This window comes from Castanea sativa, chromosome 9, assembly GCF_040712315.1.
Source record: "Castanea sativa cultivar Marrone di Chiusa Pesio chromosome 9, ASM4071231v1".
In the NCBI taxonomy this organism is placed as follows: Eukaryota; Viridiplantae; Streptophyta; class Magnoliopsida; order Fagales; family Fagaceae; genus Castanea; species Castanea sativa.
Genome location: NC_134021.1, coordinates 6,747,248 through 6,819,336, shown reverse-complemented (window position 1 = coordinate 6,819,336; position 72,089 = coordinate 6,747,248). Strand labels below are relative to the sequence as shown.

Below are 72,089 nucleotides of genomic sequence, written 5' to 3'. Positions count from 1 at the left end.
CCACAGATATTGCCTTCGACATGTTGCTAGCAACTTCAACACGCATTTTCAGGACGCCACTTTAAAGTCATTGGCCTTGAAAGCGGGGTATGCTACTCAGGAAGCTAAATTTGAGTTGTACATGCAACCTATCAAGGAAACCGAGATCGAGGCCCTTAGGAAGAAATCAGCCACTGAACAACAGGTAAGTGAACCTGACCCATCCATCATGCCATACACATATCTAATGAAAGAGGATATAGAGAAGTGGACCCAGCTACGTGATGGTGGATACCGTTATGGGGCTATGACAACCAATGTCTCAGAGTGCTTCAATGGAGTACTCAAAGGTGCCCGTGGCCTGCCCATTGCTGCACTGGTTGAATTCACTTGGAGCAAACTTGTTGCGTATTTCCATGATCGACACAAAAAAATTACTCATGATCTCTTGGAGGGCAAGGTGTGGAGTAAATATGCCTTAGAAATCTTTGATGCAAATTTGAAAAAATCTAAAACACACCAAGTAAGGCCGTTTAATAATGTCCATGGTGTATATCAAGTAACGACTGCGTACAACATCCATAGCTCTGGAGGGGGACAACATAGTCATGAAGTAAACATATTGGCCAGAACATGTGGTTGTGGAAAGTGGCAAAATCGAAAGATCCCTTGTTCACATGCGATTACAATTCTTCAATACTTGGGGCAAGATGGAACTGCATATATTGACCCATGTTATAGTTTGGACAACGCCATTCGCACCTACTCACACCAATTTGTGGTGCCAAAGTCAGAGTCATTGTGGAGGAATGTGGAAGGTCCAAAGTGGGTGCCTGACCCAGACCTGTTGCGGGGTAAAGGCCGACCTGTGAAGTCTAGGATACGGAATGAGATGGATGGGGTCCGGCGAAAACCGGGAAGCCGAAGGCCAGATTCTGACTTGAGGGAGATTCAACAAAAGCAGAGCTGTGGACTGTGTCATCAACATGGGCATAACCGTAGAAAATGTCCGCTTTCTCGTGGGGCTTCGACAAGCAATACTGACCCAACCTAGGTAAGTGATGCTTTTATATAAAATTTCATGATTGTATCAATTATCCAAGTTACATAGATTAGTACCGTTGTTTTGATTGTTGGTACCTAACGACAATATTTCAATTTTTCTCAGGTATGCAGATACTCGATTTTGGAATGCCATTCTAGATGTAAATTGTGGTTCTCCTTATTGTGTATTTGAACTTACTACTGGGTTGTATCGGCACAATTATTATTTTCTTTTATCACTGAATGCACTTGTAATCGAAGTATTCTGTATCCAATGTACCTGTTTCTATATTGTGATATTATGAATGGTTAATTTTATCTTTCAATTAGTTGTTAATTATTTCTATTAGCTGTTATACTCATCTGTGTTGGTGCTTCTTGTTGAGACTATAAGAAAAAAAAGCAAAAAAAAAATAAGAAAAAAAAAAGGAAAAAAAAGTAAGCAAAAAAACGGAAAAAAAAAAAGGTAAGAAAAAAAATGGGAAAAAAAAGGTAAGAAAAATTAGTAAAGCAAAAGAAAGGAAAAAAAAAAGTAAGAAAAAAAATGGAAAAATGTAGGAAAAAAAAAAGGTAAGAAAGAAAATGGGAAAAAAAATGTAAGAAAAAAAAATAAGCAAAAGAAAGGGAAAAAAAAAAGTAAGGAAAAAAAAGTAAGAAAAAAAAGGATACAAAAAAAGTAAGGAAAAAAAAATTCAGAAAAAAACTAGTAAAAATCGACTTCATAGGGATCGAGTTTGTCCCAACTCTCTGGCTGAGCCATCTGCCTGGAAACTTGAATTTGGGGAGTTTGTATGGTGTAAAGTTTTAGATGAAGAGTTTTTCTCCTAAAAAGTTGTAAGTGAAAATAAATTTTTTTTTTTTATAAGAGTCTAACTATTTTGTAATAGAGTTATTGTGAGTTTATGACTAGTTAATATTATGAGCATGTTTAAATAAATAAAAAAATTGTTATGCCAAAATTTTTGAATATATTTATAGCATTTGGCAATTGGCGTACTATTTAAAAAGTGTTGTAAACATGTCAAAGTTTTAAATAAAATTGTGTGAATAAAACTAAAATAACTACAATAGTAACTAAATATGCCTCACAAAATAAATATAATAACTAAAAAATAATTTATCATCCCACTCTTTGGTCATTACTCAATACATAATAATGTTTTTTTTTATTATAATTTGAATGATAATGTTTATACTACGAAAATATCAGGAATAACAACCGAGTCATTTCAAATACCTTTCCTATAATATTTTCAAAAGAAGAATCAAACTTTTTGAAATGGCCAATTTTAAATAACATGTACATGTTCAGATTTGATTTGGGGAGTAAAAAATAGTAAAAATGCTGAAGCCAAAATAAGCTAAACGCCCAGAACACCCCAGCATGGAAAGAGATTTTTTTTTTTGGGTACTGGAATATGCATTAGGTGCAAAATGGAATTTAAAACATTTCTACTTAAATTAACCAGTGGCCAATGGTATACCTCATCTCCTTTAAGTTCCATATTATTGGTATATACTATATACTCAATCCTTCCTTCCCAAAAAGATACTAGCATAAACATTGGGTAAAACTCTACAATATCATTGTTACTGAACCAAATAAAGTCTCTTGTTACTAGAGCCTCTCAAACCAAATGAGGTCTTCCATTGCCCACAAGAGCAGCAGCTAAAGCAAGATTTTTCTTAGGTATTGCCATGAAAGCGCGCACACACATAGAACTAAAAAATGGTAAAACCAAATATAATTTAATTAAAACTCCAGAACAATTAGCAACAATAGTCTGTCCAACAACACTACACAGCCATGAATCATAGGGCTCTGATAAGTGATATAACCTTAGAGACAAGTCTATCTATAAATTGTTTCAAAGACCAACTGGAAATGCATGTGCTTAAAGGATTTTAGGCCCCCATCTCCTACGGAGAAAACATCTATAGCAGAGTCCAAGTTCAGCAAGAGCTTTATGCCCCAGTTACTTCAACCATTTCCTGTTCCACTGTGCTCGGCATAACTGGATAGTAGTGGTAATGAAGCTCTCCAACATCATCACCAGAGAGCTTTTTCCATCCATCAGGTCCCACATAATAAACTGATAAAAAGAACAAGTCCAAATTACACCACAATTCTCAAGCATCCTGTACATCGTATGCTATATAAATTGATCAAGTGCAGAATATGTAAAAACAAAGTGCCTACATCGTATGCTATATTCACACGAAGGCATGCCAGGCTATTTTCTATGGCTAGGCTATGGTCTCTTCAGTGGGCATTGGATCAGCCACCACTACACCAATTTCTAGCTGCCTAATGTATATACAAAGCAATAAGACTTCACTATACTAAAAAGGTTCGCTTAACAAATTGGACTTTTCCTGATAACATCAACACTACAAAGCAGACAGCATAAAGCTAACGATACTAAGTTATAATAATCGTTATACAGTCACTGACTCAAATGATTTGGAGCCAACATGCCTGAAAAAATATGTTACGAATGCGGGGAAAACGAGCACAATCATTTTAATACATTACCTTAATGCCCATTTACGTGCCAAACCGACGATCAAGCGGCTCCTCCAGCCATAGTGCCAAGCATGTAAGGATTGATTTCAATGATTTTCTTTACAGACTGTGATGCTGATAAGATAAGGAAAGAAAGAGTAAGTGCAACATGACATTTCCCATCCACTTTAGACAATGCAATTGAACACTACGATTACTGTCACTTGCAACATTAATTAGTCAATTATCTCGAAAAGGAACTAATACATGCTATTCCAGTTAACTAACAAAGGATAATTTATAATACCAAGCTAACTGTGAGCATGTTTGTGTAACTACAGACATAAGCATGATCATCAACAACAAGTCTAGTTTCTGTAAAGAAATTGATATGTACAAAATCAGCATCCAAAACCCATATATAATTATATGCAAGATAGGAAAAAAGAAAGAACAGAAATAACATACAGATATAGCCTCCCATGCTAGCTCGAGAATCAGTAGCAACCATGACACCCTCTTTGAATATGAACGCAAGTGTGGTGGTTCCCTTTGCTGGCTTCACCATCTGTATAGCCTCTTTTTGGAATCCATCAAACTGAAACAGAAAAAAAAAAACAAAAAAAAACAAAAAAAAGAGTCAATATTCAGCCAATTAAACTTCTACTTTTCTCTCATGTGAATAGAGAAATCAGAGAAAATAACAAAACAACATTTGAACTGACATTGACCAACCTCCGTAACATGAGTCATGGCTCCCAACCATGTTATCTCTAGGGGTTAAATGGACCTCACTTCTAATAGAAATAAAACAATGACATTATGAAGTAACTTTCCATACCAAGTCACTACGAATGCAGCTCCTGGCTTCATGATATGCAGTAAAAATTTTGTCAAAGATGGCCAGTCTTTTCTCTGTTGTGATGAAGGCGACTGGACCATGTAAATCTTTTTCCAATTCTTGAGCTGAACAAATTTGTCACATAAAGCAAAACTTGAGACACAAAGCAAAACTTGAGACTTTTTGGACTATAAAAGTAAAGAAGGGGAGAAAAAAAACCAGCAGACACAACCATACTTGAATAAATTCAGAGAAGTTACAAGTGCACTAGTTAAGCAAGAGAAAAAGGTATATTTTTCACAAACGGGATAGTTGCATAAAATATAATCATCGCCAAATATCCAGTTGTGGCTGGAAACCATCAGAAGACTTTTAGTGTGGTTTAACTCATGGGACTGAAAGAAGTGAAGAAATATACCATTATCCGCAAAAAATTACATACAAACCTACAATAAGATAAGATTGAGAAGAATGTTAAAATAGTCATTACCCAAAAGATAGAAGTGAGGAATTTAACTGGCATAAAGTTATTTACTGAACAAGAATGGAGAATGGCTACTTCAGAAGGACGTGAAAGAGAAAAGAGGAAGAGAAAATGATTGGGTGGGGGGGGGGGGAGCAAAAGAAAAACATACTCTGGAAACCTTCCCTCAATTATTGACGTGTGTAGATCTCGGCTAAGCTGCAATTTTAAAGAAATTCACTTTCATTTATAGACCAAACAAGGAACAGGTCAAAGGGAGTGAGGCTGATAAATTTCCACTCAAAATTAATTTATGCCTAAATCAATTAATTCATTATTATTTTATTTTTGAGGTGAGATTTGATGATCAAATTCATTTCCAATGGCAAAGTATCAAGAGTAAAAATCAGTATATTTAAGGAGACAAGACTGCACCTGGCACTTTTGTCCCAGTTCTGATCTTGTTCAAACAACAAGTTCCCTTTCATATAGGAGGCATAAGCCTACATATTGGAAATTGAAAGTTAGCAAAATGAAAATGGAAGAAGTTATGTAAAACTAGATTAAGTAAAAGATAGTTCTCAAAATAGAGTAATCAAAAGATAAGTATCAAATCATTCACTATCCAAAAAAATTAGGCAGCAATTCAATAATCAACATATGATTCAATGTGTTAATGGTAAAAAGTGATACACTGATTAAATAGCCTATAGTTTTGAACAAGACCCACAGATCATTCATACTCCCTCAAGCATTTCAAAATCCTGTGAAAACTTGACGGTGAAATGATATATTATAGCAACACCTCAGCTTCTAACGATGTTCTGGAATCTCCCTTGATTGCGCACAACTGAGCAAACAGTGTAGCCCATTTAACTGCTTTCCTCGGCCTTCCAATCAAATAGATACGCCGACGCGGATTTGGACCATCCGGAAGCCGCCTCTTCTCCATGGCATGGCTCCAAGCTCTCTCTCGCCGTGTAAAGCACAAGATGAAGAAACCTATTTCAAATCCAAGTAACGTAAACTCGTTAAAAGTTGGAAGCTTTATTAATTTACAGCAGCTGATCCTATCTACAAAATTGTCCCATGTACCCTATCTACAAAATTCTCACCCTTCGAATCAATGTGCAAATAATTTATCTGCTCTTCTTCAACTTCAGACACAAAAGGTTGTCCCTTCAACTTCACTAGGTGGTGTTTGACATGACCTCAGCAAGGCATACATGGACATGATAAAACCCGGAGTACAAAACCCACATTGCGAGCCATGAGATTGTGCCAATGATTCCTGCAGAACATTTTGGAAACATACTTGAGGACCACAGTTAGACAAACTCAGCTCCACAGAAAGTGGCTATAATAAACACAAGTAAACTACTGCAATCTCCAAAGTAGAGCAGATTGATGAACTAAAATATTAGCATTCAACAAAAAGATAAAAAGTATATGATTCCATTTAACAAAAAAGATAAGAAGTATATGATTCAAATGTTGACCCAACATAGTGGATAATGAAACAATGATGTCGGACTAGATATGTCATCCCCCTCTCACTGCTGTAACAGTCAACATATTATAACTCACACATTCTTAGAGAGAATGAAAGACAAAGATAGATTAATCACACACACAGGGGTTGTATCTAGAAGTAGAACCCATAAATCCACTTTATCGTCAAGATTTAAATAGGGGAATACCTCCAAGCTGAAAGTACGGAGACAAATGGATTTTAACTTCATGCATTTTTTTTAGCATCATCATCACATATGAGTTACATATAATTTCATCTATAAACCTAAACTTACTGAACCTTAAAAATTAAACCAGGCAGATTGATGTCAAGTGCATGAACTTTTTAAGGTCAGGTAGGTATATTTGATCAACACCAAAAGATAAATTACTAGAAAAGAAACAAATATGTTCACCTAGATAACCAAACTATGACAAATTCTAAACCTTTTGAGACAGTTAGGAAAAGATCCATGAATTAAAAATAGAAATCCATCGTTCACATGTTAACCATAACTATGTCGCCCCTCTCCTAATAGATAGTTTTCATGCATAAATTATTTTTAAATCAAAGATAAATAAACAGCAATCCTATGATTTTGTAAATAGTTTGCTACAATTAAAGACCGACTTGAAACAAATACACAAAAAAAAAAAATCACAAAGAAACAGAAATAGATTGCAGGAAATCAAATACAAAAATACATTGCGTAAAACCCCAAATACAAGACCATCCAAACAATGACCATTATTAATACTAATTTGGAACCAAAAACCTGTAATTTCTGTCACTTCCAGAAATTCCTACAACAATTTCTTCTTATTTCAGCCATAACATAAGCATTCATTTTATGCCCCCCTCCATAAAATCTATAAACTGAAGCACTAGGTCATCCATTTTGACTACCCCTAATCTCCATTATGGTAGCTGTCATTCATAAGACTCACTGTTGAAGCTTTATGTCAGAAAGAATAGCAACACATATGCATGAAAGTTTGTTCTTCAAGACAGCTCACCAGAAATCTCATAAAATGTTTTTTTTTTACCCTTTTGTCCTTTTTCCCTGTTCTTTAATGTACCAGAATCAGCAACCTTCACCAATAACATAATATCTTTTTGTTTATCTCCTTGTCTAGCTACTCCGATCCCAACTCACTCACATATTTAGAATTTTCTTTTTTCAAAAATAGAAAAATCAAGAAAATACACATATCCAACTTACTTCCAGGACAAGTTTTCAAAGCAAATACTAATTGTTCCTCACCTTCTGTTACTTTTGCCTATCCTTATTTGAGCTCCATACGGGAAGATTTTTCTAACCATCCCTTCTAGAAGTGTTCCCTCTCTAAGGTTTAACATTTCCTGCAAAATTATGTGAAAAGATAGCAGGTCTTTTTAAAGAAAAGTAAAAGAGAGAAAACCAAATGAGAACTACAGAAAATATTATTGCAAAAAACAAATTGAGCAAAAGAAACACCATATGACATAAGAAAAACTAACCCAAGCTTCCCTCTCACTCAATATTAAGTCATTTTTAGCCTCATCAATTCTAGTAATCTGCACATATACCCGGCGTCCAACCTACACCAGCAATAAACATATTATGTCTAAGAAGCATAAAAGGTTTGCATTGAACCTAGGTGAATGTATATAAACAAACGAGAGAATAGAAAGGTTAGAAAGTCCTGCATCGCATTATCGGTAAAGTAAAAGTATTAAGTATGTAATGCTTTTGCTCTTCCCAACGCGACCCCAACCCTTGCATTACCCCATAGAATAAATATGGTACCCGTGCAGTTGCCCAGATGGCTCATTTTACTTTGCCATATAAGTTTATATATCTTACTTTACATGCAAGTATGTTCCGTGTAAGTTTCTATATCAAGTAGTAGGTAGCTCGCCCAACCGCACCACTAGCTCTACATTAGGGCCTAGAATAAATATAGTAGGGCAGTAGTTGACCATATGGCCCATTTTCACAACTCCATTTGATTTACTCATATATTAGTAACAGTAGTAATAATAAAAAAGGTCATACCAAATGCTAGAAGTGGGATCTTGAAAAGGTAGCTGGTAGACAGCCTTAAACCCAATAAGTAAAGATTGCATAATGACTGTGAACAAGAAAAATAACTATGGGTATTAAAGCAATTCAAGTATATACTCTTTTTACTAGAAGCCAGGGTCTTTCTTCCCTTTTTTTTTTTTTTTTTGGGTAAGTTTTTCAAATGGAGAACCTAAACAAGAATAACACATGAATTATATGAAGGTTGAGTTGCAGAACCAGATTGATGTTTTATGATTCAATGAAATAAAATTTTGGATTAAACATGATATATTTATATATTAAGAAACTTTATGTACCTGGAAGAATGTTTCTACAACTCTGTGTGTATGTTTGCATGTCTAGAATTGAAAGGGATGTTGAACTAAATTTATTCTGACCTTGAAATTAAAATAAAAAGTAGAATCAAAGGCCCCTTAGGATTTTATAACCAAGGTAGACCAATGATTTATGATCCAATGGAAGCTTTCCAAAATTGTAAAACTTCCATTTTCCATATTCAATGATGTCAAATTACATATATTGATTAATTGTTTTAAACCATCAGTCATGAAAGGTTAAAGCAGTCAAGAAGGGGGCCAACTATGCATATCAAGCAAATACAAATACATGTAGGATCATGATCTGAACAAGTACTTTTGATTCAAACAACGTCCACCAAGATTGCTTTTAAGGATCTCCCCCAACAGTTAAAGGATGAAATCAAGTCAGTCCCCAATTGGGCCATTAATGGTCAGTGAAAATATATGAATATATGAAGATTTCCCCAAAATTAATTAACTTTTCTATCCATGATCTGCATATTAGCTGAAATCATGTATTTGACACATCTAAAATCCCCAATTGTTCTAATTATGCACAAAGGGGGGGAAAACTACTCATGCATGATAGCCTTTTAATTTGTCCCAATCATGCACAAAGGGGGGGAAAACTACTCACATTTTCTTTCAACTCAGTGAAGTTGTTCACTCTATTCAACAACTCAGCTTTGGGAAGAAAAGCTCGCAATCCCTGCAAAGTAGCTTTTAAAAAATGATAAACAACTGGAAAAATGCATAAGAACATACACACAAATTAGACATACAAGAGACAAACAAACCTCAATTCTTGTCAGAAGGCCTCCAGTATTCCACTCTGTTATTCTAACCTCAATGGGTTCATTGAGTTGTTTTATCTGCTCAACAGAAAGCAAAAGATGTGTTCACGTCATCAAATAGAATCAACCATTAAAAATAAAAAGCTAAGTAGTAGCTTAATATTGGCCGTAATAAAGTTAGGAAAATGAAAATCATAGTGTAATTGTATAATCTATCTTGATTCATTTTAAAGATCATAAAAAATGTACTCCTATATACATTTCTTTTTCTTAAAAAGAACATTTTCTAAACACCGCTACACAACATTTTCTATTTTCTGCACAAAAGTTTCCAAATCTGCTAAACGGAAAAGAAAAGAGCAAGAAATGAACCTGCCTCACTCGATGCCAGGCAAGCCGCCGGAACAGCCGTCTAGTAGAAAGCAATGGCCTACCACTAAGTGTTCTCCCAAGAACCTCTGCAAACAAAACAATTCCAATCTCAACAACAGGCCTTCCAAGCCCCTGTCTCCCACTCAATGCCTCATCATTCTTCACAATTCCCATCTTCCCCTTAACCATAACCTCATTGGCATCCTTATCCGTATCACATAACAAGTTTTCCATTTCCTTGTCATACAAGGGAAGCACCTCCTTTGTCAACATTGTACCCAACAAGTCTGCCCCCACATTCACATCAAGCTTATTCTCATTACCTGAAACCACCACCCCCACCACAAAATCACCAGGTTTGGGCTCATAGTACTCAATATCAACCTTCTTACCTTCCTCATTCCTACCATCCACATCACTTTTTTCCTCTAATACTAATACACCTCCCTCATCTGCTTCTTTCATTTCTTCCTCAGAATCTCCCCCCTTGAAGAACTTCAAAAAAGGCGCTAAAGCCTCATCTTTATCAGGTTTTTCAGACACCTTATCTGATTCCAAGTATAAATAATTGACCCAGATGGCTTCTCCAACACCTAGCCCTAATTGTATAGATGACACAGTGTGATACCGAGAGGAATTAGTGCATTACTAGACCTTAAAAACAACTTGAAAATCCACGAGGTAGAGATCTAGAATACACCAGGAAAATAAGAAAAAAATATACTGGTTGAAAAGAGTTTGAAACAATAGTTATTATTACAGATTCACCTATATTAACTTTCAATCTTGAAAAGAGTTTGAAACAAACAACACGTCTCAAATAATATAATTGATCATTTGATCTATCAAAGACAGGCCTACATGTCAAGTGCACAGCTAGGTACATCTACACCCATAAATTAAATTTAAGGTTTCTATGTTGTAGAGTTGAGTCTCCCCCACCCAAATTAACACTAAAAAATGAAAACAATTGGGAAACAGATACCTCCAAAGATATATTCTCAGGAATAGATCTATTGAGTTGTGCTTCATCTAAACATGCTCTATAGGTTACAGAAAAGGCTTCAATATCTTCCATACTGGGGGAACCAGACCTGCAAATCACATTGAGTTAAAGCTGTAGAAGCTTTAATTATTAAGCAAAAGGCATGCATGATTTATAGAAAGTTACATTTAGCAAGAAAATCTGATCACATGAAATAATTTTTTTTTTTTTTTTTAAAAACAACAACAAATTTTTCTAATCAATTACATATGAGAAAAATTTAAATGGAAAAATAAAATGAATTTGGCCTGACACACTCATACACCTTTGACACAAAGTCAAAAGGCTTAAGTTTGATTAGAGTCTTCTTTTTATTGATACGTTACACATGCACCTAGTGAGTTCTAAACTCACAACCTTACCCTCCACCCGCCACTCTTGTGAGAAGAAGTATCATTTTAGTCAAAGCCCACCAGTTGAGTTTGTTTAGAGCCTTAAAACATACTTTCAAAATTTTTTTTATAAATTTTATGCACCTTTCTCCCTTCTCAGGCCAATTGTCTGTATGAAACTATTCCCTTCCATCAAATCCCTTAAAGGTAGGAAAAATTGTGTCAATCTCCTAATTGAATTATGAGACATAATTTAACTTCACAAATAACTCTTTTTCTGTACAGCCCAACCATTTGGGGCTATGGGTATTTTTTGAATCTCATTTTATCAACCAATCCAAACCCACGACTTACTTTAAATTTGCACATTCGCATACCGAAAACTATGAAGAATAAAAATATATAGCAGAGAAGTCTCATAAAGTTATAAAAATAATAGGAGTAATGTGTGGGAAAGAATTGGAATGTGCATGAAAGAAGTATAACTTCTAAAACATACTTGCCCATTCATGAAAAATCAATGAAAGAAAAACAGTTTCCAGGGATCTATTGAACTCGAGAAATCACCATTTTTCGCAGGAAAAACTTCATCACATCAAGTTCAATTTGGTTAAGCCAGATTTGTCCAGAACAATATTCCCAATCATGGGTCTTGCGGATTGGATCATGAATACAATATACAAAAAAGAAACTTGACATCATGGCATCTGATAAAAGCAGACTTAGTTTTCTAGATTGATGTTTAGAATAAGAAAACAATCATTGTTATTAGACATAAAGCTCCGTCTCTCTCTCTCTCTCTCTCTCTCAACAGGCATATAATTGGTGGGATACAAGCATGACATCAGAACATTTATGGGATTGACACCACTAATGAATCAAAGCACTCAACATCCACTCTTTTAATTAAAAAGATGAAAAAATATTCAAGTAGAATGAGACTTTATAATTGAGAGGATAGGTAGATAGATTACTTGTTAGAGACGTTGTCAATGCGGAGTTGAATGGTGGAATTTAAAGTAGTTTTGAAGGCATAGATTTGGAGATCACCATCAAATGATAGAGACACCTCTTCAGCTATCCTTAATGCTTCTTCATCCCACCATGTCCCTGCCAGACAAATTCCACCCCCTCCAACTCCATCCCCAACTCATCCACGTGTCATGTGCTGCACATTTGATTGCATTATGACAGTAACTTCCTGCTTTTTTTTCAGCACCCATCATTGACTTCAAATAGGTGCCAATAGCTGCATTACTTTTCAAAGCCACAGCTTGAGCTTCACGCTTTACAGAATCCACTATTGCATCTTGGACAACATCAGAATAGAACTTTTTCACATTTCCACCAATATTTTGCAATTGGTTTTCAACATATTTAACTGTATCCTGTACATGAAACCAATTCAAAATTATGAGAGGAAAATCTGCTGCAGTCAAAAGCTTAATTGCAACTAAATTGAAGATGGGTTGGACCAGATTACATCAGTGCATCTAACAAAGTTATTTGTTTAAACACACAACAACCATAATTTTCAAAATATAAGAAAATTTGTCAAGATTCACATGACAGATTTGTAGAACACTAACTCATATTCTTTGATTATGCAGAAAGAAAGTAAGAAAGTCACAAACTTCATGGGGATGAAATTTTGCCACTGCAAATACTGGTCACTCTCTCTTGCAACAACAAGTATGTTCACCTACAAAGAACATTCATATTCATCAAAAGAAATAAAACTCATTATTAAGCACATAAACATTATGTATAAAATCCAAACTCACGACTATGATATCAAAAAAAGAAAGAATGGCATATGGGCATATGAGCATATGAGCACAATAAACAATCTTGTTAGGGTTAAGGAACAATAAACAATCAAGGGTTAAGAGAGGTAGATGGGGTGCTAACCTTATGGCACTTGAAAAGCATAGGGTTATGGGCAGATGGGGTGCTAACCCTATGGCACTTGACGCTTACGCTGTCTTGTATAATGTTTGGTATGTGGGGGAGGGGGTACCGCATCTCCTTGGTCAGGCTCCTTGCGTTGCTGCAAAGACGAAGTTACAAAGAAACAATGGATCAAATGAATTTTAATACCAACTATAACAGCAGTCACGAAAGTATTCAAAGCTAGTACATGACCAATGCATACCGTAGGGCCAGCCTTGTGTCCTGCTTTGTGACCACCTGTCCCACAAGGAGGTGCTTTTCTTGTGCGTTTAGGCCGACCTTGTGGGGGTGACTGTAGCTCATCAACTTGCTCATTCTCGACATGCACAGCTGGTTGATTTGCTTGACTCCCAACAACTGAAGATACTACAACTGCGGGGGAGGATGGTGTAGCGGACGAAATGTGAGTGAGGCTCATAGTCATAGGAGCTGTATGCAGTCCAGGAGTGGGCATGAATGACATGGAGTCACTATGGGGTGGTACATGGTGTATATGACCAATGCTGTACGAGGGAGATTGAGTGTGCATGACCTGAGGGGTGTCATTGAAATCAATGCCGAGATCAAAGGATGGTGGAGTAAGGGATAGATGCGCGGGGTCAGAAAATGTACATAGGGTGGGTGAAGGGATCTCGGGGTGAGAAGATGCATGTGCAGTGGGTACAGGGATCTGTAGGTCTGGAAATGCGGGAGTACTACGAGGAGGGATCTCTGGGGAAGGAGATGCATGTGGGGGTGGAGGGAACTCTGGGGCAGGTGATGCATGTGGGGGTGGAGGGAACTCTGGGGCAGGATAAGCATGTGGGGGTGGAGGGGGTTGATTTTGGCCTTGATGGGGTGCAACACACTGGCCATGGCTATGGCTGGCAGGAGTTGAGCTCGTGCTTGGTCGTGCATTATGTTCTGGCAGTTCTGAATTTGCTGTATCCGCATCTTCCAAGGGAAGATGGGCAGCTAGACGGTGAAGGCGATCCACTTCCTTCAGCATAGCTGTAATCAGCTTGTGCTCAAGACTGTCTACTACATAACGCATCAACATCTGCTTGTGCATGGCGACCTGCAATTTTTGTAATACAATTAGTACACCTAACGCAAAAATGGTAATACGCAACAAAATTTGGAAAGAAAGGTCAAAGCGATTACCGTAATAAGGAGAGAGGCGCTAGTGTGGTCGACAAACCTCCATGTGACTTTACCAGCCGAAGTATGGATGAACACTCGACATAGCACCCTCTAGTCGTGCTCCATGACATAGTTTCTGTGCTTTCGTATTCCATACTTGGGTGTGGCTAAAATGTCTGACCCTCCAATCCACTTCAATCTTCCCCCTCAAGTCTATCTTATGAAGGGCATCGTCAGTATCAACATCTTCGGGAATTTCTTGCACCATCCCAAACTGACGAAGAACACGATCCGGTGTATGTTTCTCTACTAGCCAGAAACATACAAGCGGCACCGTCGTGGTCCACATGTCCCGTCCTGCTACACAGAATGCAGGCAGGTGGCCTAATTCGGCTTCATATGGTTGCCACACCACCTGTTGTAGTAAAAAAAAAGCGCAGCACATTATGCAATGTTCCATTATTTTGAATTGACATATTTTACAGTTATAACAGTATAGACTAAGATAACATTACAAGAAACACAATTTGGATACCTGGTTGGGATACATAGAATCTAGAAGCTGACGGTACCGAACCAAACAGATTTCGGCGGGGCTATTCTTTGTGCTCACGACCCAAACCAACCTACAATGAAGAAAGAGGAAATCAATATCTACCAAATATGCAATGTAATAAAAAAGAAAAAGGATATGTATGTTGAATAATGCTAAGTTCAATGTGTCATATCGTTTAAAATGATGGATCCAAAAAAAATAGAGAGAATCGGTCAAGGAAGAGACTTACTTAATAGACAATGGCGAAGATGGTAATGATGGGCCATATGCACCATCTGGTGGGAGGTCCATCCTTGGGCACAAGAAAGGGAATCTGGACCATGCCCAATATTGAACGAGTATTAAGGCCCCACCAATCTAACTAGCATTTTTGTCGGTTGCCCTACATAACTCTCTGTACAACCATGCAAGGCAAGCGCTCCCCCAACTGTACCGAGGTGGATTGTGAAGGTCCCTCAACATCTGCAACCACATCGTATGCACCCTATCGCCAGACTTGTCAGCGAAAATTGTGTCCCCTAGGAGTGCTAGAATATAACACCGTGCATACTGATGCACAACAACCTCTTCTGTACCATCGGGCAACCCTTGGTCAATTTTTTCAAGTAGCTTCTTGATTTGGATCCTCTGTCCTTTAAGCACCACGGAATTAGTAACAATTCCAAGCATTTCTTGACATTCAACAGCCCATTTCAAGGCACAAGTTCCAACAATTGCCTCACCATCGATTGGAATCCCCAACAGAACCTCCACGTCTTGTAATGTGATCGTCATCTCACCATGTGGAAGGTGGAAGGTGTGGGTTTCAGGCCGCCATCACTCAACAAAGGCCGTTATCAAATTATGGTCAAGCTCTCTAAATGGAGTCCTATACAACCCCTCTAATCCAATTCTCTTGACAATGTCGAGGACGCGATCATCCACCATCGGGCTTCGTTTTTGAAACTCCTCATTACGACCACGACATTTCAATACCCCCGGATCCTGCACATGATAGAACCATGGTGATGAGATGTAATATGCCATAACCTTTGTATAAATGATTGTAGCTATTGTTGGGAAAATAGATTATAAGTTCTTCAATAGGAATTTCCATGAGTTTATGACAACTTCTTTAACGAAGGGTTTGTAGTCTTCTTATTTTTTTTATACAAAAACCAAAAATACAAAAGCTATATATCAAGATTAAGGTTATGCTCAAGAAGAATTACATCAACAAAATCAGGAGTATAACCTAAAACGAAAATGATAAGAGGTAGATAATTATTTAGAGACCATTTTGCAAGAGCATTACTATGCATTCAAAGCTAGTGATACCATTGACAAACTTAGGATTTTAGAAATGAAAAAAAAAAAATCAACATAATGTGAAAGGATAAGAAAAGAATATAGAAATTCAGCAGGTCGTCGATTTTAATTTTACCTGGCCTTCCCAAACAGCAGATGATCGATGTTCTGTTAGAAACCTTAACACCGAAGGAACCCTGGGACCAGGACCGAACTCATCATCCACCTCAGCAACGGCAGCCATACTACAGGTGCACCAATGTCAATAGAAGAGATCTTGCTTCCTGTTAATGCATCAAACTCTGCATGTAGAAATTTGACATCATCGTTAAGAAACTCATGATAGCCCTCAAATGATAGAGAAATCACCATAAATAGAAGGATTAACTTTTTCTTTAAATGAATTTATAAATGAGGTGCTCAACATATGAATGTTTCAAATTAAACAAATGCAAATGCGCTTTTTAGCCTTTTCCAACATTTTCTCACATATGGCCACGAAGAGACCCTTTAATATCAGTGCAGCTGTAGTTTTTTATTAAAAAAAAAGTAAATGAGCATTTTATAGATAAGAGACTACTTCATATACATGCTTGAACACAAAGAAGTCTAAAGAATTACAAAATGGGTTCTTAGACCACTAAATACCATGTTTTCGGATAAATTGATAAACTAAAACGGATCACCTAAACAATTTCCCACAAGAATCAATAACTTAATTAATAGAAAAATGACTTGCAACAATTTAAAAAATAGAACCATTAGTAAGGCAAAACCTACCAAAGACATACCTTTGAGATCTTACTTTATTATTTCTTCTAGATTTTTTATTTATTTATTTTGTACATAATCATGAAACAAAGTCAAGAAAGAATGCAACGACTTTTCATACATACTAGCAAGAGAACTTGCATTGCAAAGAATGAAGAATGGACAAATTTTTAGATGCTCACAAAGATATTTGCATTCGTGAGTAAAAGCCATCAATAACAAGACGAGTTTCATAGGATCATTAGAGCTCACAGAATAGCATCTCTCAACAGTTCCAGTAATGTTATAGTTGGAAGATATGGTCTCTTGAGACTTGAATATCGTAAGTGCACCATACAAATGAATTTGATATGTTCAAGATGAAAACTTGAAGGCTTAAAAAATGTCTATTAACATAACAGGGAAACTTGAGTATCAAAGATTTGCAGAATTTGGAGAACCAAACAGAAATAAGTCTTCAGGGTGTTCAAATGAAAAAGTTTTGGAGGCCTCTTCCTATATGCAAAGCTCATTCACTAGAATTCCAATACTTGAGTAAAAAGCACACACATGGTACTTACCATAATTTTTTTACTTTTGTAGGACTAAATTTTAATGGATTAAATAAAGAATTTAACCGGAAAAAAAAAATTGGCTGCTTATTTTCATTTTCATTTTTGTTACTATTCACACAACTAAATTTCATCCTTCTTGTTGCAGGGAAACCAACTTCAACATGAAAATAAGGAACTATATAAGAAGGTGAACTTAATCCACCAAGAAAACATGGAATTATATAAAAAGGTATTAATTAAAAACAATAATAAGAATTTCAACTATCTCTTACATATAAAAATTCAATCCTTAAAATTATGCCAAATTTGAGATTTTTTACAATTGCCCTCAACAAAAAAGTTTCAGATCCCAAGTCTATGAAACAAGGGATGCCAATGGAGCAAACAGAACTTCCCTTCTCTTAGATGGTCTTGGAACTGGAGAGTGGACCTGTCCATCTCCAACTTTTTTTCTTTTTTTTTGAGAAGGACCTGTCTATCTCCAACTTAACCAACCACAACAACAAAAACTAAGAGACACCAACAAGAGCTACAAAATAATTAGATATTTCAATCATAACTACCAACGTACCTTGCCAAAATCATGATACCAAACTTGTTTCGTTGATAACTGCAGCAAACTACAACTGCAATAGTGAAGAAGATGTAATTAGAGATGGATGTTACTTGGTCTCAATCAATAAAATGGCCTGTTGAGATAGATTTACGCTTCCATCAATGAGGTATGATATAAGAGCCACATAACAAAAAAGAAAGGTATGGTATAAGAGCGACAGATAAATTCAATAAAAAGACACTTTGAAATGATCAATGAAACCAAATATAGCATGTGGGTAATGAGCGATGAAACCAGCTACTCATATAACGATAAGATCAACTCTAGTAAGAATAGCGGTAATATATTGCATGTGCAATGCATTCTTTTAGCAGTCTTCAAGTCATCATCCTTGAAATAGACAAGCCAGCTAAAAGGTTGATACCAGTTATATTGTTGGTAAGGAGGATATGAAAATAGAAAAGTTCGTCGCCATCTGGATGGACACGAAGAACCAACAGCAGCAGGTACTTATGCAAGAATAAAACTTATAGATAAGTAAGCATAACTATAGAAGTATATATAAATATATATATATATATATATATATATATATATATATATATTTCAACTCAGTGTCATATAAAAAACTTAAAAAGTGATTTATTAATCTCTGTTGTGATAATAAAGGTAATAGCATACCAAGGTCATTAAATTATAGATATATGTCCTTCTTTACAATGAGAGACAGAGAATAGTGCAATACTAAGCATAAGTGATAAAACAAAAACAAAGGCAAAAGAGAAAGGGGTAAAATAAAATAATAATAATAATAACAAAGGAATAGTTTCATTATTTACACATGGCAACTGGCATAATTAAAACATACTTTAACTCCACCAAAGAAAACTTGATTTACATTAATGGTTAACAGGTACAGAAACTCAACAATATGTACCGTTGCTCTGTCTAAGAGTAATGATACAAATGCAGCTCTAGAACCTGGCTTAACTAATAAGCCCATTGAAACTCTATTAAGCAATCAGGAAGCAAAAACACGTAGAGTTTGTTAACATTAAATTTGGTACATTCCCATAACTACTTAACCGGAACTGTTCCCTCTAGGATTAGAGACTTGTCCCTCCTAATTTATGTTAACCTCAACTAACTACAATAACCTTTGGGCAACATTCCCCTTTTTCTCATTAACATAGCTCAGTTGAACTTGTCATACAATTCTTTGAACTTGTCATACAATAACATTGCTCAGTTGAACTTGTTGAACCCTTAAAACACAAAAAAAAAAAAAAAAACAAATAAAGCAAGGAATTTAAGAATCAATTACCTGAGAGTGAGAGAGAGACGGTGGGTCAGAGAGATGGTCACAGTCCGACGAGGAGAGGAGCCACCGACGACAGAACGAGCCACCGATGAGCCCGAGCCGCCGATGAGTTGAGAGGAGCCACCGACGACAGAACTAGCCACCGATGAGCCCAAGCCACCGATGAGTTGAGAGGAGCCACCGATGACAGAACCAGCCACCGATGAGCCCGAGCCGCCGATGAGTTGAGAGGAGAATGACAGAGAGAGGGAGAGTTGCCGATGAGTTGAGCGTTTGGGTGTTTGAGAGTGAGAGACTATGAGAGAGAGAGTGAGTGTTTGAATTTTTGTGATTTTGAGAGTGAGAGATGAGTGTGATCTGTGGCTTTGAGAGTGAGAGCGAGAGACTGAGTGTGTGAGGTGTTTGAGTGTTTTGGTGAGAGTGAGTGTTTTGGTGAGAGTGAGTTGTTAGACACTGAACACAAATCGAGTCTCTTAGACTCGAGTTCTTAAAACGAGTTTAATAGACTCGATTTTTAAATCTACGTGGACATTTTGTCCACATCAGCCGTGCCGCGACAGAGAAATCGAGTACATTGTACTCGATTTATAGGCCCAAAATCGAGTTCAATGAACTCGATTTGTTAGAAACCAAATTAGTTTGAAACGTTGCCCAACTAATAATATTGTTTACATTTTATAGTTATTTAACAATTTTGTTCAACATATTTACTATCAATGATAATCTTGATACATAAGGGGAACAGATCAAGCGATCATTTATATTGAAGAATTTGAAGTACGTATATAGGACATGAGACCAAGAGGATGTGTGTATATATATATTGGTTTGTTCGAACTTCGAACAAGTCCAGACCACTGAGACCAGTTTGATCCGAATTGGCTTAGATTGGGCTGCGCTATTCAACAACATGTCAGTCAATGGTCAGAAAATTCAACTTGACATTTTGGTAACCAAAGCTCTGCTTATTTTGGGCCTTTAGAGCCTGAGCTTGTTGCTTTACGTGATGGTCCCATGGCTCGAAGTCTAGGATCAATCCATTTTTTGCTTTCCTTTACGTGGAAAGAAAAAATATGATAGATTTATTTGATGGATAAAGTTTAGTTATAAAATTAGTTATAATTTTATACTATAATTTTATTTAATATCTTTTTATTGAAGGTGAATTTTGATAAGTTCACCATTAAATTACATATTTCTCTTATGCCCTTTATGCTTGCAAAATTTATAAAAAAAATTAAAAATCAATAGTTATGTTATCAATAAATTATTTTAATTGTAGGTTTTTATACTTTAAAATTATGCATAAAATATAACCTTATACATTATATAGTAAATAATATTTTTTTTAGAAACATATAGTAAATAATATTTGATTAACACAAAATTTGATATGTATTAAAAGCGCAAAGAATATACAATTCAACAATTATATTTTCAAAATTTTTAATAATCTTTATTTTATTAAATAATATTATAGTCTTAAGTTATAACTAATTTTGTAACTAAACTTTGTTCTTATTAAATTTACAATGAATCGAGGGACGGAGCCCAAACAATTCTACTATGGATACTTGAAACTAAGTTAATTAACACAATGACCCCCATAACTAAAATATTAAAAAGAAAAAGGAGGGAAATCAAAAGACTCAAAGGCTAAGCCACTAATTAGTAATTAGTACTCCTTTAAAAAAAAAATAGTAATTAGCACTCCCATGCTTGAGGTTCCCTTGTCCCCACTCCATCAGTCCCCGAAACATGAAAATAGTATTTTTCTCCGAGGCACATCATTTAATTGTAACTTTAGTTATGTGATGTCGTTCGAGGATGATCTCCTCAAAAAATAGAAGGCCTTCCTCAGTAAAGATGGACTAGTCTTATACTCTAGACATAAAGCCAAAAATGTCCTGCTCTTAAGGGTTCCACAGAGTCACAAATTATTTTTAATGTCCCACTGATTAACTTTAACCAAACATGATAACTTGGAAAGGTGAAAGAGAAAGGTAAAAAAGAAAATCCTGCCCAACATTGGGAAATTTTGCCTAATTTTTTGACATTTCGTTGTTGAAATTTTCAAAGCAATTGCCCCAACCCAGATTGACAAAAAGACACTCATCCCAGCGTTTCTCACTCTTTAATTCTGAGTCCTTTGAAAAACCATCTCCATTGCAAAGTTCAAAAAGCTTCTTTTTATTATAGTAGGACTAGGAGTTAGCTAGGACAGCACTAGATGATGCTTTTCTTCGAGCCATCCTTCGTCATTCACTGTAAGCTTTTTAACACAGAAGATTGTAGGGTATCTCTCATGTGAGCTTCTGAGGTTTCTAGATATAAGTTGTTAACATGTTTCATCAAAAAAAAAAAAAATTGTTAGCTTGTTATCATACTTTCAATTTGATTCATCCATCAATAATCTTGAATCCTTAAGCTTTGTGCTTGATTTTGCTGGTTCCATCTTCGGAAATGTTTGAAAGCCAACTAATTAAGATGGCCCAAAAATTTTAATGATTCAAGCAAAGCCCTAGCTATTGGATGAGCTTACTTGTCTCTAGGGTTTATTCGTGGTCAATTGGGAAGGCATTATTTTTTAAGGTCTTGTTAAAGAGCACCGAAACACAAATTAAGGACTAATAAATATACTGGCGATAAAAGGAAATGGACACTCAAATACATTTAATCTATTTAAAAGAACTATACACCAAGAGGAAGTTGCCCTATCATAGGGAAAATTATTGAATATTTCAGGAGTACCATAAATATGTATTCTCCCCTCTCAAATGAATTGTGAGTCTCACCATAAATTTAATTAGTGGAATCCACAATTATGTGAGAAGGGTGAGTACGCATTTATGATACTTTAGGAATACCCAATAATTACCCTTATTATAGTAGAAGAGAAGAGAAAAACGACAAAATAAAGTAGATAAGAATGATCAAAGATTAAGTGACCATTTTTTTTTTTTATGAAAGAGCATAACTTTTATATAATTTTAATAAACTGAATTTATCTTTTATCATGAGCTGACACTATGCTTTTTGCAACCCAACAAAAGAATAATATTGCAACAAATTTGTCGCACTTTTATCAAATTCTTCCATCTAGTTTGAGGTTGAAATATTTCTCATTGTCTAGTTTAGGTGTCTGTCCAAGACCGACCGAACCTGAAGAGACCGACCAACCTACCGTCGTCCATCCAAAAATTTGACTGATCCAATGAGCTTGTTGGTCAATGATGGTTTTAAAAGATGTAGACACGACAAAGTTAGTTCAAGTGATGGGTGAGAAAAATTAAAACACAACAAACCCAACCCATATGAAAACCTTCTCTTTTACCCTTTTTTCGATGAGTGTTCCATCCATTTGAAGGTTCCTTTTCCATCCACATCAATATTCAAGTCAAATTTCGATGTCTTTGCCTCGTTCTGATAAGATTTTTCTTTCTCTTTCTATCGATATAAGAAGATCTCAGTTGGATCTAACAAGATCTCGACAGATCCAACTAGATCTAGTGAAGTCCTCCTCCTTTATTTCAAATCCAACCACCACCCAATGAGGCTCGATCCGACGTGCCTAATAGATTAGTAGTGGGTTCCATTCTTCCCCACCCAAACTTAGTTGGGTCAAGTTCGAATTGTTCACAAACCTGACATAGACCAACTCATGGACATCCCTAATCTAGTTGATATTAAGATATATGGATTTGGTTGTCTTCACTATGACATGGGGCTTCTATGTAATTTTCATACACTATTTGAAAAAAAAATAGTAATTTATTGGTTTGTAAGAATAAATTCATTGCAATTGAGTGTGTTGTTCTTGATATTTGTATATAATTTAACCTTAACTTATGCTCTTGGACAAATTTTTGCAAGATTTAATTATATCAAGCTTACTATACAAGAGGAAAAAACTATACTACTAATTAAACTTGTTTTGTGTGTGTAATAGTTTAGGAAATAAGTGTAAAATGGGTATAATTTAGGAGGGAAAGTGTAAAAGTGTAAATAATTTAAGGGTGCAAAATGTAATTTTTTCCTAAGTATAAAAAAAAGTAATTAATGAGTTTATCTTAAATGGGCTAATCTTTAAGTGCCACTCACTTTACAACATTGGGTTTGGGCCAATGTGGCCGGGGTGAAATGTTTGAATCCACATGGCCAATATTATGGAGTATGGACATACACTTACTCACATACTTTAATATAACTTGTATATTTGTCAATGTATGATTAAATTATATTACTTATACATAGGTCCACCATTTTAGTAAAAGTAATATAATCAACACCTTTTATATGTCTTAGATATATCAAAATGTGTGACTAAGTGTGGATTTCAGTTATCTTAATTGGTAAAATTTTTTATAATTGTATAAGAAATTTGGAGTTCAATCTCTACCTATACCACAAATCGATCACTGCCTTAATCTGATAATTAAAAGTTATCTACAAGAATGAAAATCATAAATTGAAAGTCTAAAAAAAGAACCGTGCCACCAAATGTATGATAAGACATTATTATAACAGTCTATTAGTCTAACACTTTTTGGAATAAAAATAAAATTTGTGTCGGGTCTGTGGGACATGGGCCGCATGGCCTTGCCTACCCCCACTTCCCTCCCACCTCCCCTAGTCCTAACTCCCAACTCTCTGTCATTAACCCCTTTCTTTTAATAATTCATTAGTTCGGAAATGGGGCTTTAAGTTATGAAAGTTTTTTAAGGTTTAAATTAACTTAATTAGTAAAGTTTTTTATGTCTTAAAAAATTATTTGAAGTTCAGTCTTTACCTATATTAAAAATTGATTAGTATTTTGGTCTAATGATATTAAGAATGTACATCATAACTTGAAAATATCTCCAAAAAAAAAAAATTTTGAAAATTTTTGTTTTTATTGTAAATATTATGAGATTTTTTTTTCTCTTAATAATTATTATAAAGTGTAATTGAACTACAATACGCTTGAGTTTTGACAATGATCCCATAAACTGAAAAATATAAATAAATAAATAGCATTCTTATTATAATATATCAAGAGGCGTATTTTGCGGCATAGGATATATAGGATGTGATCATTGAGTCCAAACGTGATTGTATAATTGCACCATAATGTCAAACATATTATGGATAGGTCTCAGAAAATGCTGAACCATGTCCAGTAATGCCTTTGACTTGGCAAGCACATCTTCAGTGAATAAATGGGCACTCACTGTATTCTGTGCACGTATTAATTTCTTGGAGAATTGCAGATGACAGATACGGCCTAAAAAACTGTGACCCACCACCTGAGGCCTATGTATGTTTTAGAGTTGTTTTAGTCAAAAACTTGGACCCACAATTGTATAATGAGTCAAAAGTTACCCTTAATGTGGGCCTCAAACCCAGAATCATTTTACGACTAAACTAGCATCAGACCCAGATAAAGCCAGATCATGTTATATTCTTTTTATTTTTTATTTTTTGATTCAACAGAAAAAGAATTGGTTGGACTTGTTTTCAAAGATTCCAAACGAAATAATTGGTAGGAGTTTTTATTTCGGAACTGGATTATATTCCCTAAAACTCTATTATGTTTGTATTAAGTATAAACAACTCGTTCATTCATATTTTCAATTAAATGTCAAGTAGGTTTATTATACGTGTTTAATTCATCTAATAAAATACGTCATTTTCGGTATACTATATCATTTTTAATTATTTAAATTTTTTAAGTTACAAAATGATGTGGTGTTTAACAGAAAATATAGATAGAGGGACTACTGATGCAAACAAAATAGAACTTAATGAGGTGAAATACAAATACTTCTAAACTTTTGGAGTATAATTTGCAGTTTTGTTTTTCTGTATAATCTACCCCCTCCCCTGCCCCCAAAATACAATTAAGACACCAATTGATTCCCCACTCCAAAACATGTCGTGATTTTTCTTAATCAAGTTAAGATACTAATTAATTTGTGGTGGAAGCCAAATTTGAAGTTAGATCCCTTATTCATCAACCAAAATCTTTATCAGTAAAGTTAAATGAAACTCATCCACTTTGATGCCTTATACCGTTGGCTGGACAAATGCCATATTGGCACAAGCTTGATGTACAATAATTTAGAGCCTAAGCACTGGATATGTTACTCGTGTTACACACTGATGCAACAGTGGGAAAAAATGTCTTTCCCTTACTTTTTTTTTTCATTTTTTTCTAAAACGAAAAACAAACACACGACAAATAAAAAGGAAATATGAAAACTTTTTTGTGGATAATTCATAAAGGGACAGATTGTGACATCAATTTCTTTTCAATAGTTAGGTGATTAATAGGAGAAGAATATAGGAGAACATTATATTCGTTTTAATTTTCTATGGTATATTCTCAATGAACATTAATTCCAAAAGAAGTTATCACTATGTCTGATAAAAAACCTAAAAGATGCTTGGGATGGGTGCATTTTGAATTTCTTTTAAGAAAATGGGCCCAGATGTAGCAGCGGTAGAGAGTAGAGACTGTCCTTTACATGGAGAAGAGGAAAGGAATATGAATGCATCTCCCTTCCAAAGGCATTTAAACTGACTTAAACATTGGACAATCTTGATTCTTATGAGTGATTTTAAAGCATTGGTACTTTATTTTCCTAGCATACAACATTGGATAATTCACACAACAAACAAAAGATGGTTGAAGAAATCCAGGCAAAACATTCCAAATATGGAAATACTCATCCAACCAAATTTGGCAAGTCCGTGCGCCATTTCCTTAGTATAGTTGGCCTTTCATTTGAATTAAGATGTGTTTGGCCAACATTTGAATTTACTGTTTGGAGGGAGAATACATAATTACATATCATTTCCTCTTTTTTGAATGTCTTAAAAATTAAGTAGCAAGAGATTGGGAGAAGAATTGATATCTCACCAGTTTGTTTGGATTTTTAAACTAAAATGAAAATGAGATAAAATTATATGATATTATATAAATTGACAATTATGCCAATCTTTTATTCAATTTAAAGAAACATATATAAATTGACATCATAAAGAACAAAATTAACAATTTAATGAAAATTTATATAGCTAGAACTCTTCCGCTCCAAAATCCCTTAGTCATGTGGATCTAAAAATGAGGTGTCTGGATGTATATCGTACCCCCTCCAAATCCTCTTAAACAGTTAGAGCATCCACAACGATAAATCTCATTCAATCTTATTTTATCATCCAAAAAAGCTACTTTATCAATTATACCATACTATTTTTCAATACACCCAACATCCCAAAACCCTATTTTTTTTCCCAATTTATTTAAATATTATTTTTTATTCTTTTTGTACTATTTCTCTCTCTTTTCCTTTTCGTCTCTCTCCCTTAACCTCTAGCACAAGAACAAATAAGAAAAAAAAAAAAAACCAGCAAGGTCTCTGATGGGCTTAATGCCACCACCGTTAAACCACCGTCAAACCAAAACCAAATTAAACCACCATCAAACAACACCACCACCCTAAAGCAACGCCACCACCATCAAACCAAAACTACATTTAAAAAAAAAAAATCCATCAAACCCAACGATCAACCCATTAAAAAAAATCACAATTGGAGCCATCAAAGCTCCGATTCACGCATATTCAAATCCATCGGAGTCATCACCAGCAAACTCATTAAAAAAAATCACTAGCAAACCCAGCCCTCATGCCAATCCAAACCTAGCCCTCACGCCAATCCAAACCCAGCCTGCCGATCCACGCCAATCCAAACCCACCATCAACCGCTCCCAGCGCACCACCATGCCTAGATCAACCCATAACCCTCACGCCTAGATTAACACAGAAACCCACAAATCCATAGCAACCCCATCGGAATCCATAGCAAATTGATCTGAGATAGAGAGGAAGGAAGTGCTGAGATTGTATGGGTTTCGGGTTTGAAGAGCAAAGAGCAGAACGAAGTATAGAGAAATTGCAAAGGGAGTGAAATGAAATGAGAGAGAGAGAGAGAGAGAGAGAGAGAGAGAGAGAGAGAGAGAGAGGAGAGAGAAGGAGCATCAGACAAATAAAAAACTAATTTTTATTATACAATATTGCTACAGTACCATCTTACAAATAAGATGGTACTGTAGCAAGATTGTAATTTTTTTTCCAATGAGATGATTTTGCAAGTTCTGCTGTTGGGGGCTTTTAAGGCTTAGATCCTAAATACTAGTCGCATATGACATTTGCAAGTTTCACTGCTGACGCTCTAAACCCTTTTTTACTCTCTTTAAAAAAATCCAAACATGGTGCATTCAACTTCATCCCCATCCATTTCCCTCTCCTAACCTTCCACGCACAGTAACCCACTATTGGAGGCCAGTGGCCACTCTTAGGAGATTTATCTATATAAATTATCTACAATGTGTGTCATAAGTGGATAACCTGTACCATGAGAACTAGTAGTGATGGAGAGTCTAATCACCTACAATTCAGTTAAAGCTGGCCTTCACCGCTCCAATTTCACGTGCATTGCCAAATTCTTTTTTTTCTTTTTTCTTTTTTTGGTTAAAAAAATTGATAAAAAGAGGTGATCAGTGTGACTTTTGAGCATGACCCCATACTCTCCGTCAATGAAAAACTTATTTATTATTTTTTGAATCATTTGGAATAGAGATGAGATATAAAGAACATCAACATCATCAAATTTGATGTCACCACCATTGTTACCTCATGTCCATAGATTTAAAAACCAATTTGGTCTTATAAAAACCCTAAAACCAGTTATTGAGTGTTTTTAATATACGTATGGTAAAAATGTGTGAAAACATGTGTAATGTTGTTTAAAATGTAAAAATGTGTGTTAAAACTAAGCTATTAAACAGGCCTTATTAACTGTACTGATTTTTAAAACTATGCTCACGTACTTAACTCCTTCGCTCCGCATCTTCAACTTTGAGCACAATTTACAATTTATATTAAAGCCTCACTTCTCCCCTTCTAGCCGCCCATGTGATCACATCCTGACTAGAAGGGATGGAATTAGGATTTCAACCAAGGGGCCGCAACATATACCAAAAATATTTCATGAAAATTCAAACAAGCATTTAATTAGTATAGGCAAAATATTAACAACAAAAAGACAAAAGTAATTGTTTTTGAATTATTTACATTTTTTAAAATCAAATATTAGACCTGATTTTCCCATAATCCACAAATAAAATAAAATTCATATTTATTATTTAATGAACAAAGTTTAGTTGAGTTGTAGCCTACGTCCTTACTCAATATATTTTTAATTTTGACAAATTCACAATTGGATTACATTTTCTTCTTATATCCTTATTACTTGCAAAATTTTTAGAAAATTAAAGTTTAACAACTATGTCATCAATAAATTGTTTAAAATGCAAGTTTTTATAGTTTAAAATTATGCATAATATATAAGTTTATAGATCATATACTAAATAATATCCAATTGACACAAAATTTGATATGTATATTAAAAGTTTAAAGAATATGCAATTTAAAAATTAAATTTTGAAAACGTGTAGTAATTTTTATTTTATTGAGTAATTTTTATTTTGTAACTAAACTTTGTATTTATTAAAATTTTATCACAAAGATTTTTCAAACTAAAAAGCAAATAGATAAAATTTAAACACTATAACATGTATTTTTACACACTTTTTACCCACGTATATTATCACAAAATTTAACCAACGTTAGTACAAAGCTAAATTTCTTCCAAAGCACATTACTATTCATAGAAGAAGTCTTACTATTCATGTGAAAAAAAAAAAATAATAATAATAATAGTAGGAGCAATAATGATTCATAGAAGAAGTCTTCCTATCTGGACCCACTGTCCATGAAAAGAAGAGGAGGACTACTTGGTGCGCGCGCGTAGAGGGTCGTGCGGTGCCAAGCTCTTTTAGTTGCTGGGCCATACCTATCATACACTTTGTATTGTAGTTAGGCTTTTTCGCCTCGAGCTGAAAATGTTGGGTTACTCATTGACCACCATGGTTAGTTGGTGGCGAATGGCAATCAACCAGATTGGTGCGTAGGTTCGAAAGCTTTAAAAAAGGCCCTAAATTTACGTCCGGTCCCGGCGTAAACGGCTTGTTAAATTCCCTGAATTTACGTCGATTCAAACATAATTAAAAATTAAATGCCAAAGTATGATGAATATGTTCTTTTAAGGTAAAAAAAATATTCAGAATCAGGTCAATTATGTGCTTTATAGATTTGGTTGAAACAAGGAATAAGTCTAGAGATTTTTATTTTAGTTTTTTTTTTAGATATGATAAAATTTTATCATTTGGCTTCCTATATGATAATTTCTTGTTACTATTAAGTTAAGACATCAATGTATGACCATCATTCCTCAAATCTCTTATTAAACATATTTGACTTTTTTTTTTAGAATACTAAATATTTTTAACGCACATACGAAAAAAAGAGAATGTCTTATTAAATATTTTTACTAGTTAAGTTAATTGAACTAGTGACATCATTTTTTATTTATTCAGGTAGTAGGTTATGAATAATGAAAAATAAAAATATCAATAATGGATGTATTTGAAATTAATTGTACAGTACCCACAACTTATCACCTCAACAAGTAGACATATTTAACCTAAAAGCTTACAAAACACTTATAACCCATCATACTTGCGAATTGGAGAGTTGTGCATTCGAGTAGTAGTAAATTTCATTATTACTTAAGCAGTCTCATGCTATACAAGAGTAGAGTTTAAGCGGATGGGGAACAATGACCACAAGTGGGAGCCCCCCCTTCCCCCCTCTCTCCTTTTTTTTTTTTTTTTTTTTTTCCTGGCCAAAAGAAAAATTATTAGGATCCTTGATAGCTTTCATGTAACTCCATACTGGAGTTTTTTAAATTATATTCATCTATGTTTTAAATAAGTGGATTGAATTTGGTCATATGGATATAAAAATAGTTATAATCAACATATGTTTAAATATTAATAATTGGGTAGAAAATCCACTCATTTTTAAATCAATGAATAAGATTTTGAGAATTTGGTAATGACATTTTCATAACACACTTGTTTTAGAGGGTTTGGGTATAATTTTATTTTAAATTTTTTTTGACCTATGCTGAATTGACACTTGACTTCTATGCTCCTTGTGAAAATATAGTGAGAATATGTTGTGTATTAGAACTCTATCAAAAAACAAAATTGCCGTCCCAACTAATGTCATGGACTTTGAAACATCATCTCACATTTAGGTTAATTGGGTTTTTTTTTTGTTTTTTATTTTTAAATATGTATGATAGAATTACTGCTCCAAAACACTCATTAATTTATTTTTGGTGTAGACTATTTTTTTTTGAGAAAATTTTTGGTGCAGACGTGGTGTAAACTAATTAAACTCTTTAATAGTTTTAAAGAGGCATAGACAACCTATCAAAAAAAGAAAGAAAAAGAGGCATAGAGGAGTATTTTGAATTTTGACCTTAGTTTTGGCCCACCGAATTTTGGAGGAATCTGGCCGGCCCTAGTTGCATTAATAAAAACCAACAGAGTTATGAAATTCTGAGTTTAAGAACTTGATCAATCAACTAATGGGGAACCAAGTTACCAAAGTGACCCCAAAATTTTTTTCTAGGCTTTATTGAGGTCCAAAAGTCCAAAGGGCCAGGCTCATCAACTTCAAGGATACAATCGGCTTTTCCAGTTTACCGACCTTTCCACGTTGCGACTTGCGACTTGCATGAGTTTGCTCTAAAACGGTCCAATCAGCTAGCTAGCAGTCAGCTTCGCCTGCGGTAATGTCATAACTATTTTTCTAACACATCTTAAGAGCATTCTTAGACATCCCATCAGTAGTATGGGCACATCTGTACAAAAAAAAAAAAAAAAAAACTGATTTTACACCTTTTGAGTAAAAAAAAGAGAAATGATGTGTCCATAATATTTTCACAACATTTTTACAACAAATTCTAAGTGGCAGGATGTTACTGGTTGTTATTGTTGGGGCAAAAAAGTAATCTTAGTGTTAGGTTCAAATTTGAACCAATAACAACTAACCACCTATAATTTGTTGTAAAAATGTTGTGGACGTAGCACATTTCTAAAAAAAACACATATATTAGTGGGTGTAAAATTGTGCATAAATGTACAATTGTTACAACATGTGCATTTAATATTTTAATAATTTTTTGTCTCTCATTGTCTCTGCTCTCACCTAACTCTCTCCTTGTCTTTGCTCTTACTCTCACCCCACTCTCCCTTTCCTCATTTGCTGTCACTCACCTCTCTTCCTTTTTCTCATGCCTCCGCTGCTGCCAATCATCAAGCCCTCACTCTAACCTCTCTCTATTTTTCTCAATTTCATCACCTTTTCACCAATTCTCTTTGTTGGCATTAGGATTCTGAGATTCTGGTTGGATTTGGCCAGAGAACATGGCGTCGACTTCGACGGGAGCCGGAGGAGGCTCCGATCAACCTTCGCAGCTGCAGCAGAGGAGGATCATGCATGAGAAAATACCCAAATTGAATGGGTTTGAATACCCAGATTGAAGCAGTGAGAGAGAGAGGTCATGAGTGAGAAAATAATAAAAATTATAAAAGAATAAATATTTTATTGAATAAATGTGTAGAATAGATAGGTTGATGTGGGTGTTTTGTAAAAATATGTGTAAAATAGAAAAAGTAGGTTTTAGATGTGCAAATTTACAAAAATTTTGCATCCACTGATGTGGATGCTCTTAGAGCATTCCCATCTGAAAATGTCATCCTATCCTATTTTACCATCCAAAAAAACTACTTTATCAATTATATAATGCAATTTTATAATACTCTCAGCATCCTAATTTTTATTTTTACCTACAGAAAATACCCAAATTGAATGGGTTTGAATACCCAGATTGAAGCAGTGAGAGAAAGAGAGGCCTTGAGTGAGAAAATAATTAAAATGGTAAAGGAATGAATATTTTATTGAATAAATGTGTAGAATAGATAGACTAGTGTGAGTTTTTGTAGAAATAAATGTGTAAAACAAAAAAAGTAGGTTTTAGATGTGCAAATTTACAAAAAATTTGCATCGACTGATGTGGATGCTGTTAGAGCATTCCCATCTAGAAATGTCATCATATCCTATTTTATCATCACAAAAAAACTATTTATCAATTATACAATACAATTTTATAATACTCTCAACATCCCAACTTTTATTTTTACCTACAATATATTAAAATAATATAAATTACAGAATAAAATAATACAAAAAATCTCTCTCTCTTCTCTCTTCATCTCTGTTCTCCCATCTCTCTATTTTTCTCTCTTTCTCATCCACCCATCACCAACCCAAACCCTGAACAACCACCAAACAATACACACCTTGCTAAAACTTGAAAAAAGCCTTGATTTTTTTTTCTCTCCAATACCAATTCAGCCATACTCACAAAGAAAGAAAGAGTAGAGATAAAATTCAGCCACTATCCATATCAAACCCATAACCAACTCAACCATACCCATTAGCCAACAACCCAGCCACCACCCACACGCTGGACCCACGGATCACGCCAGAAAAATTTTGCCACCATCACAATAAAATCTCATCAATAAACCCTAAACAAAAAACTAGTAATAAAATCTCAACAATAAACCTAGCCACCACCACTGCCACTCACATCCGAGCAAACCCACCCACTTAGACTAGCAAACCCACCAACAACAACAACAACAACAAACACAAGAAACTGCCACCACAAGAACCACCAAGAAAAAAAAAAACATAGACTGCCAAATACCACTGAAAACCCACCACAGAAATCACCAAAACCACCACTCAGACACCAAACCCATCACCAATCTGAGCAAACCCATAACTCAGACCACAACGCTGAAATCCACTGCTGCTGATCTAGAAACCCACCACGTTGATCTCCACCTTGCCATTCCACCACGCCGATCAGCACCACCGACCTATACCCACACCACTGCCACCGCCACCGCCACCTCCACATCAACAGAACTTTTATGCCACACCTACCTCTACCACTACCATCACCACACGGGGTTTTGGGTTTGAGAAAAGGTAGTTTCTAGTTTGAGGAGTAGAAAGGGCAGAACAAAGAGGGAGAGAGAAGAGATGGAAGACGGAGAGAATCAGATAAATGAAAGAAACAGTGATAAATTATAAATTTATATGGTACTGTAGAGGGAATAAAATATATTAAAATTTATACAATTGAGCTACATTGCGATTCTACATTTAGAATTGCAATGTAGCACAATTGCAACTTTTTTTGCAATACTTAGCATTTGCAAGATCGGCTGTTGGGGGAAAATTGGGCCTTAATGCTAAAATATGCTTACATTTGGCATTTTGCAAGCCCAATTATGAATGCTCTTATCAAAGGTGATAAAAAATGCTAAATGTTAGTTTTTAGCATTTTTAGCAACTCAAATGATAAAAACCCACCTACATCAAATATGCTAAATCTTAAAAATTTTAGCATTGAGTTATAGTAGAATCTCATTTTTGAGACCCTATTATAGCAAGATGCTAGAATTTTTTAATTTTTTTTTAAATTTTTTTTTTTCTGTTTCTATCTCCCACTCTCTCATGTGTCGTGTGGCCCGTGCCTTTCTTCTCCCCAAGCTTCTCTCTCTCTCTCTCTCTCTCTCTCTCTCTCTCTCTCTCTCTCTCTCTCTTTTAGACTCAAGCTTCTTCTTAGATCACCACACACTCTCGTTTTCACCTTCTAGAGTAGCACTTCCACTGTGAATCGAAGCTCTCGACGCTACAAGTCCACCTCCGCGTTTCGAAAATCCTCGACAAAACGCAAACGAGGACAACGTCGTTCCGATACCGAAACAACACAAACAATTTAGGGTTCAGTTTCAGAATTGGATGCATTGTGATGACTTCAACTTGAAGAAGAGGTTGATGGGTCAAAACATGTCCAAGATTTTGGCTTTACTCAAGGTAAACACAATTGTGGTTGAGGGAGAGGATGTAGTGGGTGGATAGTGGTGTGGCTATTGATCTCGCCGACGAGGTGTGTGAGGGAGAGATAGTGGTTGAAGGTCGAGAAGTCTGGGTGCTGAGTTGATTTGTGGGTCCAGGTTGATTCGATGGCTTTAGATGTGGAGGTTTTTTTTTTTTTTTTTTTTCTTGTTGTTGTTTGTGGTTGCGGTGGATCTGGCTGGTGGCGGTGATGGTGGCTGGATGCTGTGGTTGTGCTATGTGTGGATGTGGATGTAAAGGTTTTTTTTTTTTTCCTCAACTATTGTTTGTGGTTGTGGTAGATCTGGCTAGTGGCTGGTGGCGGTGATGGTGGGTGGATGTGGTGGTTGTGATATGGATAGGTGGATATGGTGGCCGACGACACTGGGTTGAGAAAAAGAGACACAAAGGAGAGAGAGACAAAGAGAGGAAGAATAAAAAATGATAAAGAAAGAATATTTAAATAAAGTGTTAAAATATAGAAGTTTTGATGTAAGGGATGTTGTAAAATGACGTGTTATATGTTATAAAGTTGGTATTTGAGAGGGTAAATACTAAATTTTTTAGAATTTTTGATGAGAATGCTTTAAGTGCTAATATAACTTGAAAATCTCATTAAATAATATGAAAATGTCTTTTTTATTTTAAAAATAGGATAAATATTATAAAATACTATTTGAATCTCTAAATTTTACTAATATATATTTTTTCTTTTTCCTAATCTCTAATTTTTTTTTTAATTTTTAAACTTTATAAATATTTTTTAAATAGTTTAGAGGCTAAAATTTAAATGAAATTTTTTTTTCAATAATTTAGAGACGATTTTTTTTTTGATAAAGTTTAAAGAATGAAAGTAAAACTTTTTAAATTTAGGGAAAAATTAAATTTTTAGTATAATTTTGGGATAGAAATAGTATTTTACCCTTAAAAATAATTAGTTCCTAAAATTGCTTAAATATATTTGGTTAAAAATTTTGTAACTGTTTTTTTTAGAAGAAAATTTTTGTAACTCAATTGACATTTTTAATATTTTCAACTTAACATTCTCCATACAATTGTCCAATTGCATGGAGAATGTACATGGAGATAAGCTCTCAAAAATTATTTTATCTACTTTTATCACAAATATTATTTTATTTTTATCTGACTTTTAGCAAATAGGGAGATAAAGCTCCCAAAAATTATTTAGACCAATAATTTATAGTTTTGGATCAATTTTTATAGCCTCACTTAAAAAAAAGTATATTTTTAATATATATTAAATGAGAATGAAAATAATTAAACTCATCCAAATTAAACTCAAACTAATCCAAATTAAGCATCCTCGAAACCAATCGGATTCTCATAGGATAGTGTTTCACTACTGTATTGAGACACTTTTTCAGTGTTTCTTTCCCTTTTACCACCGATAGGTGAGTTGCCACAAAAGTTTGCAGCATGATTATAAAAGAGGAATGAAACGGCATTATAAGGGTTACTGTGATACAGAGCAAGTTAGTGAGAACATACTAGTGAATAGTGATCATCTTCTTCATTCACTGCCGTACATTCTAATTAATTTCTAGTTACTATGTATCATTTAACTTGTTACTTGCTAATGACAGATTTTTCATCTTAACAATGCTTACTAAAAACTGGTGAGTGTACATTTTAGAACAAAAAAAGGCAAAAAAATTTCTGATAGTGAAGCAACACAAAACTTGGTTCTGCAGCTAAAAATGCTCCCAAGGACCTGCATTGTCCTAATTTCTCTTCTCTGCTCATTTTCTCCACTTGGTAGAGCAATGCTCAACCTCACTCTTCCAGGCCAGCATCCTAACCCCGAAGCTGTTGTCCAAGAAGTTCACAGGTATATATAGTTCTGAGGCCTTTGGTTATGTTTCCTCTACTTGGATACTCTTTTCTAGGCTTATAATGTGAACTACTACTCACTTTGTTAGTTTTTATGTACTGGGTTGTTCTGCATTTTGTGTTTTTCAACTTTCTCCTCCTAGATCTGGGTCATTTTGCATGTCTTTTAACTACATTCTTGAGTTGCTCTCAAGTCTCAACCTCAATTGGTTTCTTTTCTTTTTATGGAAGTAACTAGTTTGTTTGACCTTGTTAGGACTAAAGTTTGATTTTTGTGGTAATTAGTTTGTTTCTTTCTTTTGTTACAGGAAGGTAAATGCTTCTATAGCAAGAAGGGAAATGCTACAAGTCTCTCAGAAAGACCAGGCCACATGCCTAACAGGGAACCCCATAGATGACTGTTGGAAATGTGACCCAAATTGGGCCAACAACAGGCAGAGACTAGCAGATTGTGCAATTGGGTTTGGCCAATATGCTGTCGGTGGCAAGAATGGTGAATTCTACCTTGTCACTGACTCCTCAGACGATGATGCAGTGAATCCTAAGCCAGGCACACTAAGATATGCTGTGATTCAGACTGAACCTCTATGGATTGTGTTTCCCAGCAACATGCTCATTAAGCTGTCTCAGGAGCTCATCTTTAATAGCTACAAGACTCTTGATGGTCGAGGGGCTAATGTGCACATTGTGGGTGGTGGGTGCATTACTCTCCAGTTTATAAGCAATGTCATTATACACAACATTCATATCCACCATTGCCATCCGTCAGGTTAGAAAATTCTTTCTGGTATTTTTTCTTCCAAATCTGCATTGAGTCTGATATTTTTGTATGTGGATGATTCTATTCCACAGTTTTTTACCTTCTTTTAAGAAGTTTCAAAGTGGAAAATATTTTTGTCCTACACACTTGGTGAACGAATGGAAAGTGTTACTCAGATTCTCATAATGATTATTTATTTATTTATTATTTCTTTAATGAAAGTTTTTTTTTTCTTTTTTCGTAAGACAAGTCATAAATCACTCACATAAACTTCATGTCTTTAATAATGTAATTTTTCTTTAACAAAAGAAAAAAAAAATTGTAGTTTCTCTATTTATTATTAATTTTTACATGCATTTTGGTAAGACAATAAGGTGTCATAAATCATTCACATAATTCATGTGTTTGATATAAATGAAGATGCAAAAGTAACCCTTCAGCATGTATAACAATTAACAATAATTCATGGTCACTTCACAAGTATAAGTGTTTGTGAAGTGCGGGGAACAAAGGCCGGAGTTCAAGTCTCTAAAAGGGAAATTTACACACTTAGATTAGATTAGACTAAAATACTATCTTGTATAAAAAAAAAACAATTAACAACATATTCATAAATAAAAATAAGAAAATTTAAAAAGAAACACAATAAAAAATTTTTAAGAAAGAAAAAATAAATTGAGAAAATACAATTTACCAATTTTTTTTATATGAGTTTGGATTAAAACAAACTAAGAAAAATTCCCCTCTAACTATCTTATTTCAAATCAAAGCAAAAATTATTTTATTTGTCCATTCAATGAAACATGCTTCTTACAAATACGTGAGATCCATATCATATGATTGTGAGACGTCCAGTCCATGGAGCGAATGATGAAAAAAAACAGAAAAATACTCTCGCTCTCCGGTTCCTTGAGCTGGAGATAGAAATAACTTTTTACACAAAAGAGTGATAACTGTAATATTCTCAAATAAATATTTTTATTATTCATTGCTATCATCATGAGTAGTCCATGACCATGAGGCAGTAAAAGCAACAATTTTCACCTCTCTTTTTTTTTTTTTTTTTTTTTCCCTAATACAGTTTTCACCTCTCTAACCATTTTTGTCCCATCCGATTTTATTTCAAACTTTATTTTTTTGAGAAACCTTTTTTTTCGTCCCATCCGATTTTTTTTCAAACTAGTTACTGAGAATGATGACTTTTAGCCTATCACATACTATATCAATATTCCACTTTCTCCAAGGATTGACACCCAAACTTGACAAATATGGCATTAAATGGGACCTGTGAATGGGGGGTCCTACTCCTACCAAACTTATTAATAAAGGCATAATTACTACAGTAAATGAATTTTTTTTTTTCCAACTTATAGGGTCTGATAGTTGTTTATCATCAGTTCAAGACATCAATCATTTTTTATTGTAAGTATGGATTGAACTCTTGATCTCTTACATAACCATCAGAGACTTTGTTAATTAAGCTAATTAGAACCCACTTTAAAATGCAAATATAACACTTTAAATTTCAATTCATTTCAATTATTTAGTTTTGTTTTGTTTTATTTGAGTCCTTTAATATCAATTTTATTCCTCAACTTTTGTTAAATATTTTTAAAAAATGAAAAATATTTATCAATCATTAATTAAAATTTTTAATTTAATTAAAAAAATTAACAATTAACCATAACATTTAACATAAACTAATGAAATAAACTTAAAACTTAAAGAACTGATATAAACAAAAATAAAGTTAAAGAACTAGAGTAAATTTTGCTAAACATAGCCAATGAATTTTACATTTTAACTTTTTTTTTTCTTTCAAAAATTATAATTTGATAGTATATAGGAATGATGTCGATCTTTATAATTCGTTAGTGTAGAAATGACTGTGTCATAGTACTGTTGAAAGTAAAATCCCAACTTTCAAACCTGAAATGATATATTATTCCCTCAACGATGTTGCAGGTAATACTAATGTGCGGTCGAGCCCAACCCACTACGGCTACCGCACAGAATCAGACGGTGATGGGATCTCGATCTTTGGGTCGAAAGACATATGGATCGACCACTGTTCCCTCTCACACTGCAAAGATGGGCTGATTGATGCAATTATGGGGTCCACAGGGCTCACAATATCAAACAATTATTTCTCGCATCACAATGAGGTGATGCTGTTGGGCCACAGCGATGACTATTTGCCAGACTCAGGAATGCAAGTGACCATAGCATTCAATCACTTTGGTGAAAAATTGGTGCAGAGAATGCCAAGGTGTAGACGTGGCTATATCCATGTGGTTAACAATGATTACACTCAGTGGGAGATGTATGCTATTGGTGGTAGTGGTAACCCTACCATTAATAGCCAAGGCAATCGCTACACCGCTCCTCTTGATCCCAATGCCAAGGAGGTATTATTACCTTTTGTTTTTGTATTCAAATAAAATCAAATTCTAAGCTAATTTGATAAAAATCAAACAAAGTAATCAATCATGCAAATCAATCAATCATAGACAGGAAATACTTTTGAAGTATGAAAAATTTGTCAATTAGTTAGTTTTTAAGAATTAGTTTCAAAAGAGTGTCAATTAGTTAAGTTTTTAGGAATTAGTTTTGAGAGCAACGAAAGAAGTATTTGGTAAAGTAGTTTGAAATGAGATTTTGTAATTTTTTAAAATACGTGTGAGTGAAAAAGTATAAGAAAATATGTATAATGTTGTTTAAAATATAAAAATGTGAGTTTGAACTTAGAGACCAAATAGACCTTAAGAATTACTCTTAGAAGAGTGATTATTTCAATAATGAGATATACACATTTTTCCAAGAGTAAAAAACACACTTGTCAATTAGTTAGTTTTTAGGAATTAGTTTAGCTAAGAATAAAAACATACTTGTTAATAATTAATTAGTTTTTAGACATGAGTTGAATTGGAATATTGGACTTAATACAGACAAAATTTTTTGACATAATTACCAATACTCTTGGAATATTGGACTTAATTATTAATACTCTTGACATTTAAATTTTTTTTTTCAAAAACATTATTTGATGAAATACTAATATTTCTAAACATATATAGCAACATCACTCAATGTACAAGACCAAAAACCTCAACTGTTATGATAAGTGAGGAGGATGATTTGAAATATAATTTTTTTAATAAATGAGATCAAACAATATCATTGAGTTATAAGAATCTTTATGATGGTCCTATGCATTGATATTATTTTTAACAAGCGTACATGGGTTGGGCAGGTGACAAAGAGAGTGGACACCGAGGAAGGAAAATGGAAGGGATGGAATTGGAGGACAGATGGGGATATAATGGTGAACGGAGCAATATTTGTGGCCTCAGGTGAGGGTGTAGAGGTTAAGTACGAGAAGGCTTATAGCGTGGAGCCCAAATCAGCTGTGCTTATTGACCAGCTCACTATGCATGCCGGCGCCCTTGGAGTTGGTGGCAGGTTTGTAAATTTCATTTTGCTTCTTTTCTCTTTATTTCTTCTTTATTTCTTTTTTTCTCACTTTTTCTTTTTCTTTTTCTTTTTCTCTCTTTTTTTCTTTTACTTTTACTTTGGTCAATTATCATGATTTCCCTTTACTGTTCAACTGTCACATATGGTCCCCAAGAAATTAGAAAATTTAGAAAGTGTATATTTTCACCCAAAAAAAGAAAGAAAAAGAAAGTGTATGTCTTTATTGGACTGCTTTACCCAAATTTTATATTGAGGCCCAAAGTTTTTGCATGTTAACCCATGCCTGTTTTAGATGGGCTAATTTCAAAGCCGAAAGTAGAGGCCCAAAGACTATATTCAACAAGAATTACTTATATATGTTAAATTATTTATCTTGTTTTATTTTAATTTAGTAGCATACTTTTTTTTTTTAGAAGAATTTAGTAGCATATTTATATTATCACTTTTAAACAATATAACACTAAACTAAAAAAAATATAAATATAAAAAATCATTATTGTATGTGCAAATCGCATGTAATGAGTTTAGTTTAATATATTTACTATCTTTTTTCTTTTTTTTTGTCAATGTTTGGCTATATTATATATAAAAAAACAAAATAATTTTTACTTTTCTTATAATAATGTAAAATAATTTGATTTATATGTGAGTGTGTTTATTTATTTATTTTATTATGTATGTGATAAAAATGAATACAAAGCAAAAACTTTCTAACATATGGACAAAAAAGCAGGGACAACAACTTGGGAATGTGGAGTACAGGACCCAATGGTGGTGGAACAGGTTTAGACTCAGGCCCAGACTACACAGATGATTGGTCGGGAAGCAGTGGCCCACTGTTACCTTCTACTTCGACTTTCTTATCCCTTTTGATTGCACTATCATGTTTGTTATTTTATAAAATACGTCCCACTTTTATGTTATAACATGAAATTCAGTTGTGATTTTTATTCTCAATTAAAACTATGGTGTAATCAAAGAGTCAGGGCTCGATACATCATGGTATTTTCAATGGAAATGCTCAAGGTTCAAATTCCCTCTTTTTATTGTTGTAACTACCAAATTATCAACAACAAAAAAAAGTCAATGTGATCTCAAGATTCTCCCCACAAAGCAATGGCATAGCTACGCTAAGATATTTCATAATTGCTTATGTATATTAGTCAAGATCTTGGGAGTTGGCCCAGTTGGGACTTAGCTCACCCCCACAAAACATACAATCATATCCAATGAAATCTGCACCATCTAAAGAATCACAAGCCACCAAACAAAAACCTGAAAATTATCCAACTGAGACAAGGTTTAGGAAGAAAGAAAGAAAACTCTAATAAATTCAAAGAAGGATTCTTTACTCATTAATATGATGATCCATACATGTTAAATTGCCAAGTATGGCTAGTAGATAATCCGTTCTTCCAATTTTTGTGGTGGGTCACTGGCTGTTTTACACTGACTTCTATGCTTTAAGGATTAAATAAAAAACTAGTTATTAGATATGGATAAAAGATACTGTAATTCTAATGGAGTTCTAATGTAGTTGCCTTAACTTTATCTCCATTCAATCTAATCGGGTAAATTAAGCAAGCAATAATGTTTGACAAATTTAGTGAAGGTGATGTAATCGTGATAGGTTTGAGTAGCAATTTGCAAATGCAGCCAGACTCAAAAGACATAAAAGAAAAGGAGGAACAGGAGGTATGATGTTTTCCCTAAAGTGTGACATGTAAGTATGTGACTTATTCTGAGGCTTTGTTAAGTTCATCTAACCTTCTCAAGCTCCCACCTCGTGCTCTATTTTCTAAATGGATATATTATCTTGTTCCTTTGATTGCACCTGACCATCCTCGTGTTCCATTAATATCACAATCAGCTTATTATATTGCAGTTTTTTTATAGCTCAATTAGTGACTTTTGAAAAAGCAAATAACAGTTGTTGATCACTCACAGTTTGAGTTTCAATGTGTTACTTTACATTTTAATTTAAATTCTTGATGCAACACATGTTAGACTGATGTGCTAAAGATTTGATCTCTTTTTTTTTTTTTTTTTCAAAATTTAATAGACAGCTAATTGATATCCCTTTTTGGTTTCAGTTTGTGATGAAAACTGACACAACCATGAATTCATACTCAATATAGATTTAGAGTATGCTTCTTTTAGATGTCATAATACAGAGAAAGAAGGGGAGAGAGAGTAGATTAGAGTTGGCCGAATCACAAAATCATGTTTCAGTTCTACTATGGGTATTTTGTTTCTATTGGTCAAAGCCCACACCATCTCCATTTATGGGACGGAAATGGCTTAAAACCTTTCAAATCTTTCCAAGTCTATGCATATAAGAAGCTTTTCAATCCTTTAATCAATAATGGTTAATTCTACTCTGTCCTCTGGGATGCAAGACATTTTGTAGAATTTTGTCAAGCTTGCTGTAATGGAACATTTTATTTTGCTATCAGTTAGGGAAAGTTGAATTGGACCTAGGAGCACTCTTTACCCTTATATATGCCATTACTCCACTATTATGTTATGACCACAATGATTATTTGGTTTCCATAGAATTACAAACTTCATCTGTATACAAGTTTGTTTACTTACAATCCTTAGCGTAATTTTGTTCCCCCACCACAAGTATTTGGATTTATAAGACAAAAAGAATGTAAAAACCTAAACTTTCAAGAGAGAGAGAGAGAGAGACTGAGAGTTACATAAGTAATGATTTTTAGCAAATGTAGCTAGATTATACAAACAAGTATAGATACAATATTCATGATGCAGTTTGTGTAATGCATGATACAAAGCATGACTGTTTTACAGTCTTGAATGCTCTTTATATTCACATTTAATTACAGTAACTTTCTGCTTAATCCATGTTCCATAGGAAGCCAGCGTAGTCCCATATATTGCTATCATCTGGGATCAACGCCGGATAACAAAAACAAGACTCTAAGCTATTACAGCCCTCATGATGTTTTATTTCCCTTTGATCTTTTATCAACTCTAAGATTGGATCTGATAATTGCGTTTCATATGGAGAACTAATCAATGCAAAATTTGACGACCCAAGAGCATCAAAGGAATCGTCTGAGGTTCCACAAAAGTCCTCAGCAGTCCCATGGTTTTTATAGTTATGGTTTAGGCCACTCATATCACCTTTCTGAAAGAAGAAATCTTGTTCACCATTCTTTAGTTCACAATAAAAGTTTCCTGTGGAGAAAACAACCGTTAGTAATGCGGAGAAAACATATTATCTAGGAAAAACCAATGGCAATAATATCATGAGGAAGAACAACATGCATTGCATGAACCTTCATGTCGTGCTTGTGCTTTCTTCCTTAAATGAGTCCTCCAGTAATTCTTGATCTCATTATCTGTTCTTCCTGGCAACCTTCTAGCAATCCTAGACCACCTACAAAAAGATTTTGGACCCAACTATGTTATATTAATCTTTCAACATGTTTATAATTTCTAAAGTGTGGGGCTTCCTGTAACTAAAACATTGGAAAAGAATTAAAGAACCTTACTTGTTACCCCATAGCTCATGCAGTCGAAGAATGATCTGCTCTTCTTCGATGCTTATATGACCATGTTTAAGATTAGGATGAAGATAATTCAACCACCGGAACCTGCAGCTCTTACCACTCCTCTTAAGACCTGCAGTAAGAACAAGTTTTCTATAAGCTTAGTTTATGACACCAAGCAAATATCTGTTTTGTTCATTCATATAAAACATATATACCTGATGCCCTTGCTATGGAATCCCACCTCCTTTCCCCCATTAGGGTGACAAAGGTCGAGAGCAGCTCATCTTCCTCTTCTTGCCAAGCCCCTTTGCGCAATTTCTCTCCTTGCATAGCTGCTTTAAAAGCCATTGTCGTTTGCAACAAACTCAGAGGAGTTTGAAATTTTCTATATGAGGAACAGGGTGGCAAAGGAGTCGGGAAAAAGAGAGAGAGGGTGACAAGACCAGATATTATTACATGACAACATAGGTGGACAACACTAGTTGGTGGGAACTTTATCATTGCCTTACTTATACATGCAAATAACATCTTGATTAAGCTATCCATGAATTTATGAATATATTTATTCTAGTTCTATCTTTCTGCACGATCATTTTTGGCTCTACACGCAAAAGTGGTTCTCCACTTCTTCTTTTGATATATTCAATAGCTATGAGGAGAGGAGATTTGAACCTTAGACATTTTCGTTGTGAACATCAAGTGTATGGTTGGATTGCACTGAAAAATTATTTTGCTCTACGGTGTTTTTCTGTGGGTCCTGTGCACTGTTCACGGGACTCACAAGTACGAATTTTTGCAAAAACAAATTTAAAGCTAGGTCTCACGGTATTTTTCACACATTTAAAAATTATTTTACTTCAGTATTTTTAATTTTCAGCAATAAGCAGTTTCCAAACAAACCTCAAGAGGTTCAATTGAGCTACAAAGTTATTCTTCACTTAGTACTTTTTGCAAGTCTATAGGTAGGTTTTATCTGCCCATTATTATATGTCAGGAGTTCAATCTCCATTAAATATATAGTTAACGAGAAAGGCGAAAGGATAGGGATGAGGGTAGAAAAGAAAACCAAGATCAAGTTGATATTTGATATATTTCTCTTTAGCTTTTAAATTACATGGAAAAGATGCAGACTCTTTAGCAGGCCGCCAAACACAATAGACATGCTCTTTGATTAGAAGTGAGCTCGGACCATCTCAGTCCACTCTTGTACTGAGACATAGACCATAGTTAAGGAACTATGATAGTTATAACTCATAACTGCCCAAACTAGGGTGGCAATAATTATCTCCCACTGGACCATCTTGCTTCATCTCCCTCACGTTTTCCTTTTGTCCCGCAGTCTGCTCTGGGCCTCTGGCCCTTTAACCCAAAACAAAGATTTTTAGTCGCGCGCGCGCACACACAGTTAGGCTACCCATGTGCTTTGTGCATGCACTCACTCTTTTTGGTACTTGTATCCTTTTCCGGTAGATCGTTCGGCTTCTTTTTGGACTATCGTTCAGCTTCAGTGTGGTGTAACAAGATTTCATCTTGCTAGTTGGTTATGCTCTGAAACCTACCACAAGAGTATTTGGGGACTTGAGGGCCATAAGGCACTTTCAACTCAAGCAAAGAGCTTACTCTTGAAGTTGGAATTGGTCAGTGATGCACCACATCAAGAATTTAAACAAAACTCCGTAATAACTGGAATTGCAATTTATTTATTTATTAAATGACTAGAATTGTCATCTTCAGAATGTGATGACATTTTTGAAGATTATAAGCAATTCATATATTAACACCATGCTTAAAGGTTTATAAAAGAATGGAAGGATCGAATGAGTAAATCATAAAGATATATAATAGAGAAAAGAATATGATGTTTTTTCTCTTGTATTTGAGGGTTCATAAAACAGTAAATGAAAACAAAAGAAATAATTAATTTTATTATTATACCTTTCACTTTTAATTTCCATTTCTCAACATAGAGATTAAAGCATAATTTAACTCCATTTTCTTAAAGGATTGGATATTCCATTTATTCCCACTAAACTTTCAAACGAAGTTGAATAGATAGAAATTAGAATATAATATACCTTAAAAAATTCATTCCATTCCATTTCATTTCCCCCTCCCAAACAAGCTAGAAATGGAAGTGGATATTAAAGAATCAATCAAAAGACTCTTCAACGCTTTGAAAAATAATAAAATTAAATATCTACACCTGACTCAACCTTATGGATTTGATAAATAAAAAAATAAAAATAAACATACTTACTCAAGATTATCTATGGGGAAAAGCATCCATTAAATATATAGCCAAAAGTACATTGGAGAAACAGAACCTCTTTAAATGTCACCATGCCATATAAATTATCCCGCAACTGATCTACAACTTATGTGAGATCTTATTTACAGTCATACTGCCTGGCTAGCCTTATGCTCATTGCAACAATAGTAACAAAAACTTGCGAGCAGAAATGTGCAGCCAACTGTCCTCTTAAAACCAAAGCCATCAGCGATCTATAAATGATTTGTTCATGAGGTTGACCGCATCATCCATGAACTGCATCAAAGGAACCAGTGACCACATTAATTGTCACACGCTACTTGGAAAAGCAGAATTCCATGTTTGATCCACAAAAGCTTGAATGCCTTATTTCTCCTGACAACTAACTACTACTACTACACATACACACACATGCACAAACCAAAACTTCTAACAATGAGAACCTACACACACATGGCCACAAGGAATGGATGATAAGCACAAAGCATCTGTTGCACTTGCCTATCTACTGTCAAAACAATGATTGAAAATAACTGCAAAATTGCGGCTCATAGTTGGAAGCATCTTTCACAAGAAATGTAAGTTAATTTCAGTTTTATATTTTTCACCAAAATGACTTGAAAGACTAGTCACCAACATTACCATACATGCATTTGCCAGCATGCATTATAATAATTTACTAGCGTACATATACACACAAATGCCATTAACGATGTCTTTGATATTGATGAAATCTTTTAGTACAATTAAGTATACTATCCTTATGTGTAAGCCAATTAAAATTCCTGGATTATGTGTAACTCTTGTTTTCAATCCTCAGATTAAAGGATCTAGTCCTTTCTGAATTTCAGTCCCTGAAATTGCACTGACAGTTCGCATTCTATTACTTAGCTTCATGTGTGTGTGTGTGTGTGTGTGTGTGTGTGTGTGTTTTCCTCAAAAAACATTAAGTAAACAAGTTAAGAGAAAGAAGAAAACAACTCTAAAAACATGAAAATTTACCTTCCCAAGCGACTTGAGTTCTCGTCCAACTGGTTCCATAAATTTCAGGTTAACTTCTATAGGCCATACCTGTCCATAAGCAGAAGAGAAACTAACAATAAGGAAAATAACAAAAAACAAACAGGCAAAAGCAAAACTAGAAAACAAAATTTAAAGCAAACAAGCAGTAAATTACCAAAATCATGCTAATTTCAGACCCAACACAACATTAGATTTAGAAGATACCCCTCCAAAACATCAGAGAGCATTAACAGCAACTACAGCCTTCCATTTGATAAGATGAGATAAAAGCATAAACCCAACTCAAACATAATGCATTGTCACATAGTACAATATCAGAAATCAAAATCGATAAGTTTAAAAAAAAAAAAAAAAAAAAACCTTTAAAAGGAAGAGACAGAACAGACAACTTCCACTGAAACCAAACAAAGTTTTATCAACCGACCACACAAGTTAATTATTGAGTTTGAATGCTCTCTCTTAGAATTATCCTTGCTTTAGCATCACAAAGTTAACTAAGGTAATCAATTTTGAAGTATCATTAAAGAAATCAGTACCTTATTTTGAGAGAGAGAGAGAGAGAGACCAACAGTGTTCCAAATGAAGATAACGGATTAATATAAATCCATCAGTCTGCCACAAATAGCCACCAACAACCAGTAGATGGTTGAATTGTACCACCTACCTCTGACAAAAAACGTAACATGAAATCATGGCTGAAGTTTCCAATACTGGAACAAGCTAATGAAGTCAATATCCTTGGAGTCTTGGCCTTCAACCATTTTATTAACCTCTACCACTACCAAACCAAAACTCTCAAATCATTCTCAAGCCTAACAGATCATGTCAGAGACATCTGCCCATGGTCCTCTACACTCATTTTCAATCCCTGTTTCATGTACTAAATTCTGGGCATGGAACACAATTTGAATAAAGACCAGTTCAGTACTCTATTACAATTGATATGAATGGGACTGTTACGTGTAAGGTTGAGCTAGGTTTACGTGTTTTAGAAGTGCACAAATTGCCTTTACCGAAGAATGTAAACATCAAGGAAAAGGCACTTCACAATTGGTTCCTTTTCAGTAGTGATTAACCACCATGAGGAAGGAGAACAATAAGGGATAAGTGCCAAATGAAGTTCCATATGTCCTAGATTGATATTATGTCCTGGTCCAAATGTATCTAGCCCCATTACTGAAATTTTTTCTTTCAAATATGAAAAAAGGTGAATGCTCAAGAAAAAGTGCAACTCATGCCTCTCAGTTTAGTAATATAATTCCCCTCCAATACTTTCACCTTCAAATAATCTGAGTTTATGTCCAGGAACCACAACCTGTAGAACAATTTTCCTATTGCAAATTTGCTGTATCAAACACTTGAAGACACAATATAATTGTTCATCCCAGCCATCACTCCTTTCAAGACTAACAATAAAGATCCACTTAAAAAAAAAAAAATCTAAAATCAGTTCAGACTTATGACAGTTTTATGTAATTTCTTCTTGATAAAGTGCTATGATTTTAAGAATTGTTTTACCGTCCATTGTTTGTGCATTCAAAATGGCTAAATTCCATACATCTGTCTGTCCACACATGCTAGCACAACACACACTCATACAATCTAATCCAATTAAATCCACACAATCTAAGGTATCACAGTAACTATATTGATAAGCTCACCACAAAGTTGTATTGTGATGTTCCTTCCACAATTCCATTATTTCACCACAACCAAGAGCCTTAACAAGATAAAACAAACAATGAACTATCAAATGAAATAATAAACGGATTCCTCATCCACTTTTTAGCACTGAAATGCCTCATTTGATTGTTAGTATTTGATACATTTTAGAACTGCCTGAATTTAGTATATTAGCAATTTCACACTCACAGGTACCTACAAAAATCTCCATAGCATAAATATGCCCATATAAATTTTAATTTTATCAAACAAAATCAACCATGTACGAATTAAAGAAAAAAAAAAAAAAACCCAAATACAAATTCGCCAAATTTCAAATTCAAAGAACATTAAATTTGAAAAAAGACAGCTTTTTGATGAAAAAGAAGAACCTTGAGACCAAGTAATTTGATGGGTGTAATCTGGCCTGGAACAATACACTCTGGACCCGCGGCTTCCACAATAGCTTCCATTGCTAACCCATTTCCTATCGGATTAGAATGCTGCAAATACACCCAGAAACTTAAAAATCAACAAAACCCCATTATAGAACAAAACCACCCAAGTTAAAATATGCACACAATACAAAAAATATATATAACCTTCATGACAGAGAGAGCATAGTCTGAATGAGGAGTTTGAGGGAGGCGGAGCAAAGGGGAGTGGTGGATTTTGGGTATGGGTTTAACAGAAGGAGAGGCCCTCCACGGGGCATCCTTTTGAAGCGAGGTTGTTCCTCCTTTTTTGGACATATATACGCTTTAAGGCTTTAGCTGCTAAAAAACTTGGTGTGGGACTCTTGAGAGGTTTATCTGTTTTGTGTGTGTGTGAGAGAGAGTGATAGAATTAGAAGATATGGAAAAGGAATGAAGGAGTGGAGTGTAGAGGAGATGAGGAAGGTGACAAGGTTTGGGAGATTAGGATTTTGAAGCAAGCTGGGGTTTTTGTGATTTGTATTTGTGCTATAAAAAGATTTTAACGAGCAAGATTATGGGAATGTTGTTTTTGTGGACGGAATTGGCATAAAAGGCTTGTTGTGTGAATGGCTAATGAGTAATGGAATGACTTTGACTTGGGAACCCAAAGGATCTTCCCAAGTTATATTCTTTTTAGTTTTACCATACTTCCTGTCCTCTTTTTGGAACAAATTTTTAATTGGTAGGATAAGATTTATAATCTATGATAGATTTTAGGGTAAAAATATGCAACAAATTGTTAATGAGGATTCGGCGAATGAGAATCAAGTTCAAGACATTTTAAAATTGATAATTTTGGTTTCTAAATACAAATAAACAGTTAATAAATTTGTTTATGTTAGCTGTAATGATTTGACTGATCTTCATATAAGTTAGCTATAATATATATATATATATATATATATATATATATATATATATATATATATATTTTTTATACAAGATAAAATTCTACTATAGCCTAATCTAAGTGTATATGTGTATAAAGCTCCCTCCTGAAGACTTGAACCCTCGGCCCTTTCCCCTCACACCCCACAAGCACTCTCACCAAGAGCATGCGGTGGTTTAAATATGTTGGATATGGTTAATATGATCCCAAATCTTAGGGTAATTACTACTATATTTTTACCCTAGATTTTAATCTATAACATTAATTTTTGATATTGAGAGAGTTTGAATTAATTGAGAGAGAGCGCCAATGATTTTATCAAATCAAACACCCAAACTTACATAGGATTACTACAATTACTTAGAAAGCACTACCAAAATCTTGGATAAACTTTGATGGTATTGCAAAAAGCTCATCACGTTCAGGAGAAGCAGGGGCATGACGAAGGATGATACAAGATTATGGATAAAGGATTTTGTCTTAAACCTTATAATTTCATGGAGTAAATGTAGAAGGGTGGGCTAATTATTTTGAACTTCAACAAAAAATTATAAGGGAAAAAATGGGTAGCGTAGCTGTATAGGCCTATCAGAGTAACTTCAAGTTCAATTACTATGAAACATTGGATACAAAATAATAGTATTGGAAATTGACTTGTTATTGGCAACCAGATAGATACGCTATGAATAGAATTAAATACTAATAGTAATGCAAAAGGCTCATTGGATTCAGCTAAATATAAGGGACAAATCAAGTCATTAAGTTGAATTCAGGTCATTAAGGTCAGGTGGAATAAACCTGAAATTGGCTAGGTTAAGTTGAATACGGATGGGTTCTTGGGCAATCCGGGTTTGGCTAATAGAGGGGGCCTTATCCAAGACCATAATGGGGCTTAGATAAAAGGCTTCACTCATTTTATTGGGGTCTCTACCAGTGTTAATGCAGAGCTATGGCCCCTAAGGGAAGGGTTAATAATGTGTAGAAATTTGAATCTTAGGACAATGGAAATTGAAATAGATGCTAAAATTGTGTTTGGTTGGATAATTGAGGAGTACAGTAATAGTTTACATCATGCTTCTCTTATTTTGGATTGTAGGACCCTCATCAGTAGATTCCTCAAATGAAGATGAGTTACTATTTTCGTTAAGCAAACAAGTGTGTTCATGCTTTAGCTAGAAATTGTTCAATTCTAAATTAGGAGATTATATATTTTGATAGTCCACTTGTAGATCTATGTTTGCTTTTCTTTTATGACAATGTGGGTTTGTATTATAATAAGCATAGTCCTCTAAATTCTGTTGTTGTTAATTTCGTTAATGCTATCCGGGTTTACAAAAAAAAAAAAAAAAAAAAAAAGGAGGTGGGGGGGGGGGGGGGAATCAAGAAGATGGATAAAGATTTTGCACTTAATCTAGTATTTTCATAGATTATCATCAATTCAATGTAGAACTATGGACTATTTATTTTGGACTTCAACGGCTATGCAACATGGGATACAACACAGTAGTATTGGAGATTGACTCATTATTAGCAACCAATTGGTTAACAATTATATTTTGTATTTTCCTCATGATTTAACTAGCTTGAACATTGATTGCAAACACTTATGCCAGACCTTAATAAGTCTTCATTGAACATATATTGCAAAGCAAATGGATGTGTGAACTCGTTGATTGCAAACACTTATGCCAGACCTTAACAAGTCTCCATTGAACATATATATTGCACAGCAAATGGACGTGCGAACAAACTGGCTGACGCTATAACTATTAAGAAATACTTTGGACACCTATTAGTTCTTTTTTGTTTTTTATTTTATTTTATTTTATTTTATTTTATAGAGTTTCAACCTATTTTTTTTTTTTTTTTGATTGTTTGTTTTGGGTTATGTTGGGCTCTCTCTCTCTCTCTCTCTATATATATATATATATATATATATATATATATTCTTTTCTTTTCTTTTTTCACTTATGAAACTAACCATAAGATAAGACCCATACCAATTTTTGCCAAAAGACATGCCCAAAAAGAAAAGGTTGGAGAGGTTCCCAATTAAAAACGAAACATCCAAGTAGTACAAAGCTGTGAATGCCAATTTTAGAATTCATCAACAAGAGACAAGATCACAAGAAGTAGAGAACATGAAAATGGGCATACATGTTCACAGTACCTTTTATTTTTTAGATAAAATGTACCATTAAATTAAGAAGCAAATTCTCATCTCACATTTCACTATTTTTTTTTTATAATAAAAATGTTAAATTACAAATTAACATTTCTAACTTAGTTAAAAATAAAGTCAAACCTATAACTTATGATTTGTTCATTCAAATCCTAGAACCTCTATTCCTTTCTGTCCACTTTTGTTAGCGAAGTTGCTGTTAAGCATCCCAAAATGGTGTTGTTTTGGTAGTTTTTGAATTTCCAAAACTATATCACTCAAGTTAGGAGTCTTAGAACACCTAGCGGCACAGTGTATCGAAATTAGAAAGAGAAACTTTTTGAATAAAAGTGAAAATTATAGGTCTGAATTGAATTTTATGTAAAATTACAGGATGTAATTTGTAAAATTCATACTAATTATATATATAAAAAGGTGTGATTTGCCAGGTGAAGAGTGAAGTCCGTGCTCCCATTGAGTGTCTATACTCAGCCCCGTGCCAGAAGAAAAAAAATTCACATGCAATAGACCCAGCTGTTTGAGATTTGCCATACAACCCACCTCAAAAAAATAAAGGATAGAAATCGATGGATTACGAACTCACCTTGGATTTCTACATATTTCTGAAAATTATAGCAACACGTGCAAGCTCGACGATCCACAAAATCTAGATAACAATAACTCAAAAAGGGCACACAGCACTGAGGAGTGAGGATTGCCAAGTAGTTAGTTCTTCACAGACAAAGTATCGTCTTCATATAATTTATGGAATACCAAAAAAATTCAATAAATTAACTAGCATGGCAACATGCCCGTGAACACTGAACTTGAATTATATCCTCCTTTGCAAATGTCATATATTCAACAAACAACACAAAGAAAATATAACCCCACCAGCTTAATTTGAATAATTTTACGTATCTAAATGTGAAAGACAATTTAAGTCCTATTAATAATTTCATGAAAGTACAAACAAAAAGATTCATACTTCTTTTTCTAGAGGAACCAAAAAAGGTAAAAAAGAATACAAATTATATTTCACAAAGCATTCTTAACAACAGCATATACCTAACAAATTCCATACATTTAAATTACATTTTTATAGCTGCTTCTTCTTCTTCCGATATCTTCAATGATCAGATTGAGATCAAAAAATAAAATGTGAACAAAAAATATGAAAAAGAATACCCACCAAAATGGAGAGGATCAGATTCATTATCTTCCATCCCTCCGAATCATTTTTCCATTGTGGTCCAACTAATCCTGAGTAATCAGTTACACTGTAATCATATCCTCTCCCCCTCTCTGTGCAGCCACATCAGCCAGTTTCTTCCATGTCAATTCCCGTTGTTCATCCATCTCTCTGGCCCTGGCCTCTCTCTCTGCATGCTGCCTCTGGCACTCATCAAACAACTCAGCATCCATTTCCAAGAACATTTTCCGAACATTGACAGTCAGCCCGTGTACTGCCTGATTCCAATGACTCTGGATATTCTTCTCCAATGCCTCAAATATAATTGGTAGTATGACACTCCGATTCTGGGCTATTAAGCTCACAATGTGCTCATTATTCCATAAAAAGAGGGCTCGTTCTGCAACCTGCAATACAAATGTTCCTAAGCAAAAAGCTTGAAAGAAATGACATTTTATGCTTTATTGATAGTAAAAGAGGTGTTATTTTATACTGAGCGTGAGAAAGAAATCAAAGAATGTTTAAAGGTGACATCTGAAAAACTCGTCAACTTCTAAGGCCAGTCCAAAAAAGGCTGGTAAATTAGAAGGATTAGAGTGCAATCTTATGACAAGAAGATATTTACTCCAAGTAACACAATGGTTCCCAAAAAAATAAATAAATCCTCCTTCAGAGGCCTGCCTCAATGACATGAACACATAATTTTGTAATCAAGCACAAACAAGCAGGATGAAGTTCACCATAAATCATGAAAACCCACTGAATAATTCCAAATGATGATCACCTCCAGCTCTCTCCTAAATAATTGTTCTTTAACTAAAAAAAACTGCAGTGGCGTGCGTTTGGATGAGCTTCTTTTATCAGTTTATTCTATTTACTGTGTAAAAGTATTGGCATACCTTGAAAAAGGTGATGCTTTGAAAAGTTATTCTCTTTAACTATGAAAATAAGCTTAACCAAACAGGCAGCAGGCATGCATAACACACATTTGCAGGGTAAGGCATGACAGCATGACCTTATGGAATCTTATCACCATCCTTTTCCCCCACTTCCAGCTGGCAACACCTATACTTCATCTATCCAACATTTGGCAGTGTGACTGTAACTACCTGATTATAAATGCAACCTTAATAGAGCACCAATTGTTTCAAGAAAAGGATGTTGCAAGGAAATCTGTCCGAAGACAAAAGAGTAACTTTTAGGCTATTTGATCCTGAGCAAATTGTAGAGCAAATTTCACAGGGTTTATTATAAACCACTGACATTGATGGAGCCAACAATAACAGCAACCAAGCCTTAGTACCAAAGTTTTGGAGTCAGCTATGGATCCTCAAGAAACTAGTCAAGGTCGACCACATATATTATTTTCTATCAATCTATTCTATCTGAAACCATGCTCTGTGCCAAAGGCCTTGTAGCTAAATTGGCACTTCCCCATGCACAAAGTGCTTGGGAGTCTAGGGGGAAAGGGTTCAAGCTGCGAGGTTAACAACATGTTGTAATTATCTCTAAAAAAAAAAAATCATGCTCTGTTATTTCCTTAAGAGACATGTCAATTTTTTACCACCTGTATTAATGTTATTTCTCAATCTGAAGTCATAGTCTCTATCCAAAGTCACTCTTTCTCACTAATGCATTAATCACCCTCCATTGAACAAGTTATCGAACTAAAAAAAGACCCATTAAACAATATCTCAAGATGCAATAGAGAAAATTTTCAGGAGAAACAGGAAAAAATCTGTTACCTAAGCATAATGATGGATAGGTGTACTAGAGTTCAAAGGAGATAGAACTAACTTGCAAACCATGACACTAAGACGGGTGTATTATTGAGGGAAAATTACAAACAAACAAAAAAAATCTAAAGTGAAACAAGTTATTGGAAAGATAATTCTCAGTGATGCATTATATAGTGGCATTGAGAGAAACCACACAACAATGTTACGATAGATATTTGCTGCTAAAAGATCAGTTTGCATTGCTCATGAGTCATGACCAATCAATCAAAGGTATTTCCCCACCCCAAGAAGTAAACAAAACTCTATTCAAAACAAGATTTTTTTTTTTGTATTTTAATTTTTTTAAATAAAGTAATGGACAGTGATTTCACAAAGGAGCGCTACTCCTCTACCAATAGGATTCCAGAAGTAGAGAGAAATAACAGATATGCAAGGAAAAGGAGGATTTTTTATTTATTTTTTTGATAGGCAAAGTGCTAAAAAAAGACATTATGGCCTTTATATATATATATATATATATATATATATATATAATGCCCCCATGTACACAGGCAGTGTGTTACAGTAGTTACACCATGGCCTGTAGTTAACCACCACAAAAAAAAAAAAAATCCACATTTAAGGGGGAAAAAGGGGGGGAAAGCCCCATACTCCATTCTTGACTTGAATGAAGATTGCATAGAAATGAAAAAGTATAAACACCCTAAACTACTTCCAAACCATCATTTTGGCCATCGCCTTACCATGAGAACAGGATATAAGAATCAAAGATATCATTGGTAAAGTTTCTAGCAAACAGGAATTAATGATCATGCCTCAAAAGTTAGATTGTACAAAATAACCTGTTGACCTATTGATTGACAAATTACAATCATCATCTCAAACTAGGAAAGATTTCCTTCAAGCAAGTTGGTATTTCCTTTAAATATTATTTTTAAACATAACATGGAGCTCTCTCTCTCTCTCCCTCTAATACACACACAGAAATGCACACACTTGTACCTATTTTTCTATTCAAGATGATATCTTTTTCTTTTTCTGATAACACCAAGGGAAAGGGCAACAAGAGACTCAAACTAGCGACCTCTGAATTATAAGTCATGATCCCCAGCCAATTGTGCAACCCCTTGGATTTATCATTTCAAGATAATCTATCACCAACCAAAATAAAGTTCTTAACTCTAACACCTTGTTCTCCAAATCAACACTCCCCAAATAACTCCCTAGGTGTCCCAACATGGTCACTTTAGTGCCCTTTTGAAACATGTTTAAAAATGCACTTATCCGAGACATTGTAAGAAAGCATGAAATAACTCAATGAACAAACAAGTTTGTGACCTCAGATATGGATTTCCTACATTCTTTTGACAGTTTGTGAAATAACTCAATGAACAAGACTTGGCCATTGAATATCAAGTCAACACACAAACCACTAGATACTCAACATAATCAACTAGTTAAACCATATAAAAATATAAGTAAACCACTAATCACTGATTGAAATTAAATTGAAGTTGGTATGCTCGGATCATTTTAGAATATCTCTTTTGACTCCAGGATGAAGTAAATATGAAATGAAAAGGGCAATAAGTGGAGACTGCAGAAAAAGGTAAGAATTGGCTCTAAGAACAGTCAAGGCAGTCCCACTAGCATATAAATAAAAGCACTGGACAGTGAAGTGATTGATATAATGTTCCTAAAATGACCAGAAGCACCTGTTTGCCAAGATAAAATACTTTCCAAATGAGCCTATGATCATTATTAGTCCCCTTCTTCAAACATGTTTTAAAATTGCACTTATCCAAAAGATTGAAAGAAAGCAAGAAATAAAACAATCAACAAACAAGTTTGTGACCTCAGACATGGATTGACTAGGTTCTTTGACAGGTTCATGATATAACAGAATGAACAAAACTTGGCCATTAAAAATCAAGTCAACACGTAAACCACTAGATACTCAGAATTATCAACTAGTTAAAACATATAAAAATATAAGAAAACCACTAATCACAGATTGAAATTCAATTGAAGTTGGCAGTGCTTGGATCATTACAAAATGTCTCTTTTGACTCCAAGATGACGCAATTAAGAAATGAAAAGGCAACAAGTGGAAATGGCAGAAAAAAGGTGAAAGAAAAATGTAAGAAACGACTCTGAGAACAGTCAAGGCAAACGCATTAGTAGATTAAAAAGGGCACTGGACAGTCAGGTAATTGATATTAAAAAGGCAGAATTTTCCTAAAAACACCAGAAGCACCTTTGCGCCAGGATTAAATACTTGCTATATAAGCTTATGACCATTAATAGTGATGAGAGAATGTAATGAATATATCACATCACATTCCAGCACCTCCCTCAAACACCAACAATCCCATTTGACCAAAATTCCATATAAAGATGCTATTCTTCTAAATGCAAAGTTCCAAGATTGCAAACACAAGTGCCACAATAAAGTGAAGAACTAAAATGCAAAACTTACAATACCAGTCAACATAACATATTCCCAAAATGTGAAAAACAACAAAAGCAATCATTGGCAACCATTTGTCTCAAACAAACAAACAAACAAACAAAAAACTGATAGTTCACAGGTTTTAGCTCTAATAAACAACAAATTCTATCCAAAATTTCACAAACCTGAAAATGAGAGCTATTGAGGCACCGAGCAATCTGTCTAAAAAGAGGAACCATACAACGCTGAAACTCGGCAGATTGCGTGGCTTCCAGCACTTCCTCAAGTTCTCCAAGAAAGAGAACTTCCTTCTGGCAATTAGTAACAGGCCAATACTTCAACAAACCCCTTATAACCGTGTCAGCAAGCTTATAATCTTTCTCCACAAACTGAGTAATACAATAAGACAATTGCTGATGGTACATTGCAATCGGCTTTGGCTTATGCAGAGGTATAAGCGCCCGAACCAAAAACAATTTATGCTCCTCCTTCATTGGCAGTGCAAAACCATTAATTATACTCCCTAGAATCTCCAAAAGCTCGCCGATTCCGCTATGCCTCTCGGTCTCATATATGAACCGATAAAATATGTTGTTTATCGCTTTTCGAATAAAGGGTCGATGAACCATGAACTTCCCATAAATCCTATGCAGAATGGTTTTCAAATACTCCCTCTCACGTGGGTCTTCGGAGTCGAACAAGTCCAGAAGCTTTAACACGAAGGAATGGTCGATGTATCGCTTCGCGACTTTCGTATCGGTATCGGACGAAACCACGTATCTTAACAAGAGCTCGTACACGAGCTGCAAGTGTGGCCAACAGGGCTCGAGATAAGGCTCTTCCTCTTCGGGATCGGCGGATTCTTGACCGGTGTTTTCGTGCGATGCCGGCGGCAAGCACCGAAAAACGTTGACCGATACCATCCGAATCATTTCTTCTTGGCAAGTTTCGGTGATTTTTCCCGAACCGGACTGTATGAAATCGACGAGCTCCATGAGCGTTTGCCGCTTGATCTCTTTCTCTCTCGCCGATTTGAGCGTGTCGGAGAAATCGAACTGGAAGCAACAGATTTGGAGTTTTCGGATGAACAAGCTCTGTCGCTCCGATACGGGCACGTCTCGGAACAACGGGAGAGGATCCACGGGTCCGGACGGAGGCGGGCCAAGGCCCACCGATGAAATTGGGCCGGGCCCAGATGAGTTCGGAGATGGCGGAGGCGGTGGGCCCGCACGAGAAGCATGGTTAACGACCACATTGGCGGTTGAGACCGACCCGGAATTTCGGGTCGCCGGTTGGCCGTAACCGAATATGGAACCCGGGTCGTTGGAGTCGGATTTGGATGGCTTTCGGTGACTTCCTTTTATGATTTTCTTCAACATTGTGTTCTCAGCTTTGAAAAAAAACACGAACACCGAAACCCTAACCCTAAAACTAAAACTTAAAAAAAAAAAAAAAAATTCAGTGGAGGATCAAATGGAAGGGTGGTGATTGCAGGGAATGATAATGGATCGGGATGCAGGGAATCATTTCTCAAATTCAAGTTTCTTGTGAGCTGTGGATCTGAGTGTCCGAGAATAGGAATTGTATTCTTTGTTTTTGTTTGTGCCGTGGGTTTTTTTTTGTTTTGTTTTTGTTTTTGATTTTGTTAAGGTTTAGGATTTGGTTGGAATCAGAATTTAACGTTGGAAGGATCGAAGTGGCGAATCATCCGAGTCGGATCGCCGGAATGCCGGCGAGTTGATCGGACGGGGTGGGTCCCGGCGAGAGAGGGAGAGAGAGAGAGAAAATGGAGTAAGAGGAAAGTTAGGGGGATATATAAGGAAAGAGAGAGAGAAAGAGAGAGCTTAAATCAGAGAAATATATATATGAAATAATGAGAATCATTGCGTATAAAAACCCTTTTATAAACTGTTAGTATTTTACTTAACTTTTTATTTTATCCTAATTAATAATAATCTTAGTTTTTTTTTTTTTTTTTGGGTTTTGGGAGGCAAGAGTGACTGAGTGTTTGTTATACACGTGGCGTAAGAGAATTGGAAGGGGCCCACTTGAAAAAAAATCTACGTTTTGTATAGGATGAATGGATGATCATAGATTTTTGAAAATATAACCATTTTTTTTTTAAAAAAAAAATTATAGGATTGGATAAAATACAGTCAGCGTGTACAAGACAGTTCAGAACTTACCGACTTGGTTTTTTTTTTTTTTTTTTGATCTGAACCGACTTGGTATTGAACCATATTTTTTTTTATGAACAGGTATCGAACCATATGTTAAATGGTAAATGCAACAATTTCATTTTTAAGTGCATATAATTTAGATATTAAATTGATTTTTTTTAAATTATCTTTGACCTACTTGACATTAACTAAGTCTGAGCCGTGTCAAATGTATTTTACCCTAATAAGATTTTACAAATTTTTTTTATATATATAAGAAAATTAAGTAATGTGTTTAAGTTTGGTGAGAGTGTAAAAGCATTCACATCAAAGCTCTAAAAAAACTTAGCATTTAACATTTTAAAATTTCACTTTATCTATTTTAATATCTCACTTTACAATTCACCAAACATCAAAGGTTTTACTTTTACATTCATCTTAATATAAACAACTCATTAAAATAAAATAAAACATTCCCACAAAAATTCATAGCAATAGCAACTGGTCATCAACCCTATTCACCACCACTAGCACAACTGTGGCAGCCATAATCCACCACCAAAAAAAAAAAAAAAAAAAAACTCAAAACAAAACTACGCCACAAACACAACAATAACCATCATCATCAACAACCCAAAAAATCCACCAAGACCACCACCACCTTAAAAATAAACCCCATAAAACTTCAACTACCACCGCAATACCACTATTACCACCGTGACCCAAAATCAACCACAACCACCAGCCACAGCCATCAACCATTGCAAAATCTAGAAAAAACCCATCAAACAGATACCCACCACAAACCGTACCCACCCCACCATCTCTGATCCCTTGAATCCGACTCTAGATAATTCTCCAATTCGGCGTCGTTTTCCTCTAGATAATTCTTCGATCCCTTCGTCTTCTCTGCTATCTCCTTCGGGTCTTGCCAATTCGTCAATTTCAATACCCAATTGGATCGGACTTGCTTCGCTATGGAGCCCAATTTGCTTTCTTCAGTTTCAACACCAACAGCTACAGAAGAAGACGAAGAGCCCTTAGCTTTAAGAGCGGCGAATCTGGCATAGAGATCGGAGTTGTCTGTTCATTTTGTGCAATTGAGATTAAGATTGAGGAACAACGGATGAGGAGGAAGATGAGAACAAGAGAGAGAAGCAAATTGCAATAGAAAGAGAAACAGTGGCACGGGTGAGAGGCAAATAAAATTGTATTATTTTATTATGACATTCAACTACAGTGAGCTGCTAGAGATAACAACTCACTATAGCATGGTGTCAAAATTTATAACATATAGCATGTTTAATGTAGTGTTTTTTTGGAATGAGGTGCTAAAAAATAGCATTTATAGCATATAGCATGTTTAATAAGAATGCTCTAAGTGTGTGTGTTTAGCCGTTAGTTTGTTTAAAAAAAAATTTATGATAGCCACTTTTTTATGTATCATTTTTCTATTTAATATTATTTTTTTTTATTTTGAAGGCTTAATCATTCATTTTTATTGTTATAAATTATATACACAAAATGCAATATCATTATTTATTATTATGTTAACAGTTACAATTAGATAAGTACAACACATACCAAAAAAAAAATGTACCATAATTAAATGACCTATATATAACAATTCCAAATTTATTTGAAGTTATCTTCTTACAACTTCTTAAAAAAAAAAAACCCTTCTTACAACTCATTATATAGCAATTGAAGAGACCGTTCATTATCTCAAAAAAAAAATGTTAATATTTAGTCACATAATTTTTTTTTTATACAAGATAGAATTTCTACTTTAACCTAATCTAAGTGTATATGTGTGTAAAGTTCCCTCTTGGAGACTTGAACCCCGACATTTGCCCCCCACATACCACAAGCACTTATACTTGTGGAGTGACCACCGCACATAATTTTTTAAATGAACGATGTTGATGTTTTTTTTTTTACCGTCACTTAATGAGTTATATAAAAATTAATAAAATCTAGGTTGCATAAAACTCTCTCTCTCTCTCTCTCTCTCTCTCTATATATATATATATATATATTACACCACCTATAACTTTTTATTGAAAAAATAATTTGGAAATCAAACCGTTAGATTACATACTCTCAATATTCTTAACATGCATGCCAAAAAATACTATTCGGACATTATTTACTGTAAGGACCAAAAATCATGCACAAGCCCAACAATAATAGCGTTTAATAATTCAAGGCTCAAAACAATGAATTTGTAGAGAGGGTATCAACAACAAAGTTTATGGTGTTCCCCCCTCTCTTTTTTCCCTCCTCACTTATTTATACTCCTTGCCCTTCCTATCTCTGCCCTACACCTCTCATCTAATCAACCCCATTTACTGACACTTGTCCATTCCCTTGTAGTCGGTAATGGAGAAAAGCTCTTGCTCTGTGCCTTGTACTGTCCAGGTCACTTCTACATTAATGCAATGGATAAAGCTGGTACTTCCTATTCAATGCGGCCAGGAAACTTAGTGCAGAACATTCAATGCAACGTTCATCGTTATCTATCCCAACCCAGATATTTGCACTATATTCCATACATCACCAATCTACCTTTCGTACTTTTCCGGACTATCCCATTTCATCCTCGGGCCCTTGACTTTTATTCTCCTCTATTCCTTATGCTTCCCAGTATGTCTTCGGGTCTTTAAGCCCTCGGGGCCTCAGGTCCTCGGGTCCTCACAATAGCCCCTTAAAACTTAGGCTATTAACCACAAATTAATAGCCAAGTTTTAACTCATCGGGTACACTTCTTAGGTGCATTTTGCTTTCACATGTACAAACATCTTTTCGCTGCCTGTGACACGCTCCTGACACCTCGTAGTCCATGATGGATCATTTATGGTGTCAGGCAGTTCCCTATCTCCGCACGTTCTACGGCTGGATTAACATCGTACGGTTCAGATTGCTCTCTCATTTATGAGCAGGAAAATTACCGCGCCTTTTTTACCCTTATAAAAGCGAAACTTGGGGCTGGCTAAGGTTAATTTTGGCATTTTGAAGGATTAAAGGAAAAGGACCTCCCGAGGAGTAGTTTTAAGCATTCTTCAGAGGTGTGTCAGTTCTCCTATTGCTTCTCCTTCATTGTTTATTTTTTTCCTCTTTTTGTCATAAAGTTTAATGGGTAGATACGCTAAATTAGTGAAAACGGATGAAGTAAAGGCCGCTTTTAAGGCCCGATATAGGATTCCTGACGATGTAGATATTCAATATTGTGAGGAAGGAGATTGGCTAGTTTTACCCCAGCCACCCGAGTCAGTTATAATTCTCATGATCGCTTTTATCGAAGGTGGAATGGAAATTCCCATGGGTAGGGTGACCCAGGATTTTCTTATAAACTATAGACTTACCCCAGCCCAATGTTTCCCCAATGTCCTTAGAATCTTAGGATGTGTAGATGCCCTAAATCGAAAAATGGGGACTAACTTAACCTGGCATGATGTAAACTGGGTGTACAACTGCCAAAAAGGGGAAAAACCAAATACTATATGAAGTGTAGGGTCCCCACCGTTAGGCTGATCTCCTGCTTGCCTGACTCAAAAGGCATGGACGAGGATTACCTCATCATCTCGGGGAATTGGCATGACGGATTACACTGCCCTACCTAAGATGGGGTGCCAGGTAGGGTTCTCGAGGACCGACGTGATACTTAGGAATATCAATTGTCTTCTTTTATAATCTTATATTGATTAACTCTTCCTAACAATTTTTATCCCTTACTACAAACGACTACCACATCGCTCCAAACAAATCCTCTGTAAACCATCAGGATCTGAACAGAATTCTCCGGTTGGAAATATTTTTGCATAGGGACGGGCAACTTAGAGTGGCCTACATCATTCTTGGTTACACCCCTTTCACCAAACGTTTTCAAAGTCCAAAAAACGTAATTCGGGCCAGGGATCTTCGTTTGGCTCGAATTGACGTAGCGGTGCCTGGCTTTTTACTACCTACGCCTCCTTTAGTAGGAACACAGGACGCACAACTCCCAACCCCTCTCGTAGCCAGACTACTTTACCCCCAAGAGCAATCCACTGATCTTGCGAAAGAGGAAAAAAATTCAGCTTCCGAGCCGAGCCGTCCCGAGGTGACGGATAAGGACTTTGAAGTTTTTTATCGTGAAGACGTCCCTCACGACTCACAACTTCCTTTAACAAGTAATATGGGCTTCCAATAGAAAGAACCCGATCTCCTAGCTTTGCTACAAGCCCATATCGAAAGTTCTTCTCCTGCTGTAACCGTACCTCCTTGTCCTATCACCCCAGCAGTGACACGTACCCCTCCCCCCGAGGCCGTGGACAAGAAAAGGAAAAAGGGTCCAAGTGGTAAGAATATCATAGAGATCGAGGAAGGAGGGAACCCCGACCTCCCTTCTAAGGATACTCGGGCGGGAAAGAACCACCCCAAGAAGCCCGCTCATATTGGGTCCTCCAAGGAAACCAGTGGTGATCAATCAAGGAAAGCCTCCGTTTGGCGCCCCAGCTTTACTTTAAGCTCAGGAAGCCCCGTACTTGATGATGCCAATCTAAGAGATCCGAAAAAAGGGAGCTCAAGTTTGGTGGCTGAGTGTTTGGAAAAGACCCTATACCTCCCCGAGGACATGGCTGAGCTGCGATCTTTCTGCAAAAGAGAAGTCTTCTTGTCTTTGAAACAAGACTTGGCTAAGGTATCTTTCACAATTCTATATCATCTTATCTTTATTACTATTAAAATCGTTACTCATATGGCCTTTGTAATTGATGTACATTATAGGCTGTCCAGGCTTTCTTCATGGCTGAAGAATGGGTGGATCATTCCTTAGACTTAGCCAGAAAAGCTGAAAACAACGTCGAAGTCGCTGTGAGGGCTCAAAACGAAGCAGAACAGAATCTGAAGGAGGCCCTCATTCGACTGGCCGAAGTGGAAAAAGCTCACAAGAATGCAGAATCTGCCTTGCAAAGCTATGAGTCACAGGAAAATATTGCCCTTGAAGCCCAGAAGCAAGCCCAAAACCGACTAGCCCTCATTATGGTGGAGCTTAAACAGGTGCAAAAGGAATTAGCATCTAAGGAGCAGGAAAAAGCTGATGCTGAGCAAGCAGCATATGATGCCGGTATGAAGAAAGCTGCTGACAGCCTCATAGCTCAACTCAAAGGTGTCGCCCGTGCATTCTGTCTGGAAGTTTGGGGTCGGGCCTTAGACGCTGCTGGAGTATCCACCAAATCTGAGCTCCGAAATCTAAACAGCGTGTATTACCCCTCTGCTTTACAGCTGGCACCTGCTCCTCCCAAACCAACGAGTGACTCCAGTTCCATTCCTCCCTCATCTACAACCACTCTGGATCCATAACCTTCCTCTGTTCACTCTAAGGACAAAGAAATAGCTGAGAACCCTTCTCCCAACACCGAATTGGTAAACGTAGAAAATGAAACTGATACGAAGGAGGTGAGTCAGACAAAAAAGAAGAAGAAAGAGAAGGAACCAGAGAAAAAGAACACTAAAGAGAAACAAACAAACACTTGACATATGAGTTCAAGAGTTTGTTAAAAGTTGTTTAGAATTTGGTGCTGTTGCTTTTTGTTTGTTTGTTTGTTTGTTTGTTTGTTTGTTAAACTGATTTCAAGGAATTAATAGTAGTGGCAATGGTGCATATTGTTTATTGTCAACATATCGCGAGGTTCAAATATTAAATTTTTGTTTTTGCTTATTGTCGATTACAATTCTTTACTGCTAAAATAATAACTTTTCATATACACATAAAACATAACACGATCATCAACTTTGCAACGTAAGCCAGAATAATACCTATGGTACACATTTTTGTTACCTTAACACTTGGAATGCCTTATGTATGGTGTTAATTTCTCCTAATCTTATGGCCTGACAAGCCGGATAAGGACTAATCTTGGTTCCAGATTTTTTTTTTTTTTTTTACGGTGTTAATTTTTCTTAAACTTGTGACCCGAGGAGCCGAACAAGAATTAAGATCAGTTTAACACTTGGCTTTTCCTTAAGGTGTTAATTTTTCTTAGACTTGTGGCCTGAGGAGCCGGACAAGAACTAAGATTAGTTTAACACTTGGATTTTCCTAAGGGTGTTAATTTTTCTTAGACTTGTGGCCTGAGGAGCCGAACAAGAGCTAAGATCAGTTTAACACTTGAAAATAAGTTATTCCAATAAAGAAGCACAGACTAATAAAACAAAACAGGCCTACAAAAATCATGCACAAGCCTAACAATAATAGCGTTTAATAATTTAAGGCCCAAAACAATGAATTTGTAGAGATGGCATCAACAACAAAGTTTATGGCGTTCCCCCCCTCTCTTATTTATACTCCTTGCCCTTCCTATCTCAGCCCTACACCTCTCATCTAATCAACCCCATTTACTGACACTTGTCCATTCCCTTGTAGTCGGTAATGGAGAAAAGCTCTTGCTCTGTGCCTTGTACTGTTCATGTCACTTCCATATTAATGCAACGGATAAAGCTGGTACTTCCTATTCAATGCGGCCAGGAAACTTGGTGCAAAACATTCAATGCAACGTTCATCGTTATCTATCCCAACCCAGATATTTGCACTATATCCCATACATCACCAATCTACCTTTCGTACTTTTCCGGACCATTCCACTTCATCCTCGGGCCCTTGACTTTTATTCTCCTCTATTCCTTATGCTTCCCAGTATGTCTTCGGGTCTTTAAGCCCTCGGGTCCTCTGGTCCTCGGGTACTCGGGTCCTCACATTTACTATTTCATCATAAACTCTTCTTCCATGCATAATTTTAAATAACAAAAACTTGCACTTTAAATATTTGATCGATGACCTAATTATTGATATTTGATTGTTTTAAAATTTTGCAAGCAATGGTAATATACGAAGATAATATAATTCAATGATGGATTTGTCAAAATTTGCATCCAATAAAGATATATTAAATGATACAATATTGATTAAAGCTGCATCATGTGTAACTTAAACTTGTGAGTTCCAGTTAGCTCAACTGGTAAAGTCTCTGATGGTTGTATAAGAGATCTGGGGTTCAATCTTCTCCTATACTAAAAACTGATTGGTGTCTTAGTCTGATGATAAATATAGGTGAGTATTTATATATATATAGGTGAGTATTTTTAATATTAATACTAGACAACTAGTGGCTAATTCATGAAAGGGACTATAACAATTATCCAAAATGTTTATAAATGATACATAATAAAATTACAATCAAATAATTTATAGAAAACATGTAATTTAACTTAATTAGAGTTTGTATAGTGTTGAGCTGGTCTATTCTAGTATAATCGTGAGTTCTAATTATTTTAAACTAACACGTAATAAAACAAAATAAAAAAATTATATATAATAGTTGTTGGGGTATTGGGCCCAGTAATTGATGAAGGATGGCCCAACGAAGTATTTTGGGCTGGAAACCCAAATCCGAAGACATCAAAATGATCGTGGACTATTTAAATATCCAAATACGTCCGAGGAGTAGATTTGTCCTCGGATTACTAGGCCGAGGACATAGGAAGAAAAGTTTAGTGTCCCTGGGTTATATTATAAAGAGTCCTACAACTATGGGGATACACAGTATACGTGGAGGACAATAGAAAGAGCGGTGGAATGTTTAAAAATAAAGCTGCTACCACCGCTCATACATTAAAAGCTCTGTAATTGATACGCTGACTGTATAGATGGAAGGATGGGACCTGAGCATAGAGCTTGGAACTTGGTCCCTAATCCCAGCGGGTTTTAGGGAAGAATGGATGGGACAAGTATCCGAAAATGAGGATTGCAACCAGAAAGTGGAAGGGGATGAAGGGAAAGAAAATGATATAAATAAGAGGGAAGGCATACGAAGAAGGGGAGGACTTTTGGAGTAGAAGAGATAGAGTCAATAGTAAATGATAATCAACACTTGTATCCAAACTTGAGAAATATTATTATAAACCATCCTCGGAAACAATCCGAGAACGATTTCTCAGTCTTACTCTTTGCAAACGATTCTTTGTTTTGTTCCATTGGGCCCAAAGCCCGTTCTTTCTGTAATTGTCTAAACCATCTTAGAAATCTAAATTACAAACCCATCCTCTACAAATTCATTGTGAAGAAAGGCCTTTCAAGCCCATTTTCCTCCCAGTCGTGGTTTGGGAATTTGAATTGTGTCCTTACAATAGTGATGCTATAGAAAATTGCAAGCTTTCAAACATTTACGTGGTAGTATAAAAAACAGCCAACTAAATGCCATAGGCTTCTAATATTTTAAATATATTATTATTAGATTAGTTAACCTAGATAATGCATGAGGAAATTTAAAAAAAAAAAATGTTTACACATTCTAAATACTTAATTAATAAAGAAAAATTCAAGAATTTTTTCTGATAAACTAAATAAAATTCTAATTAGATATTTATAGAAAAGAACATACCTAATTTAATAAGAAAAGGTTTAAAGTATATCAAGCCTACTTTAGTTAGAATTTTTTAGTAAAAGCATGATATTCTGCAATTCACTTCAAATAGAAATAGTCAATTTCACAGTTCAAATTTTATTTCCATTAAGAGGAAGAGATTGAGATTATTTAATCTGATTAGTGTTCGGTTGTTTTATTAAAAAAGATGGTGAATTTCAATTAATTAACTAAAATATTTTTAAACTTTTTTTTTTGATAAACCTAAAATATTTTTAAACTATTTGTAATTCTAAGACCAAATTATATATATCTTATAATGATGACCTTGAAAAATGTGAACTCTAAAAAACTTATGCAATACTATTTGAGGAAGTTAATAAAAAAATAAAAACTTTTATTTTATATTAGATATAAATAGAAATAAAAATGTTAAATGATAGTGATATCATAATATATAATAATACTACAATGTCAGAATATAATACACAGCACTTATCCACAAAGGGACGACCAACATTGTATTTTTTTTTTTTTTTTTTTTGAGAAGGACCAACATTGTTAGTTTGTCTACACTCTACACATCAATTTGCTTCTCAAAGTATGCTTTACAGCAGTATATAAAATATAACTAAACATGTCTTTTGTTATAAACTTAAAAGTTAAAACACATTAATAAAATTGTGAAAAATATAAATAACTAATTCAAGTATATTCACTTCACATTAAAATCTAGTATATTGTTCTTTATTAGTTTATTTGCCTAATTTTAGAACTTTACCTATGCACTATTGTACAAACCTTATCATAATGGAATTATTGCAACATACCCATTCAATCTTCTGAAACCTCAATTCATTCTTCACCCATCTACAGATCTACTTCAGCTTCTTCTAAATCCATTAAGAAGAGGAATCAACATCAATCATCTTCAAAAGTAATTGATTAGACTTTGATTTAGACTTTGATAAGTCACCATAAGCAATTAGATTGCTGCTTTACCTAAAGATCTTTGGCCTAACATTTTTGTTTAAGATGTTTATTAATTTATGTTTTGCATAACATGATAACATGTACACTACACTGTTATCATGATATAATAAGAACATGATAACATGTTTACTAAGGAATTACATTGCTACTTTACCCAAAGACCATTGGCCCAATATTTTTGTTTTAGATGTTTATTATTTTATGTTTTACATAACATGATAACATGTACACTACACTTTTATCATGATAACGTAATTTATATTTTTGATTGCATTTTCATTTAGAGGCTCTTTCAAAGTCAGAGCTCGAAATTCAATGGAGAATTCATAATACATGCTTTGACATGTATTTTTTACTCTCTCAATTCCTAAATATTTTTATAAACTGGGTTTCTAGAAATTCTAACGGTGTAGCCTACACCATGGCCAAAAAGTTTCTCAAGCATGATGGTTTTAATTTTAAATTTTTTTTTTGATATAGGATGTACTCTCCGGTTTGAGTCTATTATCAAGGTCAAGGCAATCAGTTCTTCTACTTTACTAATTTCTTCTTTCCCACTAAAAAAAGAAAAAAAGAAACATGTACACTACAGTGATGAGTGCTGGTGCATAACATGCAAGGCATGTATCATGCTTACGGCTTGGACAACTACTATTAACCAAGGTGGTTGATACTGTACATATATTGGCCATACCGGCTATATGTACTATATTGGTATGTATATCGGTATCAAAATACTAACATTTCGTATCGGTTTAAATACCGTCTGTACCAGCCATGTACCTGGCTATATCCGTCGATTTCGGGCATTACTGGTTGGTACCGGGTGTACCGGTTGGTACATAAATTTTTTTATTTATTTAAGTTTTGTAATTTTTGAATTTTTGTAAGGGCAGAATAATAACTTATTAGTATTATTTATTTTCTTAGTATGCAATGAATAATTAAGTTTTCTATTTTTTATATTAAGTTTTTTTTTTCTTTTAATTGATGCTAAAGTCTAAAATTATGAATAATTTGTTTTGAATTGAGGAATGTTTTATGGTAAACTTTTATATTTATTATAATATACACACATATATAAATATAAAAAATAACAGTAAACTCGAAATGGTACATCGATATTAACCGGTACCAAAATATATAATTCCACTAATCAAACTGATACAGTCTTAGATACGAGATTGACTCCCTTGCTATTAACACCTCTCTTCTTCAAATTACTACTTAAGAAAAGTAATGTTTGTTAAAAACCATAAGTGATGTGATAAGCCAAATACTTTGCCACTTTGGTCATGATTACTGTCTGCATCTTTAACTACAAAGCGGAAGATAATGAAATTACCATTTAAAGACTTTGATTAGGAAGCTGTCTTGCTTAAAACAACTTAACAGAAAATGTCCATTTAACTTTCGCATGAACTTTGACCCTTTTGTAAATTGCAATCTAACACTCTTTTTTAAAGCCTTATAGTAGATTTGGGTTTTCTTACTAATATGGAAATGATGGGAAATGATTAGAATAATAATTGGGACCAACTATTATAGGTCTTAACAACTCTTCAAGTAAGTAATCAAAGGACATGAAAGCCAAAAATTGGCATCAATGTACAAGGTGCAATAAATTTGATACCGATTATGGTCAATTCTTTGTTTCCCATTTATGTTAAAAGTTGTATTCTATAGAGCAACTTATGGAGAAAAATTGAACAAGACACAACACGGTATGATTGAGTCAAATTTGTCAAACCATGTTGAGTTTGACACAATTTTAGCGAGTTGAAAGTCGCTACCGTGAAGGCATGCATGACTTGACTTAGTACCTTAGGTACTCAGTCAAGAATGGTTTATAAGTGTCAATTAAATAGAGTAATTTACATCATCATAGGATTGGACTTAGAAGAACCTTTTTACATATATAATTATTATAAAACTAAACTTCTTATGTCATATAATTTACATGAGGATATTTAAGTGTGGGCGTGTGGACCCAGTTGATAATAAAAGATTGTTAATTTGGATGGGATTTCCATTATTGAAAATTACCCTAATTTCTATTTAAGAGATTTTAGATAAGATAAGGCTGTAGCTAGAAGTATAAGCTTTAATTTCCTCTAAAAACTGCCACCAAGATAGTGATTCAAGGAGTCCATATCACTGACATCACAGTCTTATTTGTTGCAAGGATAATTGGAAAACGATTTTTTTTTTTTTGGTGTGGATAATTTATATTTTCATTGGTCCTATTATCTTGATAACGACGATTTATTGCTGTTTAGTTTGGTGTTTAGTCACGCATATATGTAGAGCCCTTATCAAAAATTGTAGCCACATAAATATGGTTGGTCGATGTGCTGACTTAGTCATGGTCAATAACAGGATGCTAAAGCCAAAACAATCATAGGAAGCTGAGAACAAGTAAAGATAGATACTTATTATAAAGTTAATAATTTCTTAGAGTTATTGATGAAGCAAAATAACTCTTGAATCCAGTACAAAATGATACTTAGCTGTGGTTTGCAAATATATATATATATATATATATATATATATATATATATATAGATTATACAAGATAGAATTCTACTCTAACCTAATCTAAGTGTATATGTGTGTAAAACTCCTTTCTGAGGCTTGAACCCCGCCCCTTACCCCACACCTACAAGTACTTATACTTGTAGAGTGACCATCGCATCAAAAGTGTACGGTGGTGTGGTTTGCAAAATTGAAAAGGGCAACTTTAGCTTGTTTGTTTCT

General features: G+C 34.8%; 6 protein-coding genes across 7 annotated transcripts; 1 reads left to right on the top strand and 5 right to left on the bottom strand.

The window, feature by feature from the left end:
- Window positions 1-2,790: 2,790 nt before the first annotated feature.
- LOC142608669 (proteasome subunit beta type-5-like) lies at window positions 2,791-4,373 on the bottom strand. The gene is made up of 5 exons (XM_075780365.1): window positions 4,255-4,373; window positions 3,998-4,127; window positions 3,597-3,664; window positions 3,310-3,331; window positions 2,791-3,152 (listed from the first exon to the last, which is right to left on the bottom strand). The coding sequence occupies exons 1-5, from the start codon at window positions 4,273-4,275 to the stop codon at window positions 2,989-2,991; spliced, it is 405 nt and encodes a 134-aa protein (XP_075636480.1). The 5' UTR covers window positions 4,276-4,373; the 3' UTR covers window positions 2,791-2,988.
- Window positions 4,374-7,606: 3,233 nt separating this feature from the next.
- Window positions 7,607-10,953, bottom strand: LOC142610094 (protein PIGMENT DEFECTIVE 338, chloroplastic-like). Its single transcript, XM_075781809.1, has 6 exons — window positions 10,865-10,953; window positions 9,880-10,568; window positions 9,511-9,585; window positions 9,351-9,422; window positions 7,847-7,927; window positions 7,607-7,708 (listed from the first exon to the last, which is right to left on the bottom strand). The coding sequence occupies exons 2-6, from the start codon at window positions 10,342-10,344 to the stop codon at window positions 7,607-7,609; spliced, it is 795 nt and encodes a 264-aa protein (XP_075637924.1). The 5' UTR covers window positions 10,345-10,568; window positions 10,865-10,953.
- A 24,775-nt stretch (window positions 10,954-35,728) lies between these two features.
- On the top strand, window positions 35,729-41,511 carry LOC142611218 (putative pectate lyase 12). The gene is made up of 5 exons (XM_075783265.1): window positions 35,729-36,158; window positions 36,469-36,929; window positions 38,886-39,328; window positions 40,174-40,382; window positions 41,128-41,511. The coding sequence occupies exons 1-5, from the start codon at window positions 36,028-36,030 to the stop codon at window positions 41,318-41,320; spliced, it is 1,437 nt and encodes a 478-aa protein (XP_075639380.1). The 5' UTR covers window positions 35,729-36,027; the 3' UTR covers window positions 41,321-41,511.
- A 1,599-nt stretch (window positions 41,512-43,110) lies between these two features.
- On the bottom strand, window positions 43,111-44,438 carry LOC142611219 (transcription factor MYB27-like). The gene is made up of 4 exons (XM_075783266.1): window positions 44,131-44,438; window positions 43,916-44,045; window positions 43,700-43,800; window positions 43,111-43,598 (listed from the first exon to the last, which is right to left on the bottom strand). Exons 1-4 carry the CDS (start codon window positions 44,414-44,416, stop codon window positions 43,255-43,257), a joined length of 861 nt encoding a protein of 286 aa, XP_075639381.1. The 5' UTR covers window positions 44,417-44,438; the 3' UTR covers window positions 43,111-43,254.
- Window positions 44,439-46,178: 1,740 nt separating this feature from the next.
- On the bottom strand, window positions 46,179-49,943 carry LOC142609547 (uncharacterized). 2 transcript variants are annotated; one of them, XM_075781153.1, is made up of 4 exons: window positions 49,472-49,943; window positions 49,262-49,372; window positions 47,187-47,255; window positions 46,179-46,460 (listed from the first exon to the last, which is right to left on the bottom strand). In XM_075781153.1, the coding sequence occupies exons 1-4, from the start codon at window positions 49,619-49,621 to the stop codon at window positions 46,410-46,412; spliced, it is 381 nt and encodes a 126-aa protein (XP_075637268.1). In that variant the 5' UTR covers window positions 49,622-49,943; the 3' UTR covers window positions 46,179-46,409. The 2 variants fall into 2 exon arrangements, with proteins under 2 accessions (XP_075637268.1, XP_075637269.1); XM_075781154.1 differs by lacking the exon at window positions 46,179-46,460 and adding an exon at window positions 46,489-46,627 and having other exon boundaries at window positions 49,472-49,910.
- A 3,465-nt stretch (window positions 49,944-53,408) lies between these two features.
- LOC142610571 (serine/threonine protein phosphatase 2A 57 kDa regulatory subunit B' beta isoform-like) lies at window positions 53,409-59,635 on the bottom strand. Its single transcript, XM_075782412.1, has 2 exons — window positions 57,964-59,635; window positions 53,409-53,994 (listed from the first exon to the last, which is right to left on the bottom strand). The coding sequence occupies exons 1-2, from the start codon at window positions 59,155-59,157 to the stop codon at window positions 53,671-53,673; spliced, it is 1,518 nt and encodes a 505-aa protein (XP_075638527.1). The 5' UTR covers window positions 59,158-59,635; the 3' UTR covers window positions 53,409-53,670.
- Between the last annotated feature and the right edge of the window lie 12,454 nt (window positions 59,636-72,089).

Coding starts and splice junctions, on each gene's coding strand:
- LOC142611219 (XM_075783266.1), bottom strand. CDS start 44,416: ATGATAAAGTTCCCACCAACTAGTGTTGTCCACCTATGTTGTCATGTA. Junction 44,046..44,130: donor TTCCATAGCAAGGGCATCAG/GTATATATGTTT, acceptor TTCTTACTGCAG/GTCTTAAGAGGAGTGGTAAG. Junction 43,599..43,699: donor AGCACAAGCACGACATGAAG/GTTCATGCAATG, acceptor TTTTCTCCACAG/GAAACTTTTATTGTGAACTA.
- LOC142611218 (XM_075783265.1), top strand. CDS start 36,028: ATGCTCCCAAGGACCTGCATTGTCCTAATTTCTCTTCTCTGCTCATTT. Junction 36,159..36,468: donor GTTGTCCAAGAAGTTCACAG/GTATATATAGTT, acceptor CTTTTGTTACAG/GAAGGTAAATGCTTCTATAG. Junction 39,329..40,173: donor TTGATCCCAATGCCAAGGAG/GTATTATTACCT, acceptor TGGGTTGGGCAG/GTGACAAAGAGAGTGGACAC.
- LOC142610094 (XM_075781809.1), bottom strand. CDS start 10,344: ATGAAAGAAGCAGATGAGGGAGGTGTATTAGTATTAGAGGAAAAAAGT. Junction 9,423..9,510: donor GCCTTCTGACAAGAATTGAG/GTTTGTTTGTCT, acceptor GCTACTTTGCAG/GGATTGCGAGCTTTTCTTCC. Junction 7,709..7,846: donor TGAGTGAGAGGGAAGCTTGG/GTTAGTTTTTCT, acceptor ATAATTTTGCAG/GAAATGTTAAACCTTAGAGA.
- LOC142610571 (XM_075782412.1), bottom strand. CDS start 59,157: ATGTTGAAGAAAATCATAAAAGGAAGTCACCGAAAGCCATCCAAATCC. Junction 53,995..57,963: donor TCAATAGCTCTCATTTTCAG/GTTTGTGAAATT, acceptor TTTGTATTGCAG/GTTGCAGAACGAGCCCTCTT.
- LOC142609547 (XM_075781153.1), bottom strand. CDS start 49,621: ATGTCCAAAAAAGGAGGAACAACCTCGCTTCAAAAGGATGCCCCGTGG. Junction 49,373..49,471: donor ATGCTCTCTCTGTCATGAAG/GTTATATATATT, acceptor GTGTATTTGCAG/CATTCTAATCCGATAGGAAA. Junction 47,256..49,261: donor TCAAATTACTTGGTCTCAAG/GTTCTTCTTTTT, acceptor GCTTATGGACAG/GTATGGCCTATAGAAGTTAA.
- LOC142608669 (XM_075780365.1), bottom strand. CDS start 4,275: ATGTTACGGAGGTTGGTCAAT. Junction 3,332..3,596: donor GCACTATGGCTGGAGGAGCC/GCTTGATCGTCG, acceptor TATATACATTAG/GCAGCTAGAAATTGGTGTAG. Junction 3,153..3,309: donor AGCTAGAAATTGGTGTAGTG/GTGGCTGATCCA, acceptor AGGATGCTTGAG/AATTGTGGTGTAATTTGGAC.